Source organism: Erigeron canadensis, chromosome 4 (genome assembly GCF_010389155.1).
Source record: "Erigeron canadensis isolate Cc75 chromosome 4, C_canadensis_v1, whole genome shotgun sequence".
In the NCBI taxonomy this organism is placed as follows: Eukaryota; Viridiplantae; Streptophyta; class Magnoliopsida; order Asterales; family Asteraceae; genus Erigeron; species Erigeron canadensis.
Window position 1 is genome coordinate 34888058 of NC_057764.1, and position 60948 is coordinate 34949005.

Genomic DNA, 60948 nt, shown 5'->3' on the forward strand with positions numbered 1-60948 from the left:
AATTTCCAGTGTTATAATCTTCATTGTTCAGAAATTTCCAAGGGATTGGAGAGAAAGAGAAGATGGGATGGTAAGAAAGTGAAGACCATGTATTATGTTCTGAATGGGCTAAAGAATCCGTGTGTTTTATACATTAAATGCACGGGTTTTTTGTTTAAATTGAAAAGTTTTGAAAAACAGGTCTAATTTGTAAAATGCACTCTTTCTTTTGTTTATTTAAGTAATTAACCCTCCTAAAGCATGCCAAAATCAAAGATGTCATAATACATACCTTTTGAAATTTAGGAACAAATCATGAAAAGGCTTCATGTCAAAACATTGATTCAATTCAAGATGGTGTCAAAGCCATGGAAGGCACAGATTGAAAGTTCCGAGTTTATGGCGGATTACAACCGCTCCCAAATTGGACCACATCATCTATTCATAAGGTATGATAATCATTATGTTGTTGATGACGACACATTCCCGCAACAAAGGTTTGTTCCCACTGTTCCTGAGTCGTTTAAACTACTTAACAAAAAACTATGTGTAGTTGGTAGTTCTCATGGGCTGTTTTGCCTTTATGGCGAATATACATGTGATAAGCCATTAAGTGGTTCTCACCCTAACAATGTTAATATGTTGATTGTTATTTGGAATTCGTCGATTAACAAGTCTGTTGTTTTTGATGAGCTTGTGCATTGTGATATAATTCCTATTATTTTAGGGTTCGGGGTTCGTCCGGATACTCTTGACCCTGTGATCGTCAAGATTAATGATAAACAAGACCTGCCTTGGAGGTTCAAGGTAATTAGATTAAGTGATGGTATATCCCTCTGGCACCACGCAGATCCTGCCACACACAACACCAATAGAATGCGTTGTGGCACGAAGGACCATCAGACCTCCGTATACGATAAAAAGGAAAGAGGTTAATCAACCATAAATCAGGGATTTAGTTACACCTTTACAATCAGATAATTAAGGAAATGGTTGAGACAGATCGAAGACCTAGGAAACCCTAGGGAAAAGTCCATAAGGCGCCAAGTATTTCCCGCCCAATCTCTCCCTATAAATAAAGGATCAAAAGACCTTCAAGAGGGATCACGAAAAACACCCTTTACACATACATATTCTCCTCATCTTGTTCTGTTGGCGTAAAGAGGCTAGAACCCTACCTTCGGGGAACCGCCAACGAACAATCTCAGAACACTCATCCCCCGTTTCATCCTAACCTCGGCTCGGTGTACAAACATTTGGCGCCATCCGTGGGACCCGGCATTCAGATCCCAAAATCATCACCCTGTTTTTTATGGCGAATCGAGTTTTAAGAAAACATGGCCAATGTTCCACTTGGTTCTGAACAAAATGCCCAAGAAACGGTCAAAAATGTTCCAGCCGCTAACACTCCGGCCGGGACAGGGCCAACAAATGAAACGCCCCACAATGGTGATCAGCAAACCGATCATCAGGCTAACCAAAACACTGACCGGTCGGCACAAACGGGAGGAAAACGAGGGACATTCTCCATAGGATCCCTGCGTAGAGACCCGCCATTGTTCGACCCAAACTACATTCTCCGAAATTACGACCATATCCAGAGAACCGTGAGGCACCTAAGAAGGATCGGGGCCCTTGGTAGTACCAGCAGGGTGCTAGACTTTGACGAAGCGATGGAGGAAGGACACGGCCTGATGACATCACCGAGGGGACTCTGGAGGCTCTCCCAAGGTGGACTAAGGAACCCCTATGGTTTCGAAGTCAATAGCGAAACCCTTCAGATTTGCACCCCTCTGAATCGAAGGCCCCGTCAAATCAATGAAGTCCTCGGGTCCGAAAGACCCATCCCCTCAAGAGAAGCCACACCCCCTCAGAACCCTCCGGGACGAGGAAACATCGGGGACCCCCGGAATGACAACCTGCAGATGAGGTCCGCCCCGATAGGGGACGATACCATTCGTGAAACAGGAAGATACCCGGATCTCCGGGGTCCTCTCCACGAAGACGACATTCGTAGGCATGGCTCTAGGACGTACGAGGCACTATCTTCAACCAGTCGCCCGCAGGGAGTGTTACGAGGACATCTAGACTACAACCAGGGTTACGCTACACAGTTCCCTGGTAGTCCTCGTACCGCAGGCAGATCCGCAACTGACCTAGAACTTATTTACCATCTGCGACGAAGGGTCCAAATCGTTCAGAACCCCCTAGAATTATAGACGGTTGGTTGCAATGTCGAAGACTCTCCGTTCGTAGCATGGATACAAAATTATCCCCTCCCGAAGGATCTGAAATATCCTTCGCACTTGGGTACGTACAACGGAAAGAGCGACCCTCATGATTTCTTGGAAGCATTCGAAGGGGTGTCAGAGGTAAAAGTTTGGAATGTTACTGTTGCATGTCGAGCATTCAAACACCTCTTCAAAGGAGACGCCAAGGAATGGCCGAAGAGCGTGGCGAAAGGATCCATCACCAGTTTCAATGACCTCAAAGAAAAATTTCGAGCACGTTTCAACCAACAAAAGAAGCATAAGAAACTCCACGTGGCCGCCCATGGGATAAAGCAGGGAGATGCCGAAGGAAGCAGGACATTTTTGGACAGGTTCACCCACGAAACCGAAGATATAATGGACTTGCCTGAGTCCCAGAGGATTTCGGCCCTACTGCATGGCCTTCGGAGCCCAGGACTAGTTGAGTTCTTGTATAAAGACCTACCAAAAACTTATGAAGCGGTTCAACAAAGGGCATATGTATACCTGGATGCTAGAGACACAACCTCAAAAGGAAATGCCAATTCTCCACAGGACAAGGAGGCCCCTGCAGGACGAAGGGGGAAGTGGGGGAAATGACAAGGATGGCAAAACCTCTCGATACAACCCCTATTACAAAGAAGAAAGGGGACAAGTCAAAATTAACCACCCAGAGATGTATAAAAGTCCCAGGGAAAATTTTCTCACGGAGTCAGTTGCGAAGACCTTCCCAACACCCTCTAGGTTGAGTGGAAGGAACCGAAGGGAACCGGAGAAATATTGTAGTTTCACAGAGATAATGGGCACGACACTAATAACTGTTGGCAACTTCGAAGGGCCATCGAAGAAGCAGTTAATGAAGGAAAGTTATCACACCTAGTCAAAACCGTGCGACAGCAGCAGAAAAAGGAGGACGTCCCGGAAGAGAAGAAAAAAGGGCCGGAAAAGACTATTTACACGATCATCAAGAAAGCAGGAAAAGAACATCCGTTCCCAAAGGCATACCAAGGAAACATGATGTGTATCAAGTTCCCTCCAATATGCAACGCTCGAATCTTTTGGGACCCCCTCGTAATATCAGCAATGCTCGAAGTCTCGAAGGTAAAAAAGATATGTGTCGACACGGGGAGCGAATGTGACGTCCTCTACGGAAAAAACCTTTTGGAAATTACATCCTATGTCACAGATGAACTTCAAAAGAACCGACATCTTGGTTCAGGGACACTCAAGAGAAACCGGGAGGCCCATTAGAAAACTGACGGCGAGGGTAACCATTGGAAAAGGAAGGTGGAAGCGTACAGAGAAGATATCGTTTCTCGTGTTGCAAAGGGATTCGCCCTTCGAGGCAATCCTAGGAAGGCCGGGAGTCTAAAAGTTCGAGATGATCCCCTCCGTGGCTCATGGAATGATCAAGTACCAGTCGGACGGAGGTATCGAGACCTTGTCAACTCATAAACTTCCTTGACACTTATTCTCCCATCCCCGTCTAGATCAAACATCCGAAAGGCATTTTGGACTACCATCGCCTTCACCCCACCGCCCTTCCTTTGCACCTCCATAAACTGATCCTTGACATTAATAAAACCATCTCCATCTAAATCCACTACCTCAAAGATCTTTTGAACGTCTTTCTATGTACCCACCTTGTCTTAGTGCTCTAGTTATAGCCTTGTATTCACTTCTTGATATTTTACCATCTTTATCACGCTCAAACCTGTCAAATACATGTCTAAACGTACAGATTTTGATATACTGAAACCTAATTTTTGACCATCCTTTTTTTTGGATCAGGCGTTGGAATCCAATGCCTAATTAAAAATTAAGTAACTAGTATATCTGGATTATCTCTCCCTAGCTTCCAGTTTTAAATGACAACATCTGTCTTACTGACCACTTACTTTAGTAAAAACTTTTGAATATAAGAAAATTTTCCAAAGGTCCTTTCATTGAAGTCATGTGGAGCTCAATTAGTACCATCAACAATTCAACATATGATAGCAGTTATAATTGGCAAATACTTCGTATCTAGTTTGCTATTAAAAAAATTTTCGGGAAAAGGAAATGGTGCAATTAGTTCCTAAATGAAATTTACTGCATTTTTTATGGGACGGGGGAGTCTCACGTGTTCATTAATTGTTGTCAATTCTTTTGTCTATTTTGTATTACAATCTCCCTTTACCTTTTATGCTAAACCACCAGAATCACGTACCTTGAAGAACTTTTTGTCATGGTCAGCTTCACTAACTCCGGAATTTTGGGCGATGCTTCATATTTGAGAACGATAATCTTTGGTTTGAACTATCATAGGTAATATTATAGTTCTTGTGAATTGTATAGTTTGGGACTTGGGTTGCTATCAGTTAAGCGTGGATAATAAGTGGACATGTCCATGGAGATTGGAGAATCATCAAATTTATAAGTTTAGTTATTGTTTTAACTTGATTTTCCTTCTGTTGATTTTTAGACACCCATCATTTGTGGAAGAGAACCCACTGCCTCTGAAAAAGAGTTTCTTGCCTATCAACAAAACTGAGTGTAATGGTCAATCATAAATCAAATATTCAAAAGCATCTGCTTTTTTTTAGACGTGTTGTTAGTTTATATTAAGGACTGATGCTTTGCTATCAAAATAACTTACCACCAAAGGTATGGAATTATTTTTGTCATTTTTTGTATTTATATTGCTATCATCTTATTCTGTAAATGGTAAAACCATGTTTGTTTTTTGACTTATATATAATTGCTAAAGGATGAGTACAAATTTACAGATAGTTCTCATGGGTTGTTTTGCCTACTGCTAGTCTGTGGATCACAATTTACTATTTTCTAAAGGCTTTAATTGTGAGGATTTTTGTTTGTTTGTTTGGTTCAACCGATATTGTAACCGAGAAAACTTAACCACGGAAGCCAATATTCTGCAAGTTTCCTGTTGGGGTATTTTGACTTGTGAAAAAAAGGTTGGACAGTGTGGAATTTGTCGGAAAGTCAGTGGTCGGGGGAAACATTAAAGTTGTCGGAATAAACCATCATCGCTAAAAATGTGGTGGTAAAGAAGATGAACTTAAAATGACGATAGCTATAAATCATGAATTCGGATTTTATATTAGGTTAAGTAAATTTAGTATTTGGGGTATATATAGATGTATAAGATTCAACATAAATAAATAAGGCTCCGTTATGTATAGTAAAAGGGTTACCCAAAAAATATCAATCTAAGCATTTGAACTTAGGAGCACAAACATAGGTTTGATCCGATAACCTTTTATCAAGTTTTGGGTTATATGGATTATCTTATTCGGATTAACTCGAATACAACTTTAATATAAATTATAACCTTTTACCCATCTACTGACTTATTATTATTTACGAAATTATAGATTTGTTTAAGGTTGGTGTCCGGTGGTGGTAGGCAAAGTTTATGACCGGCGGCGGTGGTGGTGGTTGTAGACTTGTAGGTGGCCAGCAACAATGGTATGGAGATTTTTGAATTGTCTATGATTGAAAATTGTAAGGATAGAAATTAAAAGAGGAAAATAAATCTGAGGGCAAGATCTGGACAGAAGTTTAATATTAAAAGTATAAAAGCCTTCAAAATTGACTATAGATAAGGGGACTTGGATTGTATTATATGTCTATTATCGTACCGCTTAGCAACTAAAATGTGGCGGGATTTGCTTGTGACATGTAACGGTTTCAGAATTTTTGAATTTTACCAAATCGATTTTTGCTTTCTTTTAAACTTGAGATATTGACAAATGGTTCACGTATAACAACACATCACACGTGACACGGTTTGTTTTTTTTCCCCTTAAAAAAGAAACTTTGGTTGGTAAACTTGAATACATATAAATTTTATATGACAAACTTTGTATTTGAATTTTTTTTCCCGATTGTGAAACCACATCGATGGAAAATGCAAGCAAGATAACTGTGATCCAACAATGCAAGACATATACCGTTAATTATTATAGTTGGGTGTTACTTTAAACTTAATAAATTAAAAAAAAAAAGTATTTTATTAAGTCAATTAAAAGTGTTTTTCTATAACTAAATAAGCAAATATAATAATCAATTATATATTTGTTACATAATCAATATAGACATGATTTATTCATACAAAATTTAATGAAAATTTGTACTGATAGGAAACTTTTCAAGCCATATAGTGTTCCTAAGAATTTTACTAATTTTGTGTAAAACATAGAAAAACAGTGTTGTTAATACCGGCTTTGTGTAAATGATCAAAGGTGGTCTTGGAGACCCTGGTCTTCATACTATTTCCAACTAAACACGTTTTTTAAAACACCAAACTTCATTTTTCCTTTCTTTTCTGACAAGGCGGCAACTTGAATACTGCTCTTGAATTCCGATCTTGAATTTTATTTGCTTTTAGTGGCTTTTGTATCCAGTGGCTTTTTATATGGTTTTTGACTAATTTCACATGGCAGTTATGTATGCTCAGTTAATAGTTTGATATGTTAAAGTGATCTTCTGAAAGTGACATATGTTGGGGATAATTGAAACCAACTTTGAAACTCAAATACGATGCCCATGTATAGTAAGACCGGTGATATAGAAGTCGTTTTCTTATTCAAGATTGATATTTAAGTGTGGTATTCAAGAAAAGATGAAGTTCGGTGTCTCTAAAACCGGCTTTAGATTGAAATAACCGAAGACCGGTATTGATTTGGACAAGACCAATGTTTATAATATCGGCTTCCCTAGTTTTACGAACTTTCTAAAATATAATCCCATATACACTCAAAACTTAATCCATTCTGAATTTCTGATCTTTTATTATACTAAAGCACAGTTGCTCTAATAATTTATCGACCAATCATAGCTCTCGATTTCTTAATGTTGACTTTTGTTTTTAATTTTGACTTTAATTTACACTTTTTTGTTTTTCATCACAAATTTACACTTTTTACCCAATAATTTTGATATAATAAATAAATAATAATATCTAATATATATCTGATAGAATAATATCTAATATTATCCAATAAAATAATAACTAATATATATCCAATAATATGTTCTATTATATATATATATATATATATATATATATCTCAAGATCTTAATAGTAATCGACTAATTGTAATATTTTAATATTAATAAAGACAATTGAACTTATGACTTATTAGCCAATTATATCGCTCGATTTCATCAAAATGACTCTCGATAATGTCACCATTCAGTTTTTTACATAATTTTATTTAATTAATAAAAAACAAATAACTAAAATAATTATTTTACAAGTTATTAAAATTGGTTTTATCTACAAAGTCCAGCTTTCACACAAGAATAATTGTACATCGCAGTATCTCGAGTTAAGTCGAGAAGGGGCTCTAAGGTGTTAATATGTGACAAAGATGAGAAGAGAAAAGACATTACAATAAATTTCGTCTATAAAAAAGTTTTTCAACTGCCGAATGAAGGTATATGCTTCCAATATTATTTTTTACATTGGTATCTTTTTATTAGCTTAACATTCTTGATATTTGAATTAAACACATAAAATCTACATATATCTTCAACTTTGAACTTATAAGCTTTTATGAGTTACATGTATTAATATCTATTTTTAATAATGTCGTAAGTCTCGTGTCCAGTGTTGGACACGGGTCTAAAATCTAGTTAACAAATAAACGTGTCTACAATTTAACTAATTAAAGCATCTTCCGGTGTCGATAAAATTAGTACGAATTAATTTTATTTTTTTATTATCCATGACATTCATATTTGGGTAATTATACTGCGTAATTGATAAAAGAACCCCAAATAGAAACCCGAGAATACATACTTGCTCTCCAGTCTCCATTTAGGAAAAGATTTAAATAAAGCGCCTGGTGACCCGATCAGTTTTTTAGTAAAATGACCACACTTTTTGCAGCGAGGGTCGCTGCAAAAAGTCAATGTACGAAACCGTACACTCTGGACCATCAAGTCAACAGTGTACGGGCGGTTCTATATATGAAAACTCGTAGCGTCCGAAAGTTTAACAATCGTTTTCAAGTTCTTTCTATTTGTTCTTTCTATTTCTCACAATCTATTTGTTCTATATATTTGTTCTTTCACAATCTTTAGTATTATTATTATCAGTTTTCAATATATATATATATATATATATGTGATTGTTTTCATTTATATATATAGATATAGATATATAGATATACATTAGATTTTCAATATACTATAAATTGTAGATCTTTAGTATTATTATTATAGTTTATCATTATTTCAGATGGATTTTGAAAGTATATGGGGCGAAATGGGTGCGGAAGGTTTTGAGCTTCACTTAGAAGAACCTGATGAAGAATTTGACATACCAGAGGCGGCCCCTCATTTTGACTACGACGCTAGGGTTTTCCACACCGATCAGGTATCCTTGTTAACTTTAAAAAAACTAATTTAGGCAAATATCATTATTAGTTTATATTTTAGTAGTATTTAATTTGTGTTTTTTTGTTAAATTTATTGCATATTTAAAATGTTAGATATTTATTAGTATACAAATTAATGATAATTTGGGTTACCAAAAAGGTGGTCGGGTTACCAGACGCCTTTTTAAAAAGAACTAATTTAGGCAAATATCATTAAAATATTTATATTTTAGTACTATTTAATTTGTGTTTCGTTGTTAAATTTATTGCAATTTTAAAATGTTAGATATTGCAAATTTAAAATGTTAGATATTTATTAGTATACAAATTAATGATAATTTTTAAAAAAAAAAACTAATTTAGGCAAATATCATGAGAATATTTATATTTTAGTACTATTTAATTTGTGTTAGGATGTTAAATTTATTGCAATTTTAATCTACGTCATTTTTATTTTGTCAATATTCTAACCAAAAAGTAAAACACCTAACACTAATGACTAAAATATTCTAACAAATCAATATATTAACTTTTTAACTTAATTTTTTATACTTTTGAACTTAATTTTTATAATTAATTTTTATGTATATTTTTGTTGAACTAAATTTTATTACGTCTTAAGTAGTTTATTTAATCAAAATTTTTACATAATCTTGCCTATTTATTTTAATCAATTTTTTAACAAATTTTAATCTACGTAATTTTGCATTTAATGATATATATTCTAACAAATCACTAACAAAACAAATTCGTGGCTCCTAACAAATCACTAAATTATCAACAAATCAAAACTAACTATACTAACAAACCTATTAAAATCCTATAAACAACTAATAATAAAAACTAACAAAACTAATAAATATACAAAAACTATACTAACATACCAATATTCTAACAAAACTAATAAATATACAAAAACTATACTAACATACCAATATTCTAACAAAACTAACTAATTAACAAAACTAATAATAACATACCAATATACTAACAAAACTAATAATAACATACCAATATACTAACAAACCTATTAAAATCCTATAAACAACTAATAATTCTAACAAATTAACAAAACTGATATATATACAAAAACTATACTAACATACCATGGAGGCCCGCATTTTTTCACTTTTTGCAGCGAGGGTCGCTGCAAAAATTAGTAATGGTTTAGATACTAAAAAATAATGGTTTGGATATTGGGAAAAACATAAAATACATACCAGAATTTGAAATGACTTGAAAATTTGGGGGAGGATAATCCCGACACTGGCGGTACTGCGGTGGCGGTGGACGGCGGCGGCGGCTGGCGGTACTGCACGGTGGTGGCTGGCGGTGGACGGTGGTGGCTGGCGGCGGTACTGCAATAGATGGGTGGAGGAAGAAAAGGCTGGCGGTACTGCACGGTGGTGGCTGGCGGTGGACGGTGGTGGCTGGCGGCGGTACTGCAATAGATGGGTGGAGGAAGAAAAAGTGTAAGAAAATGTTATATTTTGAAGGGTGGAGGAAGGAAAATGATGGAATAGATAGATGGGTGGATCGGTTTTTAAAAACGGCTTCGGGTTAACTTATTGCAGCGAGGGTCGCTGCAATAAGTGGAGTAACAGTCGGTCAAACATTTAAAGCGGGTGAGTGGAATGCTGACGTGGCGAGGGTTATTGCAGCGAGGGTCGCTGCAAAATCTGCCTGGTCAAATTACTAAAAATGGTGGTCGAGATACGGGGCGCGTTAAATAAACCCTAGAAAATTCATTTTGCTCCCAAAATAAAAAATGTCAGATCATATACCATTTGATATCCTGAAAAGGCTTCCTGTCAAAACATTCAATTCAAAATGGTATCAAAACCATGGAAGGCCCTGATCGAAAGCTCCGAGTTTATGGCCGATTACAACCGGTCCAAATCATCTGTTCATGAGTTTTGACGAACAAACAATATGGGGTCCAACAACATGAAAAAATGTACCGAATATATATATATATATATTTCAGTTGTTATGGTTTGTTTTGCCTTTGTGACCGCTTAGCTGATGGTATCTTTGTTAATATTTGGAATCAGTCGATAAATAAGTCTGTTGTTCTTACTTGTGATGTTACTTTTAGTAGAATAGCATCTGGGGTTCGTCCCGATACTTTAGACCCTATGCTTTTCATGATTAATAAAAAACGTCCTCGCTTGTCTTGGAAATCCGTATTTAGATTAAGTACGGGGGTTTGTACTTCTGGATATATGGATCTGCCTCGTGAGTCGATTCGTTTTTCAGTTGATCAGATTTATGTCAAAGGGTTCATCTATTGGAGTGTTGATGACATAATTGCAAGTCTTTATCTCATTCTTTCATTTGATATGAAAACTGAAAATTAAATTCTCGCTAGTCACCATCCCTGACCGTTTAGCATCTGAGAGTTTTATCATGTCTAAGCTAGGGGAGTCTCTTGGTCTGCTTGAATACGATGGGCAAGGTCGTGGTGTATGGATCATGATGGAAGATGGTGGTAAAAAAGGTTCACAAAGCTTTACACCCTCAGCTTAGAAGATACAGTATCTTATAGTGCACCACTAGGGTTTAGGAAATGTGGCAATCCTATTGTGGGAACAACAACAACAGAGGATGACGATGAACTAGGATGTTAGCTTTCAGTTCATGATCCACACTCCAAAAACATCGATGACCTTGGAATTTACTATGCACGTTCTCCATGGTCATCGTGTGTGAGCTCCTACACGGAAAGTTTACTTCTTCTTGATTACCCAGATAATGTTCGCATGCCTGTTTCAATTGAAAACATTAATTGAGTTGTGATTATCAATATCGAGTAATCCATCATGCTTTAGTTCTACTTTTCTGAGTTAAGACTTTCTTTGACATCCTTGGCCCATATGTTTATCTAACATAAGCTTTGTAAACACCAGTTTGTTTATTCTGTTCGATGCTGTTTTCTTATCAACGAGCTATTATATGGCATGAATTTGTTTTTGTCCATTGATCCTTTTGCTCTGCAAAGTGTCCTTAACTCCCTGCTTCGGCATTAAGGGGATGTCATATCATATGCTAGTCTATGAATTACAATTTACACATATCCTTAATTGTGTGGTATATATCAACTGTACGTATAACAACAAACATACAAACAGAACACGCTATCTATCTATATCTATCTATACTACGTAATAAAGATTGTTAACCCCTGTTGAAAATTTAAAAAAATTTGAGATATGCGATTTTACTTTCTTGCCCTTCGTCATCTACACTCATGTTTTACATTCAATCTTTACTTCTTATTCCCTGCCAGTGTTGTTTAAACCAAACAAAAACCCCATCATATCTACACATGCTCTACGCAACCACCTCCATCTCCCTCTTCGCCACCATTTGTGCTGCCGCCGCCGCCATCACCACCCATATTCTCCGTCTATTTCCGATTCAATTGCATCTATTTCTTTTTCATATAACCAACTAATTTGTGACAAAGTAACCAACTAATGATCTCTATGCGAAAGCGACATACTGTTGCATTTAGCTAATTAGCTGTAGTGATAAAGGGCTTGTTGGTGTGATGTGTTCGACTGTTTGTTTCTGTACAGGTATATTCACCATCAATTAGGTTTGGGCATATATAGTGAACGTTTGAGGATATAAATAGATTGTATCGATGTTGTGCCATAACTTTTTAAACCTCTGGTGTATTTAATACAAATTTATAATCATAAAATTTGAAAGTGATCTTTCAGGTAGTAACTTCTTTTTCCTAGCATGATGATATTATCTGTAATTTCCAGTTTTTTCTTCCTTTTGAATTTGACTTTTCATGACACTGCACCTTGTAGAACAATGTAAATTCTCAGAACTGTAAATCTGTATATGATAAATTGTTGCATATTCATCCACTCGCATCATTGTGTGCATATTATTGAAGGAATTTGTGACTACGATTACTTGATGTTTGTTGCTCTGAAAGTTGGTTTTTCATAATCATTTTTATGGTTGTAAACCTTAATTGCAACAATATGGAGGGTGTCTTGGATGTTGTACTAAGACCGCATTTGTGACAACTGACAATAAGCCAACTGGAGGCCTCTAATAGCATATTAGAGGATTTTTGGAGTAGCAGCACATATATATGGATGTTAGTATCCCTCAGTCACAAATGAGTGCCTCATCAGTTAGCAACACAGCAGTGGATGCCCAAAGTAGTTCTGGAACCACCCTTCTGAATTTGTAATCGTGGTATGTATTCAACGTTTTATTTGGTGGAGCCTATAAGAAAAATAAATGCAGTGGATTTAGTAACCTTTTGTTGCTTATAGGCCTTTTTATTTGGAACCAAACAAGGCTATGATGGATTGGAGATAAGGCACCTGACAACTATAAAAAGCTCGACGTCAACGTGTTATAAGGTGGGTAATTTAATCATTTGTGTTGTTCCATCTGTATTCCATCTAATTTTAGACGTTAAAGATTGAAATGGAATGGTATTTAAGCAAGGTACTCAGTTTTTTTCCTATAAAGATTGAAACTTTTTTGGTTAGTAAAGCTTAATTTCTACTTATGTTGTAATCTGAAATGGGTTTTTTTAGTTAATCAATCTTTTGATTCCTTATGTTGTGTAGTATTTGGTTAGCTTGGGTTATAAGCACGTTTGTCTGGATTTGTGACATGAAAACTCTCAATGATCAGGTCAGAAACTTGTTAAATTCTGTGATGTTTTTATTGTTTAAACCAATTAAGATATAAGAAACATGCCCCTTTTATTGTAATTGATGTGTTTGCGATCAATCTGTTGCTACATTTATAACTTCTTTAAAGAATTTCTTGGTGTTTGGATCCTTTGCAGTCACCATTTTGACCCATACTCGACCTATTACCCAATCCTACTGACCCACTCATTTTGCGTCCGTATTTCAGTATATACCCAAACTGTCCCAAAGCACTTTTTCCAATTGTTCTACTTATGTATAATTTCAGGAGTGCAAAAGCATGGTATCATGCATCTAAGTTATAAATGATTTTGGAACTTGTATTATGTTTTGCCTCCCCTACAAAAATGATGTGGTAATAGTCAACTCGATAGGTATAAATTTTTAGGACTCGATATGGATTATGTTTTTTGCTGATGTTTGTGGTACAAGACTCGAATCAGAATTCGTTAGTAGTCTTAGAGAAATTGATGCAAGCGTACATCTGATTATTTTGTGGTGTCAATTGTATCCGCAACATGCGGGTATCATGGTAGTTTGTATTACATAAAATGGAGCATTAAGTAGACAAGTATGTGAAATGCAAAGCACAAACAATAGGCAAGGGACACAATTTTAATTAGAAACATTGGACGAGAAGACTATTTGTTTATTATATGTATGATAAGCTAACCAACTACAGAATAACCTTTAAATCTTGATGTTTTGAGTCATCATCGTCATGAATTCATCCATATCAATTACACCATCTTGATTCGAATCAACAGCTCTCACCATTTTTCGGCAATCTTGCAAGCTACATCTCTCTCCAAGCCGCTTCATCAACTCATAGACTTCTTCAACACTTATCTTACCATCCCCGTCTAGATCAAACGTCCGAAAGGCATTTTGGACTTCCATTGCCTTCACCCCACCGCCCTTCCTTTGCACCTCCATAAACTCCTTGAAATCAATAAAGCCATCTCCATCCAAATCTGCTACCTCAAAGATCTTTTGAACGTCTCTCTCCGTACCACCTTGTCTTAGTGCTCTAGTTATAGCCTTGTATTCACTTCTTGATATCTTACCATCTTTATCACGATCAAACTTGTCAAAGACATGCCTCATCTCGGTCACGTTTGGTTGGAATATAGGCAAGCCAGAGTGTTGTCTGTCGCTACCAGAGAACATCCGGGTTGGTTTCCTAAGGAACTTACGTTTTGAGATATTGTATTGGATATCAAGAAAGCTAGTTTTTGACATTGTTTCGATGTTTGGGTAACTATGGAACAAGAATGCCTAAAGTAGCATTTGTAAGGGTAGATATATAGATGCCTAAAGCTAACTAAAAGATCGAATATTTTGTGAATTGAAGTTACTTATTAGAAGGTATAAAGATGGAAAGATTTGTAAAGCTGGCGGCATGTCAAATGGTCTATACTAAAAGTTATTCTTGATTCTTTGTGTGATTTACAAAAGCAAGTATTCCATTTGATCTCTTGGTTCCTATGTGACACTTTCTAACTAATCTCCTTATGGGTTTAAGGGTCAACAATTTATTAAAGATAACTACATAAAAAGAGGGTTAATTAGTTATGTACAAAATGTTCTTTACGACCAAATATTCGGTACGACCAAACTTTCATCTATACTCCATATATAAACAAACTACCATTTCCTCATTCAACTCTCTACCTTTGAATTGTCCAATATACTCTTCTAATTTATACTACCTTCACATACCTTATCTCTAAAATTTCAAAATTACCCTTAAAAAAACTCCACAATTACCTAGAAACCCTATTATGATAAATACTCCATTCAGCTCTAAAATTATTGTTACGGATAAGAAAAAACATTTTAATTGTCATAGATTATATCACGAAATGTTTAAACAATAATTACTTTTTAATAACTCACGAAATTACTAACCAATTATGTCTTTTTTTATATTTGTATTAAATTTTAATCTTTGACTATTAAATTTTTTAATTGTCCTGGCCTCCTCCCTTACAATTGTATGTTTCGTACAATTGTAATTTGTTATTTTTCATGGTTAGTTTTGCACTTCATTATTTCGTTATTTCTTACACCTAACCCGCGACTTATTTTTAGAATGATAGACACGGTTAGATGTTGCATTGACGCATATTATGAAAGAAACCTGAACGCTATAAACCGTTACGACATCTGACGCACTATAGATCGTCGCCGCTGCAACGCGCAGACACCACTCTAGTTTTATGATAAAATAACTTCATTTCTTATGCATAAAATTCGTTCAAGATGCTGACATTGTTTCACTTACCTGCCAAGTAAAATACATATAAACAATTAGTTTTGATACTTTAAGGGTGAATTAAATTGCTTCACCGTTTATATATATTATTGTGTTACTATGAGATGGCAAAACCGGTGGGTCGGGTTGGGTAACAAGTCAAAACAGGCTCAAGTTGAAGTGGATCTAGGTCTTATTAACCGTTTGGATGGAGCCGGTCAAAACTAGATCATGTCTTGCACAAGCAGCTCAATGCCACTCTTTGAGTTACAAATTTATCAGAGAATATACATAAGGGAAATGATATTTTTATAACAACTTTTAACCATCTACAACAAATGATGCATGGTACAGTTGTATATTGCGCAATAAGTCCCGTACCATTGTTGTAGATAGCTAAAACTTGTTGTATGAATATCACTCACCTATACATAAACATATACAATGTCAAAACCAAGTTTTAATCCTCACAACAAGATATGGCCTATGTTTGTATCGAGTATGAATACGAGTGCCGTCTCCGAGTATGACATAAAATTTTTGGGCCCGGCTCAAGATTTGAAAATGTATTCAATTACATAAAACATAATATGATGACAATAAATATTTCAATAAATGAAAAAAACTATGAAGTTGATAAAATCAAACATGAAATTAAAAAGAAAAGTAATATATAATAAAAGTATATTATGTTTATTAGTTAGATTTTTTTTTATTATTATTTTTATGAAAGGTGAAATCTTCTTCTTTGTTGAATCTATTTGCAATTTTGAACAAACCTCCATGAAAACTTCAACTTCACCTATAAATATTTTCTTTTTAAAAAATTTTTAATGGGTCCGGCTCGAGTGCACCCCTTTAAAACCGGACCTGATGAATACTACGTTTAAAAGTTAGATATTATTTAAATGGCTAAAGTATGAATTACCATAACCGTTTGTTTTTATAAAAACGTATTAGTACGAATACTTTTTTAGTAATTTTTTTGTACTTCAACTTTTGTAAGCTAAAATATGATAGAGTGTAATGGTACATGTGACCAATTGATAGCCTAAAACATGTCTAAAAATATGATGCCGACATTTTGGCATGAAGCGATTAAGATTTAAAAAGAAATTAAAGTCATTATTCTTTACTCGCTAAATGTTAACCGCTAATGTACATGTTAACACAATATTTCTAACCGTAAACATTTCAATCTGTGACAGTTTATCATAGAGTTAACAATGCCAAGTTGCTAATTAAGTTGAATAATAATGATTTGTATGTATTGGTATCGATATCTTGGTGCAAGTCTTGCACTCTTGCCAAAAAACGGGAATCAACACACTTGAATGATTTTTTACATTCTATTCAGCCACTGACATATATTCATTTGTCTTACGTTTTATTTAATGACTGAACTTTTAAAATTTGTCATTACAAGAAAGGATGAGAAAATCTTGTTAAACTATGTATGATTTGTCAGTCTTTTGTGTTAATGACAGATTTATGTCATAGTTTTGTTATGAACTCATGATAGCGATGTGAACATTCTTTAAACTCACTGTTAAAGCATCAGGTATGGTTAAAGCTCGCTTAACCATCCAGAACGATACCTCAGCTCCACGTCAGTTTTCATCACTTTATCAGTTTTAAGCCGTTATGGATGCAGAACGCAGAATACTATTTTTTTCATTTATTTTATTTCTTATATAAATTACAAATACTATTTTTATTTATTTAACTACTTTCATATAATTTAATAATAATCATAACAATAATAATAATAGTAATGATGAAACTATATAACTTATAACAGTAAAACTTTATTCCTAGTTTTCTTCCAATCCAACTATATAATATGAATACATAAAATAGTAATAATATTCGTTTTCTAGAATCATATCTACTAGATGTAGAAATATGTACAATCCATGGTGCAAAATGTACAATTAGAAAGAGATATTTGTAAAAGGGATTCAAATATGATTGTTGAAATGGCAAAATGAATAAGGAATAAGACATCATCCATGCAATACATAATATATACATACATATACATAATATATATATATGGGGATGAGAATATATGGTTATTAGGTACCTAAGCTTAGATGTCGGACACTCACATATTAATTTTTTAAACCATAAAAATCATGGGGGCCCAGACATTTATTCATTAAACAATAAATAATAAAATATTAGTATGTGAGGGGTTCCACACTTAAGCTTAGGTGTTTGACAACCTTATATTCCCTTTTCTATATATATATATATATATATATATATTCAAGCGACGATAGCAAGAAAACAAAAAAAGAATAAAATAAACTAGTTACGGCCCCCGCACGTTGTTGCGGGATACGTTTTTTATACAATAGAGTTTTGGCAAATGTATGTCAAATATTCGAACCCAAATTTTAAAAATTACAACTAACTATCTAGCAATAACATTACAAATATTGTAAAGGAATAACAAATCGAATAAAAACACAAACAATATATAACTATATTAATGTTTTAAATGTTTCATAAATGTAAGACATAAGCATAATAAAAGTTATTATATATTAAAAACATTATACTCGTATATATGTATAAAAATGAAAGAAAATAAACAAAAACCAAATCTTTAAAAGTAAAACCATAACTGTGTGTAAATTTTATGATGAATACCTGAGAACCCAAAGTGTCAATAAAAATGAAAAACGAAAATTTTGATGTGGGATACAAGTTAATTGATGAAATGTTGTTTTATGACAACATAAAAACCTAAAAGTTTAGTGTCACGAAATGAAAGCGAAAACTGATATGGAGTAAAAGTTAAAAAAATAAAAATTTTTAGGGGGTTAAAACGAAATTTGATAAAAGTTTAGGGGGTTAAAACGAAATTTGGTTAAAATTAATATGTGCTTTAAAAGCTTGTACATTTCACGCATAAAGTACTTGTACATTTACATAGATTTTAAGTGTATATATATGTGTGTGTGTGTGAAAACGCTATATGTATAAAAAGACAAATGAAAATAATCAAAGATCAAATATTTAAAAGTAAAACCGTAACTATGTGAAAGGCGTTTGATAAAAACATGAAACCTTAAGGTTTAGTGCCACGAAAATGAAAGTGAAAACTAATGTGGGGTAAAAGTTAAAAAATAGAATTTTTTAGGGGGTTACACAAAATTTGGTTAAAACTTAGAGGGTTAAAACGAAATTTGGTTAAAATTAATATGTGCTTTAAAAGCTTGTACGTTCCACGTATAAAGTACTTGTACATTTACATAGGTTTTTAGTATATATATAATAAGTAGACGCCGAGCACATGCATATATATACCGGATGCCGAATTAAGAACCAAGAACAAGTTGAGTGGTATGGTGAGGTGCTCGGCGCCGAACTGCCAATTCGGATTCAGGGTCGACATTCATCTCCCATACCCAATGCTCTTATGCAATAAAAATTAATCTTTAGAATTCAAACTGTATTAAATCATCCATGTAAACTAAGTTATACTATGTTATATCTCTGCCTTTTCAATATTCAAGTTGATAAAATAGTTAAAAATAGACAAGTTTCAAAAGTTCGTTGAATCGTTGGTTAGACTAAATTCATTCTTCGGCATCATTTGCTCTTTTATCTTTTTCGTTTTGAACCGTAAACAAAACAAGCTATAGTTAATACCCACTAAATATATTATATATTAGAGAAAATGTCACAAATGGTCCCTATGGTTTGTCATATTCGCGTTTGTCCCTTATACTTTTTTTTCGTTGCAAATGGTCCCTGGATTTTTCATTTTCATTGCCAGCGATCCCTGGCACTAACTTCCGTTAGTTTTAGCCGTTTAATAAGGGTATAATCGTCCATTTTACTTCAATCTCTTTCACTTAGTCATCTTCTTCAATTCTTGTACCCTTTCTTGTCATCTTTCCTAAAATCACAACCCAGATTCTGATCATCTATCCCTTTTCAATCATTTTTAACATGAAAACCACTAACCAAATAGATAAGATCATATCCCCTAATCTGATGTTGAAAAGAAAAACAAATCTAAAAGATTTTAAAACCCTCCAAGTAATCTCCTCTACTACAATTTTCATCTCATCCACATAAATATATTAAACCCTAATTCTTAATATATATACATAATTCCACACGAATTTAATTTTGAAAATCTAATGTATCACCTATCAATGCATTACTAAAATATATATTATTATATACATGTGTATAACAAAAGTCACAGAATGACATAAAAAAGGAATATAAATTTCACCCAATTTCTTACCTTAAATACAAGAAAAAGAATCCATTGATTTAATGGATATAAATTTCTTAGCTTCCTCCTTTTACGAAGTCTCGGATTTAACTTTTGAATTTGTTTGCTTATATCATATGCCAAGTTTATTCACTGACCACTCCATTACAGCCACCACATATATTAGTATGTGACTCTCCAATCCATACGAAAGAAAAAGAGGGAAAGAAGAAAAGAAGAGTTTCTTCACTGACCACTCCATTTCCGATGAGTTTTTAGATGGCTGACGGCAGAGGCGGCTGGTGGCTCTTTTTCCCGGTGGTTGGATACTGTAGCCAGAAGAGAGGGAAGCTTTTTCAGATCTTTGGATGTGGCTCCGGCGACGGTTATTTATTCTGGCCGGTGGGTTTTTGAAAGAATATGAATTATGATCTCTTCATCTATATATAACAGATCTATACATATCTATACATATCACACAGCCATTTATACATATGTATGTATATGTATATATGTCATTAATTAAAAAAAAGCTTTTATCACAAATAATCCTTGTGGTTATTAAATTGACAATTATACCCTCACATGATTCGCACGTGATCATTTTAAACGGTTAAAGCTAACAGAAGTTAGTGTCAGGGACCGTTGGCAATGAAAATGGAAAATCCAGGGACCGTTTGCAATGAAAAAAAATACAGGGGCCAAAACGCAAATATGACAAACCACAGGGACCATTTGTGATATTTTCTCTATATATTATATATATACTAGTCCTAATACCCGTACGACGTACTGTAGCTATATAGATTGTATCATAGATAAATTCGAACATGCCTCATACATGTTTCGTGAGTATGCAATAATTTATGATTGAAGTAAATCGATGAGCGAAACTAAATTATAATAAATAATAATGATAAATATAATATATGTTTTAGTTAGAATTTTGGATTTACCTTAAACTTTTAGAACCACATCAAAATCAAAACTTGTAAACATAGTGGATGACTGAATTATGACAAATAGCCTTGTGATTTCATAACGTAAACTCAAATTTTTGAAGTGTTCATGTTAATAACTTATTCTAATTAATATAAGTAACAGGAGCTGCAAAATTGAGAAAGAAAAAGTGATAATTTATTAATGAGTAAACAATCAATCAGATTAGGTTATAATATATTTTGTATTAATAAGCCAATAGTTAGAGTTTAGTTCTAAGTGTAATAAAAAAGTTGAATTTATATACAACTAAAAAAAAGCTAATTTAACAAAATAAATAAATTAAAAGAACACGTGTCGATCAAGGATTACATCACGTGTCGTCTCAGGAACATGTTAGTCCTGTTTTAATTCATTGGTAGATATTTATTGAATATAAATATTACTGGTCGAAGTAAACAACTTGGACAAAAATATATTATTTTTTACTAGCTTGGTGCCCGCGCGTTGCAGCGGCTAGAAGACAACTGTCAATGTTAGAAAACCCCTTGTTGATGGTGTGGAATCCGACGGTGGTGGTTGGGGGCGATGAATCCGGCGAGAGAGAGAGAGAGGGGTTGTGATTTAGTTATTGATGGTGATTAGTTGATGGCAAGGGTTGCGATAGGGAGATCAGTTGGAAAAAGTGAAATTTCTTTTTTTATATGGGTTTCTTTTGTTGCGGGTTTAAATTTTGATAAAGGTAATACAATGTAATTAAGGAGGGTATTATGAGAATAAAATAAAAATGCTTAAAACTACGACTTATATTTAAAATAGAAAATGATTAATCCTCCTAAATATTAACCTAAAAATCATCCTAAAACTATATAATTGTGACATGTGTATTCCAGTAATTTTCTTTTCTAATCTCACCCCTTGATTTTTCATATGTCATCATCCTATGAATTAGGAGGATTGATCATCTTCCATTTGAAATATGACAAAAATAAACTTAAAAATCCCAATCTATCATCTTTGATAACCCGACCCGGTTCAAATAAAAAACACCGCCGACAGTTTACCGCCATTTCGTACAACTTGAAAACATAGCTGTAGCCCCAAACACACAACAATTGAGGGCTTATGAAAGAATACAAACCCTAATTTTGATAACTTGAAATTATGGAAGAAGAAGACGATGTAGAAATCCTTTCTATCTCCGATTCCGGTGACGATTTCACTTCCGATCAATCCGAAGAAGAAGAAGATGAAGACTTTAATGACCTATCTGGATCTAACAGTGATGAAAATTGTCAACAAAACGACGTCGTACCACCACCAAATCAAAAATCTCAGAACGTCAATGCTCTTTTGAGGTAATCCGCTTTTTTTAGGTCATTCCTTTTTAATATCAAATTAAATATGCATTTTTGATTATTCATTGTTTTTTTTTTTTTTTTTTTTTAATCTGTATATCATTTATTGAGTAAATAAATTAATTTAAATTTATAATATTATATATAAGTACCAATTATGAGTCTATTAACATAATAAAATTATTATGATATTAGTGGAAATTTAGTGGTGAAAAGGCAGCCGTTACTTCCACGAGTGCTTTCAGTTAGTGAAAGAGAAGCGGTTTTAAGGAAGCCGTTTAAACCGCCTTCGGATGAGGGATATTCAGATCAAAAGGAGCATCTTATTCGTCGTTTATGTGCTCGTAAACGATTTGTACCTTGGGGTTCCGACAGGCCAGTTTTAGTTAACATTACAAACCGGTTGGATGTGCCTGTTTCTATTGAGGAGGATGTTCCCCAAGAGAGCGTAAATCTGCCACCGGATATTGAACCCTTAATTTTATGGCAGTCGGAAGAGGAAGGTGATGACGGTTTAATACGTGTAGAAGTTGATCATCTACTTGTTAAGTTCCTTCGACCCCATCAAAGGTACTTTATTTGTTTACACAATGTGTTATATACTTATAGATATATAGCAAAATATATGTTTGTAACTTATAAAATGTAATTGATATTGCAGAGAAGGGGTTCAGTTCATGTTTGAATGTGTTTCGGGATTATGCTCCCCTGATATAAATGGCTGCATTTTGGCTGATGACATGGGGTAAATAACTAAATTTTTCTTGGTGGTGCTTAAAATGATTTGATGATTTAAAATGACCGTTTTCTTATGTAGAACTACTGGGTTGTTTATATAGGTTAGGGAAGACTTTGCAGTCAATTACATTGTTGTATACGCTTCTTCGTCAAGGTTTTGATGGAAAGCCAATGGTTAAAAAGGCAATAATTGTAACGCCAACGAGTCTAGTAAGTAACTGGGAGGCTGAAATTTTGAAATGGGTTGGCGAAAGAGTTAAGCTTGTGGCTCTATGTGAAAGTAGTCGTGAGGATGTCATCTCTAGCATTGATAACTTTAGAAGCACACATAGCCGATTACAGGTAGAGGATGTTAAGGGGTGTTTTTTTTTTTTTTTTATTGTAGTAGACAGCAACTGACCCTGATTCTCTGACAGGTACTGATTGTTTCCTACGAGACGTTTCGGATGCATTCATCAAAATTTAACGATAGTGGTTCTTGTGATCTTCTCATATGTGATGAAGCTCACAGGTTGAAAAATGATCAGACCCTGACTAATAAAGTAAGAAAAAGTCTTGTAAGTACATAAACGTAGGATCTTGATATCCTGAAATCTAACATTTGACCCCCCTATCTTTTTGGACCAGGCATTGGCTGCTCTAGCTTGTAAACGTCGCATTTTATTGTCGGGGACTCCAATGCAAGTGAGAAATGTTTCTGAGTTATTTCTCCCTCTTCATTTTTACATGACAACATCTGTCCGGCCATGTAGTTTAGTAAAAAATTATGAATATAGAAAACCGTCTAAAGCTTTTTTCACCAAAGTCACGTGGAGCTCAATTTATACCATCAATATATGATAACAGTTAAAACTGGCGAATACTCTGTAATCTGTATGCAGTTTGGATCGAAGTTTTCCAGACACAGGAAAGGTGCAATTAGTATATGGTATCCAAAATGAAAATTACTGCATTTTTTATGGGACGGGGGAGTCTCAAGTGTTCATTGTTGTCAATTCTTCTGTCTTCTTTGTAACTCAAGCTTCCCTTCACCTCTTATGTTAAACTACCAGAATCACCTAGAAGAATTTTTCGCCATGGTCAACTTCACTAACCCGGGAATTTTGGGGGATGCTGCATTTTTTCGACGATATTATGAGGTCAGTTAAGGAATCCAAGTCTTCATTGTCAAATATTGTATATCTGATAAATTTGAGAACTGTAGTCTTGGATTTGTACTATTGTAGGGAATTACATATCCTGTGAATTGTACTTATGGCTTGTTGTTTGGCACATCAGATAAGAATGGATAATAAGTGGAAATGTCTTTGGAGAATAATCAGTTTTCTTGTTTCATCGTTATAACTTGATTTTTTTTCATGTGCTCGGATTTAAATACTGATTTGTAGACACCCATCATCTGTGGAAGAGAACCTACTGCCTCTGAAGACGAGAAAAATCTTGCAAATGAGCGCTCAGCAGAACTGAGTGCAAAAGTCAATCAGGTAATGTTGTCTTATCTACATATCATAAATCATATTTAAATGTATATAAAAGCATCTGCTCATTCTTGAGACGTGTTGTCAGTTTATATTGAGGAGGACTAATGCTTTGCTATCAAATCACTTACCACCTAAGGTATGGAATTATCTTTGTTATTTTCCTTGTTTATTTTGCAATGATCATCTTTTATACAACTATCATGTGAGATGTAAATACAGAATACAATAGTTGTGCTTTTTATTCACCCCTCTTTTCTTATATATAAATTTTTTAAAATTTCATATATTCTATTGTTGGTTGTTAATGGTAAACCATATTTTTTTTTTGATCTATATAAAATATTGTTAATGGACAAGTACAAATTTGCAGATAGTTGAGGTTGTTTGTTGCAAGCTAACTCCTCTCCAAAAAGAATTGTACAATCACTTTATTCATTCGAAAAATGTAAGTATCTATTTGGGCATCGTTGTCTAGGATTATATATTACTTATATGCACAATGATGGGGGTTAAAATTGAACATCCGAACACACATGGTTTTTTTCTTTTGGTGCCCGTTTGTAGGTGAAACAAGCAATTACTGAAGATGTAAAGCAAACAAAAATTCTGGCTTATATAACAGCCCTAAAGAAGCTTTGCAATCACCCAAAGGTAAAACATTACTGGAACTCTGGAAGAATAAAAACATTATGGATGTCCTTTGTATAGGCAAGTGTTTGGTTCATAGGAAATTTTTCTGATGAATGTTCCTTATAATGAAGCTGATTTATGATACTATGAAAAGTGGGAACCCGGGGACTGCAGGGTTTGAGGGCTGTATGCGCTTTTTTCCTCCAGAAATGTTCTCTGGAAGGTAAACCAATCATTTATTATAATATGCCCACTTGTGCACTGTTTTCTATAAGTGTCATCTTTTTGTTCCTTTGTTAGATCTGGATCATGGACTGGTGGTGATGGAGCATGGGTTGAACTATCAGGGAAGATGCATGTCTTAGCTCGTTTATTGGCTCATCTGCGTACGAAAACCGATGACCGAATAGTATTAGTTTCAAATTATACGCAGGTTAGCATATTCCACTTGTATTTATGCTTAATTTTGTTGCCTGCTCTTTTATGTTTGTATTAGACATTAGTAGCAACTAGACTAATGAATTATTTCCGAACCTATTATGCTGATGATTCCTGCTTTTGCTCTTCAGACCCTGGATCTTATTGTTCAGTTATGTCGTGAACGAAGATATCCATTCTTAAAGCTTGACGGGTCTACGTCAATCAGCAAAAGACAAAAGCTGGTCAACTGCTTCAACGATAAGTCAAAGGTATCCATAATTTCTTTCATTGATCATTTAACAATTACATAACAAGTATACTTCGTTATCATGCAGGATGAGTTTGCATTTCTTTTGAGCAGCAAGGCTGGTGGCTGTGGCCTCAACTTGATAGGTGGAAATAGACTTGTTCTGTTTGATCCTGATTGGAATCCCGCCAATGACAAACAAGTATTTAATGTGAATTTGTTGATAGTTGTTAATTATTATGGGTACACATTTGTCTTTTTTCAATTGTAATTTTACTTCTCCTCAGGCTGCTGCAAGAGTGTGGAGGGATGGACAGAAGAAGAGAGTATACATCTATCGGTTTCTAAGCACAGGAACCATTGAAGAGAAGGTATTGATTTTATGATTCTGTTCCTGATTTCTATATTCAACTCTGGGTGGTGTTTCATGAGATGTATTTTGCAGGTATATCAACGTCAGATGTCAAAAGAAGGGCTTCAAAAAGTAATTCAACAAGAGCAAGTTGATCCCAAGATTCAGGTGTTTGTTATTAAATCTTTTTTAACATATCCAAATGCTGTTGTTTCTATATATTAATATTATGCCCGTCTAAGCAGGGGAACAATCTTTCAACGGAGGATTTGAGGGACCTATTTACATTCCATGAGGATGCAAGGCAAGCTTACTCTTAAAGCTTTTATCCACTGTATTAACAGCTTAGTGATTGATTTGTAAGGTATCTAGTTTATACATCAATGAGGAATGGAGATCTGCAAACATAGATTATTTGCGTAAAAGGGAAACACGTAATTAAAATCCATGAAAACTGAGGAGGGAAAGTTTAGGGGGAGTCTTTTACCTTTTTTTTTTTTTTTTGTTGTTGATAACACTCCATCCAAGACTGGACATTTCAAGACTAATCACATAATGGAAGTAATATTATGTTTACTAGAACATAGAAGATAGCAAGCGACAATATGATTTGTGGGAGTGTCGAAAGTTAGGAACACCATACAGCATACTATCTATTACTAAATTACTAGTAGAGTAGACATTACGTGATATGGGAGGTATTACCGACAAAATCTACTTCCTCTATGAAGTTTCAGCAGATATCACCTAAATTGTTTGGCTCTTTAGGTTGGAATTATATGTAATGGCTGGCTACTTTGTTCAAAGTTAGCAAATAAAATTTGGTTTTGATGCAGAAAAGTAAGTCATATTATTTTGTGGTTTGAGGGGATGGCAATAGAGAGGGAGGTAGCTACCATATTTATTAATTAGGTAGAAATATAAAGAATTACATAAAACTATAAGAGCTACATCACCTATCCAGGTTCGTGTAATAGGAAATTTCTAGGTTATGTGATAGGTTAATGAAAACAGGAACACCCGACAGAAAACACTGTATCTTTACTTCATTTAAGTATATGCTAATGTGCAAACCCTCTTAATTGCAAGAACTTTTTCTTTTATTTATTTGAGGGAGTTTTGTCCTAATATGAAACAAGACTCATAAAACTTCACTTACTAAACACAATGCCTAATGTGCCGGGTCATAGTCACAGGAAGCGGGTACGAAGCAGGGTTTCTCGTACGGTACACCTCGTACCGAAACGCGGTACGAAATCGTCCCGGACGAAGGCGAAACGCGATCAGAAACGGTAAAATAAGCGTCCTCGATTTGACGTATCAAGGCTGAAATTCGCGTTCCTTTTAGCTTCGGTTCGCCGTACCTTTTAATAGAAATCAACGTTCCGGCAAAGAGAAATCGTTTTTTTTTTCCGGTGGGGGAGAAAAGTGAGTAGAAAAGTAGCGGCTGTAGTGTCCTCTTTATTTAAAGTGGGAAAAGTTTTAGGGTTGATAAGGAAGTGGGCTTATATTGGGCCATAAAATACAATTTTCATATAGGTTGATTGATAAGGAAGTGGGCTTATATGGTTTATTTCATACAATTTTCATATGACCCAGGGTCGATTAATTATGGTTTATTTTTTTTATGATTTTGATTATGAACAACTTTTGGATTTTGGTATGAATAACAAGTAGTTATTTATATGTTTTGTACCAAGTTTACGTACCGAAAAGGGTGCGTCGTTTCGCGTACATAATTGGCGTTCCGAATGAACCTACCCTCCCTCGTACCGGATTTTGGAGGCTTACGAACCGCGTACCATATCGTACCGCGTTCCATGTGACTATGTGCCGGGTTTCCAGCTTTTATGTGTGATTTCTCTCAATTTGGCTAGAGTCATGGTTAGCTTGTGTTCAGTGTCTTTCATTTTCATGATGGAGATATATTATTATAGGTTGATAAAAAAATGATAACTCTGATGCTATACATCCAGATCTGAAATTCATGAGAAGATGAACTGCACACGTTGTCAAAACTCTGGAGAAAGAGCAACAGATGAAATACCTAACGTGAGCATGAGTGAATGTGCTGGATCTCCAGATGAAAGGTGCCCCTCTGATGAAGAGGATATTGGGGGATTTGCGGGTATTTCTGGTTGCTTGCACAACTTAAAGAGCTCAGAGAAACAGGCTGGCACTCCATTAGAAGAGGACCTAGCTAGCTGGGGTCATCATTTCACTCCAAACACCGTACCTGATACCATTTTTCAAGTATCAGCTGGAGATGAGGTAATATAACGTACTAGTATGTCCAAGTAATGCTTAATGAAATTTTCATCATGATTAAGCTCTAACTAATATGGTTACTTAAAGTTAATGGAGAACCTAAAAGTTAAGACCCTGTCAGCATCCATTTCACCTTTTTTAGTTGTACTAGATCAGTTACAACAAGAATTTAAAATACAACACTAAAATAGTATTTAGACATGATGTACATGTGGTAATTGGAACTTCTAATCTATTTAACATGATAATTCTTCATAAATATTAATCGCGTTGCTACGGGATTGCAACAGAACTAGTAGGCCTCGAGAAGTCATTTTTGTTTACTTCATATTATTCTGAATATGATGTACGTGTTTTGTTCTTGCTTAACTTCTTCTATAACCAGTTATCCACCACAAGTCACTTGTATAAAGTTGGCAGAGACGTGTTTAGACTTCGTTGTTGACTTGTTTCCTATCACTAATATTGTCATTTTGATATTTATCTTTCTCTTTAGTCCAATAAACCCAGTTGTTTCTATATTCTGAGAGTTTGTCCTCAGCAACAAGATATTATGTTTGAGTCTGGTTCATTAATTTATTAGGTATCGAAATCATGCAAACAGTATATAGATCATATATACGTATCTTCATGTTAAGTACTTCTTGTGAAGTTATTTTTTTTCTCTAAAAAATGGAGTATATATATTAAAATTTGATTTTATGTATCGAAATTTAAAATGATCATGTTACTGTAGGTCACTTTTGTTTTCACGAACCAAATTAGCGGAAAGCTTGTACCTGTGGAATCAATGGTTAAATCAAAAACAGCTGAAGCAAACGCTGAGGCGCATACATCAAAGGGTATTGTATACAAAAATCCTATGATAACATCCAAACGTCAACAGACAATACCATCTGCTTGGTCCAAAGGCGGGTCCATCAGAGGCAAATTACCAACTTCTACTGGGAGTTCACAGCGGACACTTAAGGAGTTTATAGGAAAGCCAATGGAAGGTACGAATTATGTAGCATTAAAACCTAAAACTTCCCTTGATAAATATTTGCCTCAAAAGCGTTTGTCTTCTGGGCATGTAGATGACGATGATGATTTTGCATAAATTCACTCTTATGTTCATTGCATCACAACCAAATTTTCTTTGAACATTGGCTATAAATAGATAAATCCAGTGTATTCATGTATACTTTTAAAAATGTTTTACAGTTATACACATCATCAAAGCAAACTTACAAAATGATTATATATTTGAGGAATGGTGGGTAAGTTAGGATTAAGCAATCTTTATGTTAAGTTTATAAATTTGGCTTTCTATGAATGTTTCCACCATTATTGATTTATTCTTATGTATCATTTTTGTTTTTAAATTTTGTGCAAAAACTAAAAATTGTAGAGGTGACACAAATAACTTAAGGTACCCCATCCTAATCTGTTTGGGCTCTTGAGTTGACATATTTGTTTGTGTCAGCTGATGAAATGAATTTGCTTGGACAGGGCCTAATTATATGCTTGATTTGTATTCAAGTTATCTTGTCTTTACCATAGTGGAACTTGATTATTATCTTATCATCTTGTCATGCTCTATATCTTGCTGTCCAATTTATTTATGATTTATGGACCTTGATTTTGATCTGGAACTAGAACCTGAGGAAATTCTGCATTGACCAAATAGTAAACCTCTTTGTGTGACTCACAATTTACTAACAGCCTTTGAATGTTCTACTATATGTTTCCATAATAAATGCTTATAGTTGTTATTAAACTCTCACCCTTGAGCATATTTTCGTTCATAGCTGATTAATTCTGACTGAAAAGTGTTTTTGTAAGAATTTTAGCTCCAGTTTTTATGAGTAACCATATTATGAGATTAGTTGGAATGCAAAATTATTGATATAAGGAAGGTGAGGTATATAGAAACACCAGCTAGTGGTGTGTGGTTCTATACTTCTATAGATGGACAGTTCTGTGTTGATTTGATAGTGGTCTAGTCAATGTAGTCACATAAGATAATGAAGTTGAGGACACGAGCATCAGAAAGATGGATGTTAATGAGCAAAAGGAAACAAAGAACTTTATAACCAAGATGCCCCGAATCATTTGTGGTATGTCGAGCACAAATCACTAGAATTTGATAAAGTTCATATGGCGTATAGAGTTGTACATAAGATACATATGGGCTTATGGCGTATACCCATATGATACATATGCACAAATACTCCCAGAGTCCCAATTAATGAATAAGTCTTGTGATTATATATACTTGTACCAATTATTATACATTAAGAGGGCTATTGTAACTTATGTGATACACGGACATATGGATTTAAGGATTTTATCAGATTTAGGATACATGTCCTTTTATATGCAAGTTTGTGTGTATCATAAGTATAGATAAAATCATAAAAAGAAAGGATTTGCCTTTCTTACTTACCTAAACTTATGCGTTATGCCTTACTTTTAATTAGTAGCTGCACCGTATAGGGGCGGAAATTATGGGAATGCAGTAACGCATTTGATTTGGACTCTTCCACGTTATGGGTTTAACAAAAAGGAAATGACGGGTGGGAACTGGTATGAATCTTTAAACCCTCTTTAGGTTGGCATGTAGGACTTATGTGTATCGACCTCATAACTTAAAACCAAACATACTTAAACACTACTACCCCCATACCCTTTGCATTCTTTTTCACTTTCTAATAGGCACAAGACATATTTTGGCTGTAGATCTATATAGTTGACTCTCATTCTCTTACAAAACACAAAAATCATCTTTTGTGTACCCCCTCGTATTCATGCTAAAACCATAATATATCCAAAACCACACGTATGTGTGCATCCCAGAACTAATAGTACATAAAATGTTGAGAGCCACAATCACCTATGCTTCCAAGAATCTGTATGCCCACCTTGTTTTAAGCTCCATCTTTGTTTAGTAGCAACAATACAATTATTAGTTGAAATATGATTGAGGTCCAAAGTCTTAGGCTTGCAAATCAATGCATTATTTTCATAATTGTCTACAACTAGATACTTGAAACATACTCCAGCGTGTTTTTTCTCCTTAATCTAAGGTCCTTGATTAGACTATGTTACAATATATAAATTACACAATACAATACAACAGATCTATATGGCTGCTTATGGGTTTCTGTATTTTAAGTTTCTGCCCTTATAATAGATTTGGATCTTTGAGCCTGTATTTTTGCCTGTAATATAAGGAAGCCACCCATGAACATGGGTGGCATATGCCATATTATATTACAAAAGAAAAAAACAACATAAAGAAAGATTACTTTGACAAAATTATAAAGCAACATGCAATGCACCAGATTAATTAAGTAAATAACCATAATTAACAGTGACTTTGTTATCTTATGATCTGACATAGCTAAACGTGCCTCTATATATGTGTTCACAAGTAAAAATAAATAACATGGTCTTTAAACTAAGAACAATAAAAACAAAACTTGTATACTGTTCAGCAGACCAGAAAAGGAACAAATGCCTTTAGACCAAAGCTTTATTTTCTATACAAAATCAGCAGATTGATCCCATTGCCCCTTATTAGTTTTACAGCTACTGTGTGTGTGTGTGTGTGTGTTGTGGGGGTAGGGTGGGAATCAGTCACTTGTAGACAATTCATTCAAAATTCCAACAGAAAAGTGGATAAACCATGTGAGCTTCAGTACTTACCGACTGATTAAAGGACAACTAAGGAATCATTTCTCTTAGACCACATGTTAGTGTAGTCAATCTAGTTTTATGAGTCTTTGTGTTAGATTCTGTTTAGATAGCTCAGTTTCTTAGTTTCATTAGCTAGCTTCGATCTTTGTGTTGTAACTAAAAGCTTTGATCTTTTGTGTTTAGAATCTCAACTTTTTGATGCAAAATTGTTTATTCCTGTTGAGTTGGTACTTGGTAATGGACAGTTAGATATGGATAAATGGTACTTTATAATTATAAATTAATCAAATTTGTTACTAGTCTGGTGTGCATGTCCTAGCTAGCAGCAAGGAGGTTCACAATTCATATTGAGGGTTTAGCATGAACTTTTCCTTGCTAGCGTTGCGGTTTACATCCGCATGTTGATTGTGGCAGCAATTGTTGGGGCACCCTTACACTCGGGAAATGATAATGAGAAAAGTCAATATAAATAAAAAGAACATGATATTATCTGGTGCGTGTTTGATGTACATTATTTTACATTTTGATGCAATAACAATATATGGTGCATCAATGTATTATATATGGAACATTATATATATGTGTGTTGGGCATGTAGCTACGCCAAAATAACCTTTTCTTTTTGAAATTTACCTACCTATCAATCTATCATCATGAATGTAAATGAAAGCTATTGGTTTTAGTGAATGAATAAATATGATGACATGATATAATTGTCTTATTGAAAGTTTTGTTTCTTTCTTTGACTTGGAGATGTGAATTCAAAGTGGTGACTGTTGGTTTTGCTATACATGTTTTCTGCACCAATTGTGTCTTTTAGTTGCATTTGTATTACACAAACAAAATGCAAGAGATATAAAATCTTTCATCATTTATTGAAAGATTTGATGGGTGTGTTTTTATCCTTTTTCCCCTGACGAAAAATGCCCTTTTTTTTACACTTTGACAGTACAAGTTATAGAAAGATTGGGTAAATATGGGTATAGGCATGCATGCACAATGCATTATTGAATCTTTATGCTTACTTTTTGTGTGTTAAAATTGAGAGAAAATAGAAAAGATGGGCAAGGTAACAACAAAATGAAGTGATAGATTTGGTTTGACCTTTGACCCACTAATTGCGTGGTCACATTTCAAAGGAAGTGGGGAGCATCTTCTACAGCTCATTCACTGCCATCGTATTCAATTCAAGATGACATTTTTTGAAATATGTAAATTCATTGGTTTTTTACTTTCTTTTTTTCTTTCAGTTTTGGTCTATTCATCGTGTCAAATGGCCAACCAATTAAATGTGATAAATAGGGTGGGATCGATGAAGAGGTGGGTAACATTTAGTGAAGCTGATATTACATTGCCTGATATATGTTTGTTCGAAGTTCAAACACGTACAAGAACACACTCTTTACCAATTTTATATATAAAAAAAAGTTAATGATAATATTATAATGCGAATGTCTTTCATTAGATTTATAAGGGTAAATGGGAGAAAAGTTTTTGCTCCCATGTACGTCTTATACCTAGAGCACATATCATATAAATCGAACTTATATGCGTAACTCATCATTACTACACATAAATCACAAAATATATATTCTTTACTTGTCATTGACAAGTTTTGATATGTAAAAAATCAGTATGCCATCTCATCAACTTCATAGTTTAACCCATGGCAATCTTGAAAGGTTACCATAATAATTTTTTTATAGAATAATAATTCAATTTGGCATACGTACAATTTTACTTCATATGATTAAACTATGAAGCTTAATTAATGATGGGTTTAATGCTAACAAGATCTACTTACTCTTTCTCATACAACAATATACAAATATTAATTGCCATGCATGCAAAACCTTTTTCTTCTATTTTAATTTGTCTATCCAGGATCTTAAATGGCCATCACCAAAATCCGTACGTACTCGATTGTTTTATTCTTTAGCCAATGTCAAGGGTTATTAAATACTTTAGTCGTTATGATTTTTATATTATTTTATTTTGTAGAAAGAAAGTACGAGTACATATGTAGGTCTTGTGGATTTTTTTTAACTCATTACTAAAAGAAATATGCAAATCATTCTTTCAGCTATGAGCTATCTGCCTTTTTTTTCCTTTTTAAGAGGTTGAATTATTCGCGAATGGCAAGTTGAGTTCTTACTTGTGGCCATCATATGCCTAAACTCGAAAATGAGATTTATTGTGAATAAACAAGTCTATCTGTCACTAGACAATTGATGGTGGTTTTCATATATTGATATTTAAAAAATATTCTCTTTCAACGAAATTTTATGCATATATGTTATGAAAAACATATAGTATACAACTACGAATTCACAATTATATCCAGGTCACTCCTTATCTTTTTTTTCCCCCCTAAACATGGTTTTAAATCATCTCAACTGATCATCAAGTCACCATATAGGTTCGTGCTAGCGACGTTACCCAAGGTAAACTACGTTGTTTTAAACAAACTTGCGCTAGAGTACGTGACTCTACAAAGAAAAATCTCACATGTACATCAATCTTTAAGTTCGAACCTATAACCTGTGAGTAAAACTTCAAAAACATCAATCTGTCAGTTGATCTCGCTTTATTTGCTAGGTCACTCCTCTATCTGCCCATACAGCAAACTATGAGGCTTGATGAAAATGACCAGTCGCCATTTATTAACTTGTAACCGTTCATTTCAATAAATTTATAAAACTAATATTAAGATATATCGTTTTGTTTTATATATCACGACAAGAGAATCTCGAAAGGTTTACCTTTATACATTTTTATTGAATAATTAATACAAAATGGTGTACATTTATACTCCTTTACGATTTAATAATGATTCCACATAACGAGTTAAATGCCAACAAAATCAATTCAACTTTTTGATTGTTTGATCTTTTTTGGCTTGATGGATTCAAAATTAAGATTTGGACGTTTGCATGTGATAGAAATATATATAGCGGTCGTAAACCCGTGTGTCCAAATTCTTTTACCATTTACTCTACATAATGTCGATAGTGTATAGTAGTACCCGTGTAGGGACAACTATTGTTGAAATGATTCACATGTATATTGTCTCGGGTGTCATATAAAATTAATAAATTGTGCACTCCATTTTTCGTTAGGGCTCTAAATAAAGCGAGTTTAGTTAAGTTACAAGATGTTTGAGAGTTTTATCTAGTTATATGAAACAAAATAGAGGAATTTTCATAAAAACAAAATGTATTGTAAGCTTGTTGGGATCAAAATCTCACTTAGTGATGTAATTATAAAGAGTATTCGTTCTATATAGTTCAAAGGAAACTCTATAGATCTTTTATTTATTTAAACATAAATGTTTAAGGAGTTCAAAGAATTCCTTGAAGACATGTTGTGTCTCACTGAAATGGTCTCATCCTTCAAGACTCGGTTGCAAAACAAGACAAAATGTCTCTGGTAAACGAGTGTTGACAAATCATTCATTGACCCCTTTACGGCATCTGACAAGAAATGGTGCCAAAATGAAGTACAAAAAGGCACTCAAATATCCATGGAATGACTTGACATATTCTTTACCGTTACAGAAAACACCTGATGGTTGTGCACTATCAACCACTAAACGTTCATGTTGGAATTTCATCTAAGCATTATTTGTCAAGAGAAGGACACCACACAACGGTTGATAGGTGGAATTTTACCTCTCAAGTATTAATGGGAACTTTTGCCTATAAATAAAGACAATTCTTCAATAAAAATAAAAATAAAAAATTGTTGGAGAAAGGAGAGAAAACAAGGAAACAGATTCTCCCTTAGTTATACTCCGTTTACTTATTAGCGACTTTTATTGCTAAGCATAATATGGGAATACAAAGACCAATGACATGGTTGTATTAAATAACACAACACTTTTACTAATCATCAATGTCTAACATCTATATATTTTTCTTATACTTTATTAATGATATTTTAAACATTGACGTGGATATTTTATATATCTTTACAATACGCATGCAAAAGACCTAGTAATTGTGTGGATATAAAAAATAAATAACTATTGAATATATAAATAGATAGTCGAAATATTTTTGAATTGAAACCATCGCATCTTTTAGGGCTCAAAATAACATATATCGGATTTTTTTTCTAATAATTAGTAAAAAGAAAAGGTGAATGGTTTACATAATTGTTGGTACGCCTACACACATGTGGGTGAGTTATAATTGCTTATTCTTCCTGTTTATATTGACTTACTAAATGTACTTGTTAGAATTTCACATGTACGTAGAAAACCTTTTATGAATGGTCTCAAATTAAACATCAAATCGTCGTCTTCTTATGCTTCCGTAGGGGGGAGGAAAAATAAAAAACAAGTCATTTAATTATTAGATTTGAATTCCAATATTTAGTAGTGGCCTGTTTTCACTACTTTTTATTATGGTGTAAATTTTTGAATTGATATTTTGGTTTAAATTTCTCAAATTTTAAATAGTTTTATTCTTTTTCTTAAACTTTAATTAGTAATGAATGTTTTTTTTTTTATATATATTTTACTAAAAAGTAAACTCTGGCCCTTAACTTTAAATATTGTTTCATTTAAGTCCCATTTCTTAAAAATTAATTAGTAAAATTTTTAATAGATTTTATAACTATCTATAATACCTTATAAAGGAAACTGGGTTCCTCCCCTTTACTTAATTAAGAACCTGATAAGAGAAAAATACCCTTAAATAATCTTCCTTGCTAGGCACCTTCTCATGTGATATATCAACTATGTCCTTCAACTATTTTCATCTCTAAAAAAGTACTCTCACCGCCACCATCGGACCGTCTTCCCCACCACCACCGCCGCATTGCGTGGGTACCATGCTCGTTTATGAGAATGACGGCTAGAAGTAACAGTGCTGACTTTGTAAATTGTCGATGTTTTAAGACGCAAGTTGCTGGTTGAGTAGTTGACATAGAAATTTGATACTGGTATTAATATTATCATAAAAAAATTTTATCTTTTAATCTATAATTCTATGTATATAGATAATTTAATAGCTTTTATATACACAAAATGAAAATTATATTCTTAATTGAATATCGAAAAGAAATGAAGAATGACCATGACTAAACAAGAAACTTGAATGAATAGATGTGGAGCCTTATATATTGAATGGTGCGCGACTACATCATATCACGTCGGTGACACTATTTTTGACGACCCTACAATACATATCTCTAAATCTAGTTTCTTGAATCTTTAATTCGATCATCTATAAATCATTAATTTCTTTGTGAATAATTACTAGTTAATCATCTTTCAAAGCTTAAAAATTTCTTTACGCAAATAGCTTTCATAGTTTGACGTAACTATAAAAAAGTTTTGCTAAACGAAACCCTAAGGGTTTTCATTAAGTTGCATTAAATAGTTGTACAACTTTCTTATGCAATGAAGTGGAATCTTAAGAGTTTCATTTAACATTTTTCATTATAAAATTATCTGGTTAACGAATACTCACTAAAATTAGTTATGCAATAATAAAGAGTCAAAGAATCATTTTTAAGTTGAACTTTAATGATAACATGTTAAATATGAAAAGATAATTATGAATCTAAAAATAATAAATAAAAGAATATTAGACTAGAGAGAGTGGTGTATTCTTATCCTCACTGTCCCCTCAAATTTCACCAATCACATCTATCTATGGCAATTTAACCTTCTTATCCGCAAACCTTACCCTGGATCATTATTTGGTGTGGTGAAATCTACTTGTGATAAAATCCAATTCTCATTATAATATAAAAGTACATTTTATGCTAACTTAATAATAAAAGAATGCGGATCCTTATTTGAGTTGAGAGTCTTGACTTTTGAATTAAAATCAATATTCATTTTAAAAATAATTTTTGAATAATCATTCTAACTTTATTAGTAAAGTTATTCATAACTTTAACTAATTTTCTTTATAATCTTATACTCATACAAGACACGAGAAAACAAATCTTTTAAAATATTATAAGGATTCGAACTCGGTACACCAATTTCAATGAATGTCAATTTTTCTCCCATTCAAAAAACTAAAAAAATAAACACATTAACTGGAAAATAAAGAACAAAGACATACATATAATTAAGATTAAATGGGAAAAACATTCAAATCTTCGAAAATTAATTTGAAAACAATCTCAGGTGTAAGCGTCCCTTTAGTTAGAGACAGCTAAACTTTTTCAAGTCGGATTAATTTTGTTTATTTCTTTTTAATACCTGTGTATAAATATGGGTAGATTAAAATTATCTATAATTATAACTATTTTCACTATTTTAAATGATTTTATGAGATCATAGAACTAGAATCTATAGAATAATTAAAATCTTACATGAGTTTTTTCGTTTCTTGAACAACGACTCATATAACCTTTACATCGACTGATGCATTTTATAATTATATTGTAACTCATATAACCTTAAAAGTTTAATCAAATACATACAATAACATTTAAGATTGAATATATATTATTATAAATTTCACACTCTATTTATTTTTTTATTTGACAATTAATCACTTTATGTCCTTAGTACTCGTATTAGTTTAGTGGTTGAAAGGATATTCCCAAATTCAAAGAGTTTTGTGTTCAATTCTAAAGTGAACATAAGAAGTTCATTTATGAGAGCTTGACTTGGATATACACAGTTACCAAATAAATTATCGTCGTGCATTCGAAAGAATTAGTAGGGATTTCTATTTCGAGCAAGCTCTCTAGCGCAGACCTGGATAAGACAACGTATGCTACACTTTCCGTTGTCGAATCACAACACGAAGTTTCAAGCAAAATTCACCTTTAAAAAAAAAAATTGAATATCACTTTATGATATTTAAACCCAATAAAAGATAAGATATATCTTTCGAAAATACTCGTAGAAAAATAGAAATAAGAAGCATCTATCTATCTGTGTATAAATACTAGGCCAACCACACAACTTCTAAACCACTAAAACCAAGAAAACTAATTAAAGTAGTGCATTTGCACACCAAATCACCAATATAATCAAACAACAACTTAACAATGGCATGCTTAAACATGCAAGTCAAAAATGAAAAACAAGGAGGCTTCATGGGCCCAAGAATCTCATTCTCAAATGATTTCATTGATTCAAACCACCATGAAATCAGCAGTAGTTATAGAGAAGCTCCGGTTTCTTCAGATTTCGAGTTTTCGGTGCCCACTTTCTCTTCAAACTCTGCAGATGAAGTCTGCTTCTTTAAGGGCAAACTTCCACCAGTGAAAGAGAACATTAATAAGGTGATGACACTGAGAGATGAGCTTCTTGCAGGTGAAGAAGATAACCACGGTATGCTGTTGAACAACAACAACAATAAGAATAATTCATCAACAACAGGATGGTGGAAAGAGAAGTTTGGACTAAGGAAAAGCCATAATGCCAAGAGTAGTAGTAGTAGTGATCACAAGAATCTTGGAGGTTTAGAGACCATTGATGAAGCAAAGATCAAACCTACTTTTCACAATCCCAATTTCACAGGTACTCAATATATATTAATTAGCATGCAATATATATATCTAGCTATATGCATTTTTTTTTCTCATAATTTTATTTCATCAGATACAAATTATATAGTACGTAACATTCTACTGTACATATATATCGTTAATTAATTAGAATGTAGTGTTAGCTAGCTAGGTTTCTTTAATACTAAAGCATGAGAAATTACATAATTAACATATATATAGATAACTGAGTACTATTGTCAGTTCAAATTTCAGTTTAAACAAATATGTGATATATAATAGTGTGTAAATGTTTATATCCTATTTATATTATTCAAGATTATTGTCATCAAAGAAAGAATAATATTATTTAGCCAGGCCAATATATACATATATATAAATGTCCTGATGCTGTTAAAAAAACAAGTATAATTGTCCGGCCTGATGTTTAATAATCTTTTGTTACAGGAAGCAATCGCTACAAGTGAATTTCTCAAGAGGAAATTAAGGAATTATAATGGAGCAGTTTATTAATATTGGGGGTGAAGGATTTATTATTATTATTTTTTTTTGCTCTATTTTATTTTGGGTATTTTCCTTGCTCGTTAATCTGATAAGTATTAGTTTAAGATATTAATTATGTGTGTAGCTAGCTAGACAAGGCATTTAACTGTTTCTGTATTTTGTACAAATATTTGCAGTTGAAGGAATTTCAATCCCTTTTTTTTCCCCCTCTCAATTATTCCATAATATTTCTCCGTTGCTACTCAAATAAAACATTTTGGAGAAGCAGGATATGCTTTTGAATCATTTTATAAATTATGTGTGTAGCTAGAGAAAGCATTTTAACTGTTTATGTATTTTGTACATATATTTACAGTGTTTTAAGAGATGAATTTTAATATCTTTACAACTTTTATATCGTTGGGCACAAAGTTTGTGTTTAACCACTCGATCATGAGTTTTACGTACAAATTAATTAAGATGATTATAACCCATACTTAAGAGTTTCATTTTTTCGGAATAAAAAAGTAATTATAAAGAATTTTGTCTTTTGTGATGGAGGGAGACATTCTATATATAAATATGTATAGAATATTTAAAATGGGGCAATGAAACTTGGATCTTGTTCAGATCTCAATATGATTAACATTAAAAAAGAAAAATAATGTAGTAGTAGTAGTCCTGCTTTGGAAGATTGTTCCCTTGGATTACATAGAAAATTGTAGGAGCAATCTATGGAACCATCATGCTCCTCTACTTTACTACTATATCATAAAATCATAAATAATAGCTGGCCATGTTTTAATTTTTTATTTATACCTTGATAGAATTGAATGGTTTGTTAGCTCGAGTGAATACTAGCGCGTACGTATCATTAGCATAATACAACAGGATCAAACAATTTGATCGGAAACAAATGGTGGTCGACTGGTCGTGAATCGACTTATTACTCATTTTTTAAAATAAGATGGAAGTTACCAATGTTCGGAAAAATGAATTTATTGTATTGTTAGTTGGTAAAATATATAATTGTGATTAAATATTTATAAAAAAAAGAGCAATTGAAATTAAAAATAATAGGATGTATAGATAGGTATACAACTATGTACGTGGTTAATTGATAATTTAAATGAGCAATCTTCTTTCCTTATGATCTAAAATGCATAACATTTTGATTAGTTTATCTTAAATACATGGGCTACCGTAAAAAATAAAAAGTAAAAACACAACCATTTCAATGTGATAATGTATTGATGTATGTTTGCCTTTTTGCTCATTACAAAATACTCCTTTAACTAGACGAGCTACACATGATAAAGTAAATCATTATTAGTTTCTTACTTTTATTGACAAATTCTAGATATTTGACTGCGAACATCCATTCTTTTCCACTAACACTCTTTGTTATTTATCACTGTAAAATTCAGTTAGCAGTATTGTAATAATAAAATATAAACATGTATTATCTTTCATTTTACCTAAAACATTATCTCCCTATAGTTCTACATGAGAGTTTGAGTATATTAATTTCTATTTTACAAACTCTTGATAATTTATGTAATACATGTATGGAGTTGATAATTTATGCTAATACCTATAGTTCTACATGTCAAGGATGATGGCCATGATGAAAAAGACACAATTAGATCTTCAGATACCCTAACAATAGAAAATTAAAAACTTCATGAATCTACCCGTTGCATATTTGAATTTGATATGTACAATGAAACGGGTCATTTTTTTTTAGTATTTCAGAAGCGTGTCATTTTCAACAAATTTAACTGGTCCCTTTTCGAATGAACATATGACAGTAATAACAAAATCAGCATAAGTAATAGTTTCCCCCACAAGGCTGCATGGTCACTACTATAGAGTATAGTGTCTCAAAATAAAAAATTTAAAAACATATATATTAAACTTAACAAAAAAACAAAATTTTTTTCTTAAGAGATAAAAAAAGTACATAAGAATCGAAGTACAATTCACATGGTACGGAAGTACAGCTTTTAGTCTTTCTATAAACTTACATGAATGAATGAATGATGCTACATGATTTGTTATCCAATAAATTGAGGACCAAAAGTAAATATTTGGTCAACCCAATGGAAAAAATTAATATATGATGGTTACATTACATTATATTATACTATATATTATATACTATAAGAAAGCGGAAAACAAAATTTAGAGCAAGTCAACCTAAAAGAGCCTTTAATTAATAGATTTATTTTTAAAAAAATTATTATTTATATATCACTTTTATATTGATCCCATCTAAACATGTCATCTTCACTATCTTGAGACTTGGTTGGACTCCCTGCAGCAGCTGCAGGAGTATCTTGGCTAAATTCTTTTTCTGATTGAACAGGTTTTGTTGCATCCGCAGCTTCCTCCTGTAAAACCAAGTTAATGCATTAGAAATTTAGAATGCAGCAATAACTGGAAACAAGACATTAAAAGAAGAAATGATGTTCTTGAAAGATGTTGAAAAGTCAATTTACGAAACAAATTAAAATGTATGCATGAAAACATCTCTGAGAAAAGTGAGTATGGGACGCACACAACTTGGGTGAAAAACTCTTCACATACCAATATTTTAATATTTTGAATAAATGTTTGGCCCCCATGAATTTCATGGTTTAAAAAAGGTATGTGAGGGGTTTTTTACCCAACTTGGGTGTCTAACGGCCTTATGTTCCCTTCCCCCTATATATAATGATATAACACTATATGTAGTAATATACAAAGGATTTATATTTATTTATATACTTGGTAAAAGAAAAGCAAGTAATTAAAGAGGTCATAGGTACATTGTTGTCATGTGTAGGCAATCCCTCCTCATCCTCTCCCATTAGATCGATTGGGTCATCATTCTCAGAATTTTCTGCCTGGGCTTGTTTTAGCCTCTCGATTACAACTTCAAAATGAGAATGACCTGAAGAAACAAGAAATAGTAAATACATAAGTGGTATGAGAATAAAAAAAGGAACCAAAACATCCTTTACACAGAAATACTGTCCAACAAAATATAAAACTTGTTCGGTTTCACTTTGTAGGGAATGCTAATCGTGTGGGGGTCACATTCATCCTTAGAGTTATAACAACTAATAAAACACGAGTGTCCAAAAATATCAGGATTAAATTCTTTTTGTCCTACAAACTCTATAAAAATTAATCTTTGAAACCACAAGTAAAGATATGTCTAGGTTCAAATTTAAACGAAAGAAAAAATTGAAAACCTCTCAAAAACACATGTTATTTGATTTGATTACCCGTGCACACACTAGAAATCATATACAGTATTTAATAGGTTTTCATTTTCTTTTCTTTCTTCCCGCTTGATTTTCTCCTCATATTTGTATATATGAATGTGCATGTTCAGATGTGGATTAACACGTAACTTTGTGGTTTTATTTAAATTTAAACAGAGGGTTTGTAAAATGAGGTGTTGAATCAGTGTGTTTGGATCTGAATCTGACCTTTAGCGCGAGTGGTTATAGCATCATTAAGCCTCGAAGGATGCTGTCGCTCTTCTTTTTTGTACTTCGATTTTATCTGTTCACGAGTCCGCCCAGGGAAGAATTCTTTTATCATTGACAGATCTGTCCCAAATTGCTGAACAGCCTGCAGTTTGCAAACCCAAATTAGCGGTTAATTTATTTCAAAATACTTGATCACACGACACAAAAACAACTTCACAATTTGGAAAGCTGCAAAGTTCAGTACCAAAATAATGAAATATAGCAAATTGGATATACAACTTAGCATGTAATTTGTTACAGTAATTATGATATACTCCTTCAGAATAATTTCTGTTATTGATAAATAAGGCAAGTGACAAGCAATAGTGTACCTCAAAGAAGAGTTCTGTATCTTGTTTTGACCATTTCATTCTTGGTGTTATTTTTGTGTAGGTTCGATAATTATAAAAGGTGGCATTTTCCGCCTCTGGTTCATCGTCATCATGTTTACCCTGTGCAATTGCCTCACCTTCATTCTTCTGGTTGGAAAAACTTGAACTGCAAAACAATGTAACACAGAGGTTGGTAGGAAGAGAGATTATTTAGGTAAACTCGATATAAGGTATTTAATTAACGAAAACGCGAGCATTGCATACGAATAATGCGCAGATTTAGTACCTTTGATTTGATACATGTGTTGCTGATGTGGATGCTTCCTTTTTCTGTAAAATAATTATAAAGACCATTGATAGATGAGAGATAGACAACATTCGGCTAAGAATACACAGTAACATACTAAGCACTTCAGTAAACTCAAAAAATTTAATTTTCCAGATTTCTGGACGACTTCATGATACATCATGATCACATCTAAGACTCTATCTCTTTAGTATATACCAGTACTACATAAGAATTAAAGAACAGTCATTATCATAATAACAATACAGAAATGGTGCAACTGTTGACAAGATCAGAATATTCAAAGCATAATGCATTCATCTATCATATAACACTCTACTTGACATTTACTTCGTTTGAAATTCATATACGACCGCATCTCCAAACCAGTACATACGTTGCTATTTCACAACAGTATATAGCATAATCTAGCAAAATCCCATACTAACACATGTATAACACTTGAACGTTAATGTATGGTTTATCAGAAGCCCTATTACCCCATTATCATACAGTGTCAAGTGATATTACCCAAAAGCATGAAACATTGGAGAAGGAATAAAAATGGCATGTACCGCGATCCGCTCCCTATGTTCCGCAAGCCTGATTAACTCCTTCATAGGCACATCATGCATTTGCAACTCTAGCTCCTCCTCGGGCATTATAAGATATTTTGGGTCAACTATAAGAGGATTCAATAGTAAATACCACTCATAACTTACTTCAAAATTGAAACTGTTCATCATTAGCAACTAAAGTTACCTTGTCTTTTATTTCGTCGGGTGCTATGAGAGAATTTCTTTTTGGGTGCTTTGGTCGATTCACCTGGTACCTCAGAGACCTTTTTACGCTTTCTAACAGGTTTTTCCTTGTTACTAACAGGTTTCTTTGACTTTCTCCCCTTTCTCCCACTTTTAATTTCATTTTCCGGTCCATGATTACCAACATTATTATTGTCTTCATTTCTATGTACATCATTGATACCTTCATCATCAGACTCGTCTATAAGTTGTAGTCTTTTATTTGGGACCTTTAATCTTTCTGAAGATACACCTGACTGATGCTCAGAATCCACTTGTGAATTTTCTACCAGATCTATTGGATCTTCATTCACATGGATATCAGAAATTGTCTCTGTTGGAACTGAATCAGTGACTCTGATAGATGACAAACCAGGACTTTCATCTTGTGTAAATGAAGGAAAAACCTCATTCTCCATAAAGTTATTTTGAGAAGGAACTGAATGATTATTTTCCTCATATTGAACAGGTACTGAATCCAGAACAGGAAGGTCAGCAGTCTGTTGCACTCTACGAGTTTGTGCTTTCGGCTTTGGTTTGAATTTGCAAACCTTTGGCCCTATATTGAAATGACCAGAGTAAAGAAACCAACTAATTACTAGGAAGAGCATAATAAACTATACATGGAGCTAAAGGTGGCAATATGGGTAGGTTGAGCAAGTTCGGTAACAGATCAAAACAGGTAATTAATGAAAGAGCCGAGATAAATTTAGCTTAAACACATTTGGCTCAAAACTTTGTATGCTTATTAAGTGTTTCATCTATACCTACCAGGATACCATATTTATATAACTTCATTACTAAGTTTAATGAATAAAATGATATAGAAGATTTGTTGAATCAAAGTTACCCTTCATGCAACTTTGGTCATGTTTTAACCCATTTGACTCGCTTCCTTATTTTACCCATTTGAATTAATGACCTGTTATAAATTAAACATATACCAAATCAAACCATCACCCAATTCAAGACACAAATGAGTATATTGGTGTACCTGAGCATGTTTTTGACGGAGACAAAATGTCAAAAGATTCCCAATTTTCTGTATCCTGAATTTGGAGACGCTTAAAAATTATTAGTTAGTAGAAAAGTTTACTAATATTGTTTTTGATGTGAAAGGAAAAACAAAAAACAATGTTTTTACCTTTGATCCTGATGGAAAATTTCTTATCTGGAAGTCTACATTGTCATTATAAATTATAGCTTCTCCTTCTGTTAAAGGATCTAGCTGAGTAAAACTATCTAAGTTTGTGCAAGTATCGATATTATTGATCAAATTAGGATCCGGAGGTCCCCTTTCTAGATTCCCATCTATGTGCACATGTTCAGTTGGTGTCTCTACGGATGGCGGCGAAGTCACTGCATCATAAAAAATTCATAGATAAGTGTTCACATATAACAACTGTTGCATTGTGCTAACTTTCAGGGAATTGGTTACATGTTTTATAACTGTATTTGTACAATCTTGAATGTGGTCAAAGCATATTGGCTTATAGGATGCACTCGTGTGTATTTGTGTCATGAACGCGATTTCCCAAAATATAAAGAGAAACATGGCCAAGTTTTACAAAAGCTTAAACAGTCTGGTAGAGCTCCAACAAGAATATCAGTTTCAGAAATCTCCAAGACATAGCATATGACAAGTTTTAATCGAACCTCACTAGCACTAACTCATGGTTCTACCAAATGTTTTTAAGGAAGCAAACCATCGATAGTAATAGGAATGATGCAACACAATAAAACAGTATATAAAATCAAGAGATTATATGCAACCATAGACTTATAAGATGAAATCATAAACATTCTTGTTTCAATACGTTTAACAGAATTAGTGCTACTTACAAACCCCTTCAACTAACCTGTTTCCGTTGCAGATACAGGAAGTAAGTTATTGAGTGATTCCGCTGTAACAGATGATTCAGCATTCTGTGTGCAATCCTGAAGGAATATTAGACAAATGTGGTAATTGATAGCATGACAGTTTAAGATAGAATTTACCCACCTCTTCCTGTGACTTTTTAGAAGAAGACTGCGGATTATCATGGATATTTGCAGAAATTTGGTTGACATCATTTCCAGGCAGTTCCTCTTCGGTCCTGCTTAGAAACACATCAGCTGCATTAGAAACAGCCTCGGCAAACTGTTTTGAAGGAGTTGGTCCAGAATTTGCATCTGGTTGGGTTTTAGGTTTTGGTTTGGGTTTGGGTTTTGGCTTAGCTTTGGGTTGAAACTTTGCACCAGCTTTTGCTGTAACAGATCAATAATAACTGCGATTAAACTTCGAAGCATTAAGAAGGTGGATTATAAATTAAAGAGAGATAAGGAAGAGAAAGAAAACACATTCATATACCATTATTTGCAGCATCACTTGAGAGTAAATCATCTAAATCAAAATCCATGTTGATTCGTTAAAAAGTAGATCTGAAATACGACAATAAAAGATATATATAACGCGATCAGATTCAAATAAACTAATTCGTGTTATGTTTATTTATACAAGATACAGAGACTAGCATAATAGGAAAAAAAAAAAAAAACTAACTACCGATACCAAGACCTAACCTAGACAAACAAGGAAAGAAAGTAAACTGAAATAAATCCAGATAGGTATATCTAACACTCCTAAAGTTAGAGCAGTGATGTAAATAATGCGCAACTTGTACTCAGATCTTGAGCAAATCAACTAATTCATTTTTTTATTCCAGACTGTGTTGTATTGGTACTAGGAGTGGGTGGGAAACGATGAGGTAGCTGGGATCCGGGTGGACAGTTCAGACAGTTATACTCAGTTGTGTCCATAATATTTGCAATATGAACACGACATCTTCTTGTATCTTCCAGCATTTGTAGCATTTTAGGTTGCAAATGCCAATACGTTAGTCCCAAGTAACTGTGATGGTGGGTTGCTCAAGTACATCTCCCGAGACAGACGGCACTCGGATGCCTAGGACTTAGAAGCTATGTGACTCGGCAGCAGATGACATGCACTAGCGAATGTGAGAGACAAGCCTGAAATAAATGTCATTGTGTCCCCTTTAGCCAAAGGCTCCTCCTCAGATAACTTCCATAACCCATGCTTCATCAAATTTGAGTCACCTTACTCGAAGTTGAAATAAAACCCAAGCACCTAGTGAGTATGGGACAGGATTCATTGGTTGAGAAGAAAGTCTGCAAGTGCTCCAACAGCATCTTTGTCATAGGGTAGTTCTGATCGATAATCAGGACTTGGGTTCACATGGTTCTCCACAGGGAGACACATTCCCCTATCGTAGAGCTTCCATTCCTGGTTTATAGGGCTTGAAGGATCTTTAGTCGACCGATATATTGAACACTTTGACCAAAGATACTTCATTGAGAAATTAGATTGTTTGAACAAACATAATTCATTGAGCTGGGTTCAGTTTAATTGGTATCTCCAAGACAGGACAATAATTGCTAGAGATAAAAGACCATTACGAAATAGGAACTTCATTTATGAAACAAGTGCAAGATTGAAGGTAAATACTAGAGAACCTGATATAGAATAGGTACTCGAATTAAAGATAGAAATCAGAAATAAGAACCAGCCTCAAACAGAAATTGGGAATAAGGAGAAAAGAGTTGAGAATGCTATCTGGGGGATGGAACAAGAATCTTACACTGAAATCAAGAACATAAAACCGGAACAAGAAAAGGGAACCTGGACTTCAACAGGAACAAGAAACGGGATATGGATTCGAAGACTGAAATCTTGAACCAGACAGAAAACCAAGACAAACAATTACAAGAACAGAAAAAGAAGAACCGGTGAACAAGAATTCAGAAAGAAAATAAAGTGAAGCAAATCCTAATAGTCAACTCTTAACACATAACACAATTAAAATTATAACTTGGGGGTATGTTAACGTTCAATAAATCACATCGGTTAGAAATGCTAACATCATCAAACCTACAAACATCCGCATTTAAGGTCCATCGTCTAATCAGAAAAAATCCTAATATGACCGTTTTATCAAAAATCATTCTCGATAATCTATAAAACATCGTGCTATGGTCCTATAGAAACCAGTCACCATGTTAGCAGCTCAACACCAAACCAGGCAACATTCTCTAATTTGAAAGAAAAACTAACATATAGCCTGCTAAACCAGACATTTCATATACTAAAAAAACTGACAAAACTAACAACTTTTGACGCCATTATAAAGTTGACTATAAACATACTTTTTAGATCCAACTCACACGCACCAAATACTACTAATGCACCAGTTTTTTTTTTTTTAATTAAAAAAGCATCAAATAAGAAAAACTCTGTAAAGTAGTAGCACAGGCATATTAGCAAACACTTAGTATACATACTTACCATGAACCTTGTGTGTGTGTATATATACATATACATATATTGCTATTACAAGTAATTAACAATAATAACTGGAGGTAACACCTAGCTAGGGTTTATTCAAGTTTAATTACGATTATTATATTGTATTATATTCAAGTATAAGTATGTATAGAGTGCAAAAAAAAAAAAAAAAAAATTAATATGACGAACCGAATATGAAGGAGATAAAGCGAGGGGGTGAGAGTAGGAACCCTGTGGCGCGGTGACGGTTGCAAGTTTGCGATAGGCTGATTTGCAACTAACTATATCTATCTATCTATGTTTTATATATATTGATGATGTTAGGGTTATTTTAAAGCTATTCCTTTTGACCCGACGGAAATAAGTTACGTTTATTTACGCCAGGTCGCTGGTTCGAGGTCTAGCATATCCTCCGGCCTGTTTTTAATTGTTTTTCTGTATGTATATGATTGGTTTATTATTACTTTTATGGGAATAATGAATATGAATAATTAATATACTTTTAGTAGCTTGTATCATACATGTTTTCTCTCACCATTTTTTAAAAATTTAAACATTAATTTCAATCATATGGCTTAATGTTTAATATTTTTTAAATAATTTGTGACTGGAAAAACATGTATGATACATGCTAGTAGAAGCATATTCATTATTCCTATTTATAGTAAATAACTAAAGTATAAATATTTGTATACTTTTATATGATAATTAAAAAATTTAGTTAGGTCGCAGTTTCAATAAAAACAACATGTGTCAATATTGTGTAATTATCTATATCTAAATCTAAAAGTACTTATAAAACAAAATAGGTATTCTATTTTTGAAATCTCTTAAAATATTTATAAAATGACCTTCATTAACTCCTTAAATCACATTAACTATTTTATATCAATTCCAAGTATTATTCATCTTACTCGCCGCCGTTACCATTACAAGTCGCCACCGTTACCGTTTACACCGCCGCATTGCGCGAGTATTCGTCTAGTTTTTAAGATGCATGACTTACCAAAACTAGACTCCCAAGTTTTAAGGGGTCAAAAAAACATAATCCTATCCAAACCGATGGGTTTGGTTTTTCGAAAACAAACTTTTCTTATTATAAAACCCAAAACTATACCTTTTTCACTTCATTTTATCTATTCTACTAATTAAAGAAAATACCCTCCATGTTGAAAGTTACATGCGGGGAAATGTCTAAAATGCCCTGCCATGTAATATTTTCATTTACCATCTTTAAAATGTTTAATATTTTCACTTACACTACCCTTAACATTAATGATTAAATTACACTATCAATCATTTATTTTTGAAAATATCTTCATTAACCATTTACATCAATAATCTACATCAATTCACGCTTCATCTACCACCAACAATCGCCTGTACAATTACATCGTCACCGCCACGACCATCGCTGCTTTGCGCGGGTAACGTGCTAGTATTTATAGCAAATTTATTATATCTATTTATTTTATATTTAATCTTTGGTTTTTACCTTTTTAGTACATAATCAATTACATGTAAATCCATGACAAAATAAATTCTGTTTATATATATATTTTTTATGCATAAAATTAGTCAATAAAAGGCAAATATATATTTTAGTTATGATTATGATTTGGATTTTAGTGGACACAAGCTAGGTTATCATTTGGAAAGAAAAGTACATGGAATGAACAGAATCTCAAATGTTAGATCGGTGGTTTATGTGTATGTGACGATCCTCCTTGCAAGTTTGTCACTTAAGCTCTAAGATTGATCCATTTATTGTTCTTCAAGTAATCCGAAAACATGCAAGCTCATGATATATCTAGTTATGAACATATATGTAACTTAATTAGCATTTAAATCCATTCAATTTATTTTCTACACAAGACGAAAACAGATGTATCGCTTGACAACACAAATACAAGAGGAATCAGATACGAAACCTCCCTATGTTAACAACTTAGGGCTGAAGAGAAAATGGCCAAACTAAGAAAATGGTGTAAACCTTATCCTTTTACTTATACCTATTACTCTAATAGTAATGAGTAAACCTTATCCTTTTAACTTATACCTATTAGTAATGAGTCTAGATTATACTCAATTTATCATCGTCATGATATTTTTTTACTATGTTTATCTTTTAGTAAGCATAGTATTTCAGTTTCCTCTTCTTTATGAAGAATGCTAAAAACAACACGTATGAGAACTGTTTGGAATTGTTGAATCATTAGAAATAAAAGTTCATATCCAGGAGATAATAATTATTTTTAAGCTTTTCGACGTCATTCAGATATTTGTTTTCTAAATGAGTACTAAAAAGCATGAGAAAAAATTAGGTGAATTTCTAGTTAATCACACCATTAATGTTTGATGACATGTTCAAATAACTAGAACAATCACATTTAACTTAAAATAGACTGACCCAGCTGACAAGTGATTAATGATCTACCGTCTCTCGCCATTGATCCACAAGCCATAGTTTATAAGTTCTTTCTCAGCCATTCAATATGACAAAAAATAAGTTCAATGACTAAGAAAGATGCACTTGCATATGCCATTAAGTCCGGAATGAGTTCTGTTCCATCTAACCAGCAAAAACATGATATCCCTACCTGCTAACGTGATCATGCAAAGGAACGATAGTTATATAACTCTCAAGAATCTATGATTACTTTAATCAAAACAGATTAAGAACTACTACTTATTGTCTACCTGCTAACACGATCAACTGTTGTCACTTCTCAAACATTGTCACTATCATCGGCTTGATTCACTCTTATTATGTAAACCTTCATTCAAATACAGAATGGATCAGCAGCTTCCCAGAGAAAAGGAAAATCAGGTTATTGAGACTCTAGTATTGTTGGTCGCATACCGAAATCATTAGAGATCAATTGATCATGTATTAAAGAGAGTGTGTATAACCTTAAAAACTGTCGGTTTGATGAGTTGGAAAACTAGTGCATCTCCATCAAGTAACTTATGATCTTCAGCAAACCCTTTCCATCCGCCACTGAGTCCTGTCTTTCTGGGAAGGTACTTTGCTTTCCAGTCGTCCCCATCCTCATCAACCAAAGTCATTATCTCATCACGTTTAGGAAGATGTTTCTTGAAATGGATGGGAAGACCCTAACACGAACCATATCCACATGTTAAATGCAAACCCAAGGTCTATTACATTTAGCAATTTCAAGATTCTATCATCTATATTACAATAGGTTACATAATCATGGAAACATTGGATATGATATTCCCTTTTGATCTCACCAGCCAAAATCCACCCGAAACATGGGATTGAAGCATTGGTTTTACAAAGCTCGGGAAACCAGGTTGCAGAGTGGAGTGCAGTTCGTCTGCTCTCCCTGAAGCATACTCTCTATCTTCATCAGAAGCATATACCCGATTTGATAAATCCCTTACTTTGTTGCCATAACTGATAAATATCACCACGAACACATGCATCAAATTACAAGGTTGGTCAAATTAAAAGAGAAACATAGCAAGGACAAATGGACAATATACTTAATTACCTCCTACGCCTTCCCAAAATCTCAATAGGCTCCTGTGATAACATTCAAAAAATATCATTCAGCATTGAGATTTAAAGATGGAAAAAAATAAGAAAAATATAACCCTCTGAGGAACCATAGTATGAAGTTATAAAAAAAAACTGATCCAACATGTTAACCCAAAAATTGCTTAATGTGTCAACTTAGTTATGCGATATTACTTTAATCTCCATATTTGGTTGTTAGCGGTTGTATATGCTAATTAAGTTAAAAAAGAAGCAAAAGCACTAAAAGAATTAGGACTAAAGGATAAGAAGTTCCACACATCCATCAGATCTGCCATTATGCAATACTTTTAAACAAACCTTTTTACTATAAGATGCACATGATCAATTCTAAGTTGCAACTTAAAGGCATTCATTCCATTTAAATCGCACGATCAAAGTAAATAAAAAATGAGGCTACATGATGCTTCTTATAGATCAAGAGCCATCTTCATGATTTACAATGAGTAACTACTACGTCCAATTTTCAAATATCAACGTCTATCAATTTTGCTATTCTTACGCAAACTTGGTAAAAGAACACAAATAAACAAGCATAAAAATACAAAATTTAACAGTCTAGTGGTTCTCCGCGACTAACAAGTTGAATAAAACTTTGTTTGATAACATATATAGTTGCTAACTAGTAACTACCATTTCATTTTCATGTACCATTTTCAGCTCCAATATATATAACAGCTAGCAAATAGACAATACAGAAAATTATATTAATATTAATAATAATATAGATGGGAAGAAATGATTGTACTTCTTTGTAAATTGCCGGTGGCTTCTTCACGACCCGACTAGACCTTCTCACAGTAGACAGATCCAGCGGCTTTCGAGGTGTCCTCTTCACCTTCTTCATCTGCAATTTTTAACCAGGAAAAAAAAAAACCCATTAAACTTCACTACAAGTCTACAACTCTTAATTAATCAGAAGACATTAACTCCAAAATAGTTATAAAAAATGTATAGAAAAATAAAAAAGGTTACTGAAGATTTATTAGGAGTTGAAGTGAGTTTGAGAGAAAGAGCTAAAGAAGTGAGTTTTAAATCTTCCAACTTCTTCTTGTTTTCTTCCATTCTTTTATTCCTGGATTCTTCATAGTTTTCAGACACTTTTTTCTTTGGTGCCACCATTTCTGATTTTTATTTATTTATAAATAAATAAAAAAGGATTTGCTTGCTAGAAATGATTAAGACAAAGAAGATTGGAAATCAAAGGGTCAGTGGCCACTGGACTGGTTGGGCGGCACTTTTTGAAGGTTTCAAACTTTCAAATTGTGTCTTGGTCTTTGTGCAAATTTACCAACTAAACCCTGAACAAATTCGAATATCATTCACCGTCCCTGTGCTTTTCCAGATTTTATATACGTCGATTTATTTTAGTATTACATTTGGCCCCTTCCACTTTTCTAATTTAACGTTTCTCATCAAAACTCTCTTTCTTGTAACTTTTATGCATTAAAAGTCAACTAGCAGTCTAGCACAATTAGATTAGCTTAATAGCTTATGTTTTGAGCTTATGCTTATTACGAATAAGCAATTTAAGACTTATACTTGATTAAACTAGGAAGTTGTTTTTTAGCATTTGGATACAAGTTTTTTTTTTGGAAAGGTGAATTTTGCTAAAAACTTCGTGTCGCGATTTGACAGCGAGAGATCTAGCATATGTTGTCTTAACCGGATCCGCGCTAGAGAGCTCCCTCGAAGTAGAAATGCCTATTTCAAATACACGATGGGGGCAAAACCCCCTACTAATCCGTTCGAAGGCACGACGATTAATAGGTGTAAACCCTGTCCCTTCAGACTTGAACCTGGGTAAACCCAAGCCAAACCCTCATAAAGGGACTTCCTTATGTCCTTCTCAAAGTTTTTTTTCTAACCATTGAGCTAATCATTTGGATATAAGTAATGTAAATTATTATGGTGGATCTTCAAATGAGCCAAATAAGCTAGATAAATGTGACTTATGAAAATGGGTTTGAATAAACTAATGAGCAAATATCAAAATGAGCTTATCTTACTTTTGTAAACAAATAAGTCAATAAACATATCAGATAAGCTAACCCGAAGACCCCCTAATTCAAAAAATCTGACTTTTTTTTCTCTTTTAATTCAAAATATCTGATTTTTTTTCTCTTTTGGGCTAAAAGTATAACATTCTTTTTTGTTCAATTTGTATACAAGACCAACATCGAACCTATGTCATAAGTTTCCTTCCTTTTGTCAACTTGATTTATAGACGATATCAATTGTGGTGGTATTGACGTGGATGGCCATGTTTTTGGTTTGAGTAGTGGTGGGTCTGATTTCGATATTAATGCAATTGATTTTGTTGGTGATGGGTTCAATTACGATAGCATATATTATAGTTACAAGTTTTGCATACTTCTACTGTTCTACATACATATCCTGCAACCTGTTTTGTCAACTTAAACCATATTGTAGGAAGAATAAACATAAAACATCAAGGATTTGAGGCTTTGAGCCCATTTGTCAATAGATAGCAATATATAAGGCCAAGATTAAGCCCATTAGTCAGCTGACAGCATATATAAGGCCAAGATTAAGCCCGGTCCATAGAGAAACGTGCATGTAAAGGCTGCTATACTTTGAAATCTATTTCATATCTAGAAAGTTATGTATGCATTTCTTTTGTTTCTTGTAATATCGATCTAAAAAGATACAACCCTTCCTATTTGAACTTGCAAAACTTGATTCGCATATGTAGCTTTTCGTTTAGGTTGCAACCGTAGGAGTATATCTCCTTTGGGTAGTTGGCCCGAAGTTGATTTTGTTTTGATAACCCAAATTTAGTGCATAACAGCCTTGCTCATCAAGCAGTGACCCATTGCTTGATTTCGAGGTAGAACCTACATGAAGATGACATTACCAAGATCAGTGACATGATGCATAGATGAGTTATATCACTTTCACGGTTTTACCAGTTTATCCGTTATTACGCCCTCTCCTTTATCAACATCACCTTTTATGCTTACCGGACCACCTACTATACTTACTTTTTGTTGTTGAGTCATACAGGCGAGTACAAGACCCGCATAACCTAAACGCTAAATATAAGAGTTGGTAACATAAAGCAGTGAACTACAGGTAATAATAAGTAAATATCAAAACGGGGAAGTTCTAGTGTGGGTTGAAACGAGTCAAGTTGACCCAAAACACTTTTTAACTGTTTTACAAAATGTATATATAAGTAAATGAACTATATTTTGCAAACCATTGATAGCTGACAATGTAAAGTATTATACGTATGTATATTGTAGAAAGACCTAGGCCCATAATGCCCCCTATAAAACCTGGCCCATAGTGGGAAAAACATGACCTATTCCCAGTTTTATCACATATCTCAGTTTTATAGTGTCCCCACTTTTTGCTTTCAACCCTGCAGTTTTATACCTCAACTTTATAACCCCACGTTTTAATCAAGAACACATAAAAACACCTAAGAAATATATACCCATGTTATGTATATAAAAATGAAGATAAAAGGGAAGGTCCAATGGCATAAAACTGAACCCGGTTTTATGGAACCATAAAACTGACCATTGGAGCTGGTCTGCATCGCAAAGTCCACTCCTCTAAAACCAACCATGCTACATTGTATCTATCGCTGATTGGACATGAGTTTTTACTATTCCGAAGCCTCTGACCAATAAGGCCTATGTGCCCCTTGGGATTAAAAAAACCATATTATCATAATAAAGATTAAATAATAATACGGAGTATATGTATTTGAGCAAAATAGATGTATACATTATAAATATAGTGAAATGTTCATTTTAAATCTAAAATTGTGTGAAAACTAGAATACTGGGCAAACACACTATGATTTAAAACTTAACACAATAGCTGCCTACCACCACCATCATCTCTCTCTCTCTGCTCCTCCTCCTCCGGTGACACCATGGCGGAGCCATGGCAGTAAGGGCAACGCCCGTACTGTATCAAACCACCACACTATCTCTTGGATCGCCGCCCATCAAATCCACAACATTCCCATATGCGTTTGGCTTCCAACCCCTTTATAAATGCCTCGAGGTAGGCTACCGAGAAGGGCGAAGCCCCTTGAACGGGGCAACCGTTCAATTAAGGGCTTCGCCTATATCGTATCACAATTTCCGGCAATGGTATTGGTAGTGGTGGTGGTGGGCAACTATAAACACATTTTGTTAAGTTTCAAATCACAATGTGTTTGGCCAGTTTTTTGGTTTTCACACAAATTTTAGTTTTCAAATGATCACAACCCTATAAATATACCATGAACAACTCGGAACTCATTTGACATGTTACCTTTTCCATTATTTCTATGGATTTGACCCGTTTCAATAAGTTTCATCCACATCGGCCCATTTATAAAGTTAACAGGTTGATATTGTCACTTCTAAGTAAATGGATGAAAAAATGGAGGTTCAATACCTTCAAACACGTCAGCTTTGAATACAGTGCCACTATTATCACAATGGTCATCTGAAGGCGAGATAAGAGTTGACATACATTCACTGTCTTCTGTATATTCCACGAGAGAGGGCCATTTATTTGGTGGTCTGGCTATATGCTTGTTTGGACTTCTCTTCATTTTGTTAACTTTTCTAATATCTTCCTGCTGGGGTTTGTCTAATAACATAGAATCAAGGCACTTAGTGGGATGGTAAGACAAACTCAAGAAGGGATAACTAAAAACTGTTCATAGGTACCTGAGGTCAACAATCTTGTTCTTTTAACACGAGGGTGCATTTCCATTAGACAAACAGCGGCTTCTACAGCTTCTAAGCCATATCTTCTTACTATATGCACCTACAAAAGAGCTGGTGTAAGCACACATTAACACTAGTCTAGTGAAATTATCATATGACAAATATGTTAAATGAGCAGTCGTACTAATTGTACAAGAAATGTATGCATATGTTCAAACAATCACATTAAATACATTTTCTCAAAGAAAAATATAGTGGGTGTTTGGGTTTGAATTTTAAAACTGAATAGCTGCAATCGCTTTGTAATGTTTGGACAACCAAAGCCTGCATATGATAAACTGATTTTTCCATTATAATCAGTTTAGGATAATCAGTTATTTATTAAAACAAAAATAACTATTTACCCATCTTTTGACATAATTTAGGAGATGTAACTCCCATTGCATGAGACGTTTCCGCAATTTCTTCACAATAAAATGATTCATGTTCATCTTTTATATTTGGTTTCTTAACCTTCATAATACGCAAAACGGCTAAAGACCCAAGCACCACCATAATTACCTGTAGTTTGCAGCTTCCAACAAGATGAAAAAATAGAATATCACCCTGTTGCAATTTTTGAGCGGCTGAAAATCCCCTCCATCCGCCACTTAAACCCCGCCTTACATTCAAATAGTTTGTCTTGAACTCCTTTCCAGACTCATCTACTAGAGTAATTGTTGCGTCACGGTCTGGCAAATGCATAACACAGAATTTCGTCGGAAGAATCTGGGCACATGATAATGATATCAGTTCCATAAAGAGAAAATGGACTTTTTTCTGAAATTTTGTTACATATTACTTGGTCAATTCAGCTCAGTTAGACCTTTAATGGGTCAAAAACCACCCAAAATGTATTTTTATTACATATGACCTTTTAGATCATTTTATTAATAAGTTAGATTGTTGCATAACAATTTAATAAGTCAAATTATAAGCCGAAGTTTTGACCCACTTACATATGAATGGGTCAATTCAGTGTTTCGGGTCAACAAGACCCATTGGACCCATACAGAATTACTCATTATCCAACCCGGCTGAGCTGCCCATTTAGTCAATTCTAAGTATCTAATAGTTTATACTTCATTCTTACCAACCAAAAGCTGTAGAGAACGTTAGAAGGGAGCATGCATTTGGCAAACGTAGGTAACTTGGCATCTAAACTTTCCAATAACATTGCTGCTCGCTCCAAGCACATATATTGATCTTCAGCATTATTGTAAATATCACACACCCTTGTTTTTTTTCCTTTTCTATATTAAGATGCACAGGTATACTCATAAGTTATTAAGGAATTTAGAGAAAGCATACTTGAATAATCAATATATTTATGAAGTTACCGACCCTGAAGATTTCTGGGGCTTATCTGACATAATCTGTTCACAAATAACAAAATACTATTAGTGTCATGTTAGGATCACTTATCCCTCTACAAAATAAAACTAAATATTTCTTTAGTCAAAAATGAAACATTTCACTTGATAAGTGACACTACATCCTAAAAGTCCATCCATTTGTTTTCTGATGAAGTATTGTACAATGAAACTTTGCACCATGAAACTTCGTTCAAAGAAACACCAAAACAAGGCAAACTTTGACTCTGTCTTAGGAATTATATGTGTCCATTGCTGAACTAGCGAGTCTTTTTCTATTACATTCCATTAAAGGTCTTACAAATGGATTCATCTGTAAGTGAAGAAACAAGCCAAAATATCCATAGGTGTTTACAGAAGAGGTACCAGGAAAAAATCCCAAAGGGGACAAAATTAAAAAAATTCATGAAAAACATATTCAAAAGGGGGTAAAATATTAAAAACCTATAAGAAAATTTAAAATATCCATGAAATTTTTTGAAATAAATGACAAAATGGCATTGCCCCGTTGCCCCCCTCTTAGTACCACCCTTGGGTGCCGAACGTATACCCCAAATAGCCCTATAACAATTAAGTAAACCAGTCTTTTTAAAACCCTATCCGGCATGACAATTGACAAAGATTGTTCATGATTGGCACTCAAACTTATAAGGCAAAAAGAGGACACACGATCACCAGTAAATAGGAACAATTAACCACTCAAACTTTTCCAGCCGACAGGTATGTTTACTTACACTTATTTTTTTTCCCCGTTTGGCTAGAGGTTCTTATGGAAACGGTCTCTTTACCCAAATACCTTTGGGTAAACGCAATACCCCGTTTATGCAAGGGGGGATTGGGTACAGTTATTGTTTGTACATCAATATAAAGCCAATAAAACTAAACACATCAAATTAAAAACTCAAGAGCATCCTAAGTTTAAGAAATAGTTAAGATCGAAGTGAGCACAACACAGAATCAAATTCTCACCTGTTTATCTTTGAATAACGGTTGTTTAATACAAGTTCTCTTCCTCTTTTTCTCTAAAGAAACGTTATGCTTCATCTATAACTTAAAAACTTGATCATTCGAAAATCAGAATATATGTATATGGAGTAAGTTAACCTCAGGCCACTTGGTTGGTTGATCAACTTTTTGGTTGCTAGCTGTTAATTAGTGTGTGAAAATTCTGTCATGTTTACAAAACAAAAGCAGCCAGACAAGACTTAGCAGGAAACAAATTCAACCGCCAAGTGGGGGATGCCAATTAGTTAATTAATTAATGGGAAATGATTAGCCCTTAATGGGCAAAATTAGGGGAGAAAATTAGTGTATATCAAGTGTTAAGTGTTAGGAGGATTTTTAAGCTATTTTGTTAATGAGGGGTAGTTATTTTCCTTAATTAATATATCAATGCAGGTCATTTCGGTGCGTCTGGACTTTTGACGTGGACCATGTTTGCCGTGTAATACTAGACTACTAGTTATATTGCTTTGTTAAAATAACTTTGTGTGTTTTGATTAATTCTAGGTATTGGTTTTGTGCAATGATTAAGGGATTTGATTGTGGAAAAAGCTAACGTAGAATTGGTTGCAAATTTTCTGTCATGTTTCTTTTTGATCCGTTTCTTTTGACTATATGATTAATTTGCTAAGTTTAAATATATGTCTAAAATATAAAAATCTAGTGTTGTATTATGAATTTTTTAATATTATATAGATATTTATTTTGAGTCATTTTTTATTCTAGAATGTTTTAATTATCAGTTTATAACTAGTTGTTGACCCCGTGCGTTGCCGTGGTGTACGTTTTGATGAGCCTCTAAATAAGTTGAGTGAGAAAGTGGCTCTGAGGAACCGGAGGGGGTATACAATAAAGTTTTGACAAATTTATGTCAAATATTTGAACATCTATCTATATCTATATCTATAATCTCTTATAAAACAAACTAAACCTCCTCCTTACTTAATTAAGATTTTGAATACCTAGATTACCTTCACAAATTCAAACTTTTTCTCAACTATTCATTAAATGTACCCAAAATACCCCTAACAATTTCAATCCACACAAATCTAACGTCAAACCCTAATTTTATTATCTATCTATACTTATATACAGTGGCGG

At 33.6% G+C, this 60948-nt stretch overlaps 6 protein-coding genes and 1 long non-coding RNA gene across 11 annotated transcripts; 3 read left to right on the forward strand and 4 right to left on the reverse strand.

The window, feature by feature from the left end:
* Positions 1-11822: 11822 nt before the first annotated feature.
* LOC122598036 lies at positions 11823-13390 on the forward strand. Of its 2 annotated transcripts, XR_006323516.1 has the most exons (3): positions 11871-12841; positions 12922-13011; positions 13225-13390. It is a non-coding gene; the product is annotated as an uncharacterized LOC122598036 (long non-coding RNA). The 2 variants fall into 2 exon arrangements; XR_006323515.1 differs by lacking the exon at positions 13225-13390 and having other exon boundaries at positions 11823-12841; positions 12922-13147.
* Positions 13391-13908: 518 nt separating this feature from the next.
* On the reverse strand, positions 13909-14597 carry LOC122596947 (calmodulin-like protein 30). Its single transcript, XM_043769590.1, has one exon. It carries the CDS (start codon positions 14551-14553, stop codon positions 14002-14004), a length of 552 nt encoding a protein of 183 aa, XP_043625525.1. The 5' UTR covers positions 14554-14597; the 3' UTR covers positions 13909-14001.
* Positions 14598-21765: 7168 nt separating this feature from the next.
* LOC122596778 (protein CHROMATIN REMODELING 25) lies at positions 21766-29461 on the forward strand. The gene is made up of 20 exons (XM_043769409.1): positions 21766-22105; positions 22301-22675; positions 22767-22850; positions 22945-23185; positions 23260-23385; positions 23471-23527; positions 23896-23982; positions 24232-24327; positions 24410-24460; positions 24695-24769; positions 24889-24975; positions 25086-25177; positions 25255-25387; positions 25524-25643; positions 25710-25823; positions 25909-25992; positions 26067-26141; positions 26219-26277; positions 27950-28244; positions 28978-29461. The coding sequence occupies exons 1-20, from the start codon at positions 21912-21914 to the stop codon at positions 29338-29340; spliced, it is 2808 nt and encodes a 935-aa protein (XP_043625344.1). The 5' UTR covers positions 21766-21911; the 3' UTR covers positions 29341-29461.
* Positions 29462-38880: 9419 nt separating this feature from the next.
* On the forward strand, positions 38881-40113 carry LOC122598537. The gene is made up of 2 exons (XM_043771128.1): positions 38881-39420; positions 39855-40113. The coding sequence occupies exons 1-2, from the start codon at positions 38946-38948 to the stop codon at positions 39872-39874; spliced, it is 495 nt and encodes a 164-aa protein (XP_043627063.1). The 5' UTR covers positions 38881-38945; the 3' UTR covers positions 39875-40113.
* A 1695-nt stretch (positions 40114-41808) lies between these two features.
* On the reverse strand, positions 41809-49450 carry LOC122596221. Its single transcript, XM_043768764.1, has 13 exons — positions 49361-49450; positions 47180-47250; positions 46832-47076; positions 46689-46767; positions 45974-46188; positions 45824-45878; positions 44792-45388; positions 44605-44711; positions 44030-44073; positions 43744-43909; positions 43370-43514; positions 42701-42825; positions 41809-42283 (listed from the first exon to the last, which is right to left on the reverse strand). Exons 2-13 carry the CDS (start codon positions 47226-47228, stop codon positions 42137-42139), a joined length of 1974 nt encoding a protein of 657 aa, XP_043624699.1. The 5' UTR covers positions 47229-47250; positions 49361-49450; the 3' UTR covers positions 41809-42136.
* Positions 49451-51373: 1923 nt separating this feature from the next.
* Positions 51374-53907, reverse strand: LOC122598367 (B3 domain-containing protein At3g19184-like). 2 transcript variants are annotated; one of them, XM_043770958.1, is made up of 7 exons: positions 53709-53907; positions 53482-53580; positions 52690-52721; positions 52427-52592; positions 52085-52288; positions 51872-51948; positions 51374-51771 (listed from the first exon to the last, which is right to left on the reverse strand). In XM_043770958.1, exons 1-6 carry the CDS (start codon positions 53853-53855, stop codon positions 51901-51903), a joined length of 696 nt encoding a protein of 231 aa, XP_043626893.1. In that variant the 5' UTR covers positions 53856-53907; the 3' UTR covers positions 51374-51771; positions 51872-51900. The 2 variants fall into 2 exon arrangements, with proteins under 2 accessions (XP_043626893.1, XP_043626895.1); XM_043770960.1 differs by having other exon boundaries at positions 51374-51774.
* Positions 53908-55178: 1271 nt separating this feature from the next.
* On the reverse strand, positions 55179-60138 carry LOC122595122 (B3 domain-containing protein Os06g0194400-like). 3 transcript variants are annotated; one of them, XM_043767435.1, is made up of 8 exons: positions 59815-60138; positions 58817-58848; positions 58566-58725; positions 57995-58201; positions 57434-57533; positions 57156-57353; positions 56283-56398; positions 55449-55591 (listed from the first exon to the last, which is right to left on the reverse strand). In XM_043767435.1, the coding sequence occupies exons 1-8, from the start codon at positions 59887-59889 to the stop codon at positions 55532-55534; spliced, it is 948 nt and encodes a 315-aa protein (XP_043623370.1). In that variant the 5' UTR covers positions 59890-60138; the 3' UTR covers positions 55449-55531. The 3 variants fall into 3 exon arrangements, with proteins under 3 accessions (XP_043623371.1, XP_043623370.1, XP_043623372.1); XM_043767436.1 differs by lacking the exon at positions 56283-56398 and having other exon boundaries at positions 55179-55591; positions 59815-60118; XM_043767437.1 differs by lacking the exon at positions 55449-55591 and having other exon boundaries at positions 56291-56408; positions 59815-60136.
* Positions 60139-60948: the final 810 nt, after the last annotated feature.

What these genes read in the sequence shown, in the direction of transcription:
- LOC122596778 (XM_043769409.1), top strand. Translation starts at nt 21,912, where the DNA reads ATGGAAGAAGAAGACGATGTAGAAATCCTTTCTATCTCCGATTCCGGT. An exon ending in ATCAGACCCTGACTAATAAA is followed by an intron (nt 23,386 to 23,470) that starts GTAAGAAAAAGT and finishes TTTTTGGACCAG; the next exon opens with GCATTGGCTGCTCTAGCTTG. An exon ending in CAAATCACTTACCACCTAAG is followed by an intron (nt 24,461 to 24,694) that starts GTATGGAATTAT and finishes ACAAATTTGCAG; the next exon opens with ATAGTTGAGGTTGTTTGTTG.
- LOC122596221 (XM_043768764.1), bottom strand. Translation starts at nt 47,228, where the DNA reads ATGGATTTTGATTTAGATGATTTACTCTCAAGTGATGCTGCAAATAAT. An exon ending in AAGTGATGCTGCAAATAATG is followed by an intron (nt 47,077 to 47,179) that starts GTATATGAATGT and finishes GATCTGTTACAG; the next exon opens with CAAAAGCTGGTGCAAAGTTT. An exon ending in CTAAAAAGTCACAGGAAGAG is followed by an intron (nt 46,768 to 46,831) that starts GTGGGTAAATTC and finishes ATATTCCTTCAG; the next exon opens with GATTGCACACAGAATGCTGA.
- LOC122598537 (XM_043771128.1), top strand. Translation starts at nt 38,946, where the DNA reads ATGGCATGCTTAAACATGCAAGTCAAAAATGAAAAACAAGGAGGCTTC. An exon ending in TCACAATCCCAATTTCACAG is followed by an intron (nt 39,421 to 39,854) that starts GTACTCAATATA and finishes CTTTTGTTACAG; the next exon opens with GAAGCAATCGCTACAAGTGA.
- LOC122598367 (XM_043770958.1), bottom strand. Translation starts at nt 53,855, where the DNA reads ATGGTGGCACCAAAGAAAAAAGTGTCTGAAAACTATGAAGAATCCAGG. An exon ending in CAACTCCTAATAAATCTTCA is followed by an intron (nt 53,581 to 53,708) that starts GTAACCTTTTTT and finishes TAAAAATTGCAG; the next exon opens with ATGAAGAAGGTGAAGAGGAC. An exon ending in CACCGGCAATTTACAAAGAA is followed by an intron (nt 52,722 to 53,481) that starts GTACAATCATTT and finishes ATGTTATCACAG; the next exon opens with GAGCCTATTGAGATTTTGGG.
- LOC122595122 (XM_043767435.1), bottom strand. Translation starts at nt 59,889, where the DNA reads ATGAAGCATAACGTTTCTTTAGAGAAAAAGAGGAAGAGAACTTGTATT. An exon ending in CGTTATTCAAAGATAAACAG is followed by an intron (nt 58,849 to 59,814) that starts GTGAGAATTTGA and finishes ATTTGTGAACAG; the next exon opens with ATTATGTCAGATAAGCCCCA. An exon ending in TTGGAAGCTGCAAACTACAG is followed by an intron (nt 57,534 to 57,994) that starts GTAATTATGGTG and finishes GCTCTTTTGTAG; the next exon opens with GTGCATATAGTAAGAAGATA.
- LOC122596947 (XM_043769590.1), bottom strand. Translation starts at nt 14,553, where the DNA reads ATGTCAAAAACTAGCTTTCTTGATATCCAATACAATATCTCAAAACGT.